Here is a 72,089-nt window from a genome sequence, read left to right as displayed (position 1 = left end):
CTAACTAATGTATTTGACTGGTTTTCCAGTTCCATAAAATGTCACTTTATTAGTTTGCAGGCATGAATGTATGAAGTTTGTCAATGGGGTACGTCTTTTGATGAAGAGAATATACAGGATGATGAGCAGCAAAAGCCCTTGATGTAGGTGGTTTCAGATAGTGGGACCCTTAATTTCCTTACACTCTTGTTTGTTTTATATATATATATATATATATATATATATATATATATATATATATATAGGGGCAGGGCCGGTCCTAATGTTTTTGATGCCCAGTGCGATGAGATAAAAAATATGCCCCTAAAATACTCCGTATTTACTACAGTATGAATTAAGAAATATAATACTGAGTACATTTATATTTATAATTTAATACTCTAGGTGATAATAAGTACGAAGTGATAGTAATGTAGGGCTCAACTACTTGTAAAGTAATAAATAGGACTAAATTGTATTTATAAGTTATTTATAAGGATATTTGTGTTAAATAATAGAGAGATCCAAAGAAATTGCTATAAACGAAACAACTTTTTAGATCTGGAAAGTCACCTTCTCCATCTCTCTTTTCCATCCAACTTACCTCCATTAAAATAACTTAAGCTCTTCTTCCATTATAACTTTAATTGTTCAAATATGATGAAATAAACCACGTTTAAAGGGGTATAAAACTCAATTATGGGTATGAAATTGTCTAAAAAAACATTTTATGTAGTGAACGACTGATGCCCCCTAACGGTTTGATGCCCAGTGCGGTTGCACTGCTCGCTCCTGGTCAGATCCGGCCCTGTATAGGGGCAGAATCAATGGGGAAGTAACCAATCGGGAGAAGCGGGGGGAAGCAAAAAAAAAAAATTTCGTTTTTTGATAAAACTTTGTTCACGAACATTATAGATTGGATGAAAATAAGAACATTTAGAAAAAACACTTCGTGATGAATGTTATTATTTTGGCGGGAAAACGATCGACAAAAATAACATTCAAGATAATATTGTTCGTGAAAAATTTTAACTTTTTTTTTTCATGTTTTGTGAAGTAAAATTTAGCCCGATTTAGAGTTTAGGGTTTAGGGTTTGGTGTTTTGGGCTTATTCCATAAACCCAAAACACTAAACCCTAAACTCTAAACCGTTCGTGTTAAAAACTCAATCTAAATCCTAAATCTAAACCCTAAATCTAAACCCTAATCCCTAAATTTCTAAACCCTAATATCTAAACCCTATAAACCCTAATATCTAAACCCTAATATCTAAACCCTAATGTCTAAAACCTCAACATACGCTCGAAAAACACGATAATTGTTATATATTACTTCTTCGAGCATTTTCCCGCCAAAATAATAACATTCATCACGAAGTGTCTTTTCTAAATGTTCTTATTTTCATCCAATCTATAATGTTCGTGAACAAATTTTTTTCAAAAAACGAAAAAAAAAATATTTGCTTCCCCCCGCTTCCCCCCGATTGGTTACTTCCCTCTTGATCCTACCACTATATATATATATATATATATATATATATATATATATATATATATATATATATATATATATATATATATATATATATATATATATATATATATATATGTATATATATATATATATCGTAAATATCTAGTGGAACACACAAAAGACTTAAAATTGAAAGGTCTCGCTCTAATCGTCCTACAAACAATAGACGATAACATTGGAATAGAGCGAACACATTTGTAAAAGACAGTTCACACGTATAAATTACCTAACATAAATCTAAAAAATATAAAAAACCGATATCGTATCTAACACCGCAATCACCACTACTCAAAAGTCGCACAACTAAAATGAACACCGGACACTCCAGTAGCACCTAACTCGAGGCCTGCAAACCAATGTAACCTCTCGTACCAGATAACCCCGTATCAACTCCGAAATCAGAGAAACACAAGCCCGTCGAATAAGATTAAATCTCCATTCGAGCGGAAAACGAACCCCTAGAGAAACACTCCAGTAAACACCAATTTTTCGAGGTCAAACTAAGTCAACACACGTCGGCAACGACATCCATTCCACCCGAATAGACTCGATTATGGGAAAGGTATGAACACAACAGTGTAAGCGTAGAGTCAAACCAATCAGAAACCAGGCCATCATCACCGAATTTTCGAAGGATTTACAAACCCGTGAACCCCAGAAGCCAGCTCCCGCCAGCTATCACGAGCAGAAACCAACTCGCATATTTCGGCAGTCAAAGGTCACCGATAGCCAAATTGTGACGACCCGAAAATTTCCGAACATATTTAAACTTTAATCTTTATATATTCCAGACACGTTAAGTAAAGTTTGTTAAGTTGAATCTAAAGAATTTTAAACTGTGTTCATACATTCATTTAACCCCGACCAAATTCCAATGATTCACGAACCATTATATGAACGGATATGATTATATATGTATATGTGTATATATTATAACTTGAGAACGTTAACAAAGTATTAGACGTATAATACTTTACATGAACGTATTTGTTTTAAAATATATTTAAAATAATTATCGAAGGAACTAAAAGATAATATCAAATGATTGAATTATCAGATACATTGAATTATGGCTACGAGTCCCTATTAGGAGGTCCACTTTGATTTAGGAAGCCTTTCCTTTTTAACCATATTCGGAAAATGGTAAAGTGATTTTACAAATAAGAACAATGTGACAATTAACGAAAACTAGACAAGTGTTAGTGAAGATTCCTATTTGATTTTCAATTTATACTTTATAACATTTTCCTAGTGATTTTTTTTATAAGATAACTATTTTAATCTTCATCTTAAAGTTGGGATGTGGAATGTAAATAACTTAAATATTGGATATCAACATTTTACATTGAGATGATTTCGTACGTTTATCTAACCTTCAGACTTTATAACACGTTGCACCAACAAACGTTTAAAAATTTGAAATTTATTAAAAGTGTATTTAATCTTATTTTTCTAAAACATTTTACCATATGACAACTGCTAATAAAACGTTTATTTTTATATATTTAGTTTTAGAAAACAAAGTTATCATATTTGATTTAAACGTATAAAAACGTTTCAGTTAAAAAGAACTTTATTAATTAGGACGTTTTATAAGATAATTTGTATATGACTTTTGAAGAAATTAAATAAAGTTTATATTATAAATATATAAAGTGTTTCAAAAACGTAAACGTAATTTGATATAATATTTTTCTACTATCTAAACGATTCCAAAATAAACTTTAAAGATATAATTAGTTTTAAAAAACTAAATATTGTATTATTACATATTTCATATGAACAAATTTATATATATATATATATATATATATATATATATATATATATATATATATATATATATATATATATATATATATATATATATATATATATATATATATATATATATATATATATTTTACAAGTGACAAAATATAATATTTAACGGATGATTTAAAATAATATATTTTAATAAACAAACGAGAAGTTGATTTATAGAAGCAAATGACCACAACACTCAAATGCATAAGTTACACTTCGTGTAATATTGTTTACTAATGATTTAAGACCATATTTTGATAAGGGTACGAGTCACTAAACATAAAGGGTTAGTTTTCTAAGCGTACGAACGAGCATTCGAGAAACCGAAACTAAGGCATTAGTCGAGTGTCAACGTGCGAGACTATGGAACTAAAATTACAAATTTACTATGCGTGTAAATATAATATATTATATAAATAATTAGTAGATTAAATAAAATTATATATAATATTATTTATAGTGTCGGCAGCCCTCTAGAATAATGGGCATGAGCTGGATTTGGACAAGTCGTGATCGCGGCATGTACACACCCAAAAATCCCGCAATCGCGGAGCAAAGGAACCAGAATTCGGATATATAACCATGTGTTGCTGCTCGATCATTTCATCAATCTCCCTATCTCAATTGTATACTCCATAAAAAATTATTTATTTTATTTATATTAATATTATTAGAAATTCTTATTAATAATATATTTGAATTAATATTAAGTATTATTATTATTATTATTATTGTTATTATTATTATTAGTGTTATACATAAAATACTACGACGAGGTCATGAACGAATTATTTCAAAATAAGTTTAGTAAGGGGGATAGAGCTAAGAAAATTATGGGTTATAGCTATGGAGGTGATGGGTAATGTTCATGGGTATGTTCGTGAGGTCAAACTAGTATTTATCATCTCCGTTGCGTCTACGTACCTTTCCTGCAATATTGAATCTCAATATTGATACGTGAGTACTCATAATTTAACTTTTATATGTTAATAATGTATCCTTGACTAGTGCTCGAGTATATAGGATTATGCATGCTTGTACTTTTGATATTGCCATTAGATAGGTTATGTTGAATCCTGAATTAGTTACATATGTGGTTGAGATAAGGTATAAGATATGCATGTCGTTGGAAAGCTAGTGAAATATTAAGAACTTTTCATTTAGATATCGAAAGGTTTCGATGAACGAATTAGAAGTTATAGTCAATTGAATTTTTGTATTATTATTAAAAATGATTATTATTATCGTCGTTATTATCGTCGTTCTAGTTTTTATCTAATTATTATTATTATTATTATTATTATCATTATTATGATTATTATTATTATCATTATCCATAAAAAGTATTATGATTAAAAATTGTTATTTTATTATTATTACTATCGTTAAAGTTATAATTAGTATTATCATCAATATTATCGTAATATTTATTACCATTAGTATTATTATAACTAGAAACTAATATTAGTAACACCTAATTATTATAATTACTATTATTATCATTAACACGAACGCGATATAAAAGACGATTAAAAGCTATTAAATGAATTGATTAAGAAATAATGTATATGAGTATCATGATGAAATTAAAATATTGTAAGATATTGATTTAGATAAAATTATCGTTCTTATTATTTTTATCATTACTATTATTATTAAAAGTATCGTTAGTATTAAAACTATCATTTTAACAAAAATTATCAATTTAATAGAAATGTCATTGTTATTATAAAATATCATTATTATTATCATTTTAAATAACATTATTATTTTAAAGTTAATATTAAAAAGTATCGTAAATATTAAAGTTATCATAATCAGAATTATCATTTTATCATAATATCATTTTTAGTAAATATAAATATTGATATTTATATTAATTGAATAATAATAATTATTACTACAAAATAATACAACTTTTATTCATTATTATTATCAATGTTATTTTATCAAATAAATATGTAATACAAATAATATAATTACCATAATAAAACCTATCACAATATTTTATGATGTTAAATGAACTTTATAAATTTTATTACTTACGATATATAAAAGTATATTTTTATATAAAATTTTATTTATTAATAAATGAATTATATTATTTACTTTAATAAATCTTTTAAAAAAACATTTAAAAACACAAAACGACGATATTTAAACTATATAATAATCATGTATAAATTTTGGAAATCATTTTGAGTCAAATTGACTTTTGTTGACTTTTGCATATTAGTCTCGAGCATTAGGATTGTGGTACACTATGACCTGACCTAAATTGTTATACAGATATTGACCAACATATAAAAATATATAATTAATATAGGTTCGTGAATCCGAAGTAGACCTTGCACTTGTTCAATGACGTTATATGTATTTTTACTACGAAATACAGTATGGTAAGTTTCATTTGCCTTTTTACCCTTTATATTTTTGGGCTGAGAATACATGCGAAATTTTTATAAATGTTTTACGAAATAGACACAAGTAATCGAAACTACATTATATGGTTGAATGATCGAAGCCGAATATGCCCCTTTTGCTTGGTAGTCTAAGAATTAGTAAACCGATCTACTAATTGACGCCAATCCAAAAGATAGATCTATTGAGCCTAACGAACCCCATCCAAAGTACCGGATGCTTTAGTACTTCGAATTCGTTTTTTATCATGTCCGATGGATTTCCCGAAATGATAGGGGATATTCTTATATGCATCTTGTTAATGTCGGTTACCATGTGTTCAATCCATATGAATGATTTTTGTCTCTATGCATGGGACGTATATTTATGAGAAATGGAAATGAAATTCTTGTGGTCTATTAAAATGATGGAAATGAATGATTATGATAAACTAATGAACTCAGCAACCTTTTGGTTGACACTTTAAAGCATGTTTATTCTCAGGTATGAAAGAAATCTTCCGCTGTGCATTTGTTCATTTTAAGGATATTACTTGAAGTCATTCAAGGCATATTTCGAAGAACGTTGCATTCGAGTCTTTGAGTTCATCAAAGATTATTATTAAGTCAATTTATCGTTGGATAGTGGATATTATGAAATGGTATGCATGCCTGTCAATTTTCGATGTAAATAAAGTTTGTCTTTTAAAAATGAATGCAATGTTTGTAAATGTATCATATAGAGGTCAAATGCCTCGTGAAGTAATCAACTATTGTGAATCATTTATAATGTATATGAACGGGTTCTTTCAGTTGGTATCAGAGCGGTGGTCTTAGCGAACCAGGTCTGCATTAGTGTGTCTAACTGATAAGTCGTTAGGATGCATTAGTGAGTCTGGACTTCGACCGTGTCTGCATGTCAAAAGTTTTGCTTATCATTTTGTGTCAAAAAAATTAACTACTTATCATTCTCAGGAAATTACCTGCTTATCGTTTTTAGTCTAAGACACGTCTTGCTGTATTGATTGCATGAATAGTGTATAGACAAAAATTCATATCTTGGTGTATCTGCTAAATCATATCTTATCGTATCTATTACTGTGAACTTTTCCTGACATATCCCGTAAATTCCTCTGTAATCTACGAAATCTTTGCTCTATATACATAGATATTCTATGTAATTAGAATACCACACGATAGCCGGAAAATCATTTCATATCGAAAAATCCTTTATTCAATCATACGAAATGGAATTCGTCATTAGTTCAAGTCACTCGGATTCCGAAATAGAATCCCACTCAAGCTCCGAAAGCAGTGTGACCGGAATGGAACAACCAATCAGCCATCATCTATTCTGGATGAATTGGGGATGGGTTCGTAGCCTCCTCAATCATTGGAGACAAGAAGAAGGTGATCCCTTCCATCCACCACATTGCCCTCTTGACGAAGAACCTGAAGCACTTATAGGCGAACCAATCCGAAACACCATTTTCTCTCTTATTTCCAGAGTATCTCGTCACGATTATATACTACATCAAATTCTAGATTTTATTTATCCGCTCGTCCGAACCAACAATCACCCCGGTGTAATAGAAGAAGTCAACGAGCTTCGCGCTCGGGTAGTGGCTTTGGAAAATATGGTGCAAAGGTTACAAACACCAGCAGCAACACCAGTAGCATAACCAGTACCACCATCATCAACGCCAACAGTACAATTACTACCCCAACCAAAACCGCGTCGTAAACCTCAACATTACAATCTGTCCCACAAGCACCAATGTCATACGCTTTGTAGATACCAAGAAATACCAACAACAACAAACGATGAAGTGTTGATTCATAACTTCATTGGAGAAACATTTTGCGACTATTATGTAATCTCTAAAGTCTTAGAGATTATCTATTCTAGCCCTAACCATAAATCAGATGAACGAACCAAAATGATAGAAGGAAGAATAGAAATACTGACAAGAATGGTGAGTGATTTACAAGCTAGACTTGTTTTACCAACAGTATCAACAGTAACGTTAGCATCACCAGCACTGTCAGTGCCGTCAGCAGCATCAGAATCAGCAGTAACTATAACATCACAAACTCCGTCAGTTCAAGAATCACCGTGAACACAGTTACAAATCAACAACAAAGTATGTCATATCAACGAGTTATGAAGTATTAACTCATTCCATCTGAAGAAATTATATGTATATTTTATATATAAATAAATTTTGAGATCAATATAAATCTTTCCGTACTAAGCTATTATGTATAGATCTTAACTACTAGGTTAATTCATATTACTAATATGCTATGATGTACATCTTTTGTCCGCAATTTAACCATCATTAATTACAATATCTGTTTCAATTCAATGAATTCTATTTGATAATAAATCAAGTGTATTATTCAAATATATGTTTGATTTTACACTTTCATCTTCAATGTACTCGAAACTTTCTAGAAACATCATTCATACCTTGCGAAGTTCACAAGAATTTCACGAAAACCAATATCATGCATCAATAAATAACGAAGTATTGATTCATAATTCCAATATCATTGAAGAAATACTCATGTAATTTTTAAAGTTTTAGGAATTTCTCAATTCTAATTTCAATCGTAAATTAAATGAGTTTAATTTAATATTAACTCGTTAAATTTATAGTGTCGGCAGCCCTCTAGAATAATGGGCATGAGCTGGATTTGGACAAGTCGTGATCGCGGCATGTACACACCCAAAAATCCCGCAATCGCGGAGCAAAGGAACCAGAATTCGGATATATAACCATGTGTTGCTGCTCGATCATTTCATCAATCTCCCTATCTCAATTGTATACTCCGTAAAAAATTATTTATTTTATTTATATTAATATTATTAGAAATTCTTATTAATAATATATTTGAATTAATATTAAGTATTATTATTATTATTATTATTATTGTTATTATTATTATTAGTGTTATACATAAAATACTACGACGAGGTCATGAACGAATTATTTCAAAATAAGTTTAGTAAGGGGGATAGAGCTAAGAAAATTATGGGTTATAGCTATGGAGGTGATGGGTAATGTTCATGGGTATGTTCGTGAGGTCAAACTAGTATTTATCATCTCCGTTGCGTCTACGTACCTTTTCTGCAATATTGAATCTCAATATTGATACGTGAGTACTCATAATTTAACTTTTATATGTTAATAATGTATCCTTGACTAGTGCTCGAGTATATAGGATTATGCATGCTTGTACTTTTGATATTGCCATTAGATAGGTTATGTTGAATCCTGAATTAGTTACATATGTGGTTGAGATAAGGTATAAGATATACATGTCGTTGGAAAGCTAGTGAAAAATTAAGAACTTTTCATTTAGATATCGAAAGGTTTCGATGAACGAATTAGAAGTTATAGTCAATTGAATTTTTGTATTATTATTAAAAATGATTATTATTATCGTCGTTATTATCGTCGTTCTAGTTTTTATCTAATTATTATTATTATTATTATTATCATTATTATGATTATTATTATTATCATTATCCATAAAAAGTATTATCATTAAAAATTGTTATTTTATTATTATTACTATCGTTAAAGTTATAATTAGTATTATCATCAATATTATCGTAATATTTATTACCATTAGTATTATTATAACTAGAAACTAATATTAGTAACACCTAATTATTATAATTACTATTATTATCATTAACACGAACGCGATATAAAAGACGATTAAAAGCTATTAAATGAATTGATTAAGAAATAATGTATATGAGTATCATGATGAAATTAAAATATTGTAAGATATTGATTTAGATAAAATTATCGTTCTTATTATTTTTATCATTACTATTATTATTAAAAGTATCGTTAGTATTAAAACTATCATTTTAACAAAAATTATCAATTTAATAGAAATGTCATTGTTATTATAAAATATCATTATTATTATCATTTTAAATAACATTATTATTTTAAAGTTAATATTAAAAAGTATCGTAAATATTAAAGTTATCATAATCAGAATTATCATTTTATCATAATATCATTTTTAGTAAATATAAATATTGATATTTATATTAATTGAATAATAATAATTATTACTACAAAATAATACAACTTTTATTCATTATTATTATCAATGTTATTTTATCAAATAAATATGTAATACAAATAATATAATTACCATAATAAAACCTATCACAATATTTTATGATGTTAAATGAACTTTATAAATTTTATTACTTACGATATATAAAAGTATATTTTTATATAAAATTTTATTTATTAATAAATGAATTATATTATTTACTTTAATAAATCTTTTAAAAAAACATTTAAAAACACAAAACGACGATATTTAAACTATATAATAATCATGTATAAATTTTGGAAATCATTTTGAGTCAAATTGACTTTTGTTGACTTTTGCATATTAGTCTCGAGCATTAGGATTGTGGTACACTATGACCTGACCTAAATTGTTATACAGATATTGACCAACATATAAAAATATATAATTAATATAGGTTCGTGAATCCGAAGTAGACCTTGCACTTGTTCAATGACGTTATATGTATTTTTACTACGAAATACAGTATGGTAAGTTTCATTTGCCTTTTTACCCTTTATATTTTTGGGCTGAGAATACATGCGAAATTTTTATAAATGTTTTACGAAATAGACACAAGTAATCGAAACTACATTATATGGTTGAATGATCGAAGCCGAATATGCCCCTTTTGCTTGGTAGTCTAAGAATTAGTAAACCGATCTACTAATTGACGCCAATCCAAAAGATAGATCTATTGAGCCTAACGAACCCCATCCAAAGTACCGGATGCTTTAGTACTTCGAATTCGTTTTTTATCATGTCCGATGGATTTCCCGAAATGATAGGGGATATTCTTATATGCATCTTGTTAATGTCGGTTACCATGTGTTCAATCCATATGAATGATTTTTGTCTCTATGCATGGGACGTATATTTATGAGAAATGGAAATGAAATTCTTGTGGTCTATTAAAATGATGGAAATGAATGATTATGATAAACTAATGAACTCAGCAACCTTTTGGTTGACACTTTAAAGCATGTTTATTCTCAGGTATGAAAGAAATCTTCCGCTGTGCATTTGTTCATTTTAAGGATATTACTTGAAGTCATTCAAGGCATATTTAAGAACGTTGCATTCGAGTCTTTGAGTTCATCAAAGATTATTATTAAGTCAATTTATCGTTGGATAGTGGATATTATGAAATGGTATGCATGCCTGTCAATTTTCGATGTAAATAAAGTTTGTCTTTTAAAAATGAATGCAATGTTTGTAAATGTATCATATAGAGGTCAAATGCCTCGTGATGTAATCAACTATTGTGAATCGTTTATAATGTATATGAACGGGTTCTTTCAGTTGGTATCAGAGTGGTGGTCTTAGCGAACCAGGTCTGCATTAGTGTGTCTAACTGATAAGTCGTTAGGATGCATTAGTGAGTCTGGACTTCGACCGTGTCTGCATGTCAAAAGTTTTGCTTATCATTTTGTGTCAAAAAAATTAACTACTTATCATTCTCAGGAAATTACCTGCTTATCGTTTTTAGTCTAAGACACGTCTTGCTGTATTGATTGCATGAATAGTGTATAGACAAAAATTCATATCTTGGTGTATCTGCTAAATCATATCTTATCGTATCTATTACTGTGAACTTTTCCTGACATATCCCGTAAATTCCTCTGTAATCTACGAAATCTTTGCTCTATATACATAGATATTCTATGTAATTAGAATACCACACGATAGCCGGAAAATCATTTCATATCGAAAAATCCTTTATTCAATCATACGAAATGGAATTCGTCATTAGTTCAAGTCACTCGGATTCCGAAATGGAATCCCACTCAAGCTCCGAAAGCAGTGTGATCGGAATGGAACAACCAATCAGCCATCATCTATTCTGGATGAATTGGGGATGGGTTCGTAGCCTCCTCAATCATTGGAGACAAGAAGAAGGTGATCCCTTCCATCCACCACATTGCCCTCTTGACGAAGAACCTGAAGCACTTATAGGCGAACCAATCCGAAACACCATTTTCTCTCTTATTTCCAAGGTATCTCGTCACGATTATATACTACATCAAATTCTAGATTTTATTTATCCGCTCGTCCGAACCAACAATCACCCCGGTGTAATAGAAGAAGTCAACGAGCTTCGCGCTCGGGTAGTGGCTTTGGAAAATATGGTGCAAAGGTTACAAACACCAGCAGCAACACCAGCAGCATAACCAGTACCACCATCATCAACGCCAACAGTACAATTACTACCCCAACCAAAACCGCGTCGTAAACCTCAACATTACAATCTATCCCACAAGCACCAATGTCATACGCTTTGTAGATACCAAGAAATACCAACAACAACAAACGATGAAGTGTTGATTCATAACTTCATTGGAGAAACATTTTGCGACGATTATGTAATCTCTAAAGTCTTAGAGATTATCTATTCTAGCCCTAACCATAAATCAGATGAACGAACCAAAATGATAGAAGGAAGAATAGAAATACTGACAAGAATGGTGAGTGATTTACAAGCTAGACTTGTTTTACCAACAGCATCAACAGTAACGTTAGCATCACCAGCAATGTCAGTGCCGTCAGCAGCATCAGAATCAGCAGTAACTATAACATCACAAACTCCGTCAGTTCAAGAATCACCGTGAACACAGTTACAAATCAACAACAAAGTATGTCATATCAACGAGTTATGAAGTATTAACTCATTCCATCTGAAGAAATTATATGTATATTTTATATATAAATAAATTTTGAGATCAATATAAATCTTTCCGTACTAAGCTATTATGTATAGATCTTAACTACTAGGTTAATTCATATTACTAATATGCTATGATGTACATCTTTCGTCCGCAATTTAACCATCATTAATTACAATCTCTGTTTCAATTCAATGAATTCTATTTGATAATAAATCAAGTGTATTATTCAAATATATGTTTGATTTTACACTTTCATCTTCAATGTACTCGAAACTTTCTAGAAACATCATTCATACCTTGCGAAGTTCACAAGAATTTCACGAAAACCAATATCATGCATCAATAAATAACGAAGTATTGATTCATAATTCCAATATCATTGAAGAAATACTCATGTAATTTTTAAAGTTTTAGGAAATTCTCAATTCTAATTTCAACCGTAAATTAAATGAGTTTAATTTAATATTAACTCGTTAAATTTATAGTGTCGGAAGCCCTCTAGAATAATGGGCATGAGCTGGATTTGGACAAGTCGTGATCGCGGCATGTACACACCCAAAAATCCCGCAATCGCGGAGCAAAGGAACCAGAATTCGGATATATAACCATGTGTTGCTGCTCGATCATTTCATCAATCTCCCTATCTCAATTGTATACTCCGTAAAAAATTATTTATTTTATTTATATTAATATTATTATAAATTCTTATTAATAATATATTTGAATTAATATTAAGTATTATTATTATTATTATTATTATTATTATTATTATTATTATTAGTGTTATACATAAAATACTACGACGAGGTCATGAACGAATTATTTCAAAATAAGTTTAGTAAGGGGGATAGAGCTAAGAAAATTATGGGTTATAGCTATGGAGGTGATGGGTAATGTTCATGGGTATGTTCGTGAGGTCAAACTAGTATTTATCATCTCCGTTGCGTCTACGTACCTTTCCTGCAATATTGAATCTCAATATTGATACGTGAGTACTCATAATTTAACTTTTATATGTTAATAATGTATCCTTGACTAGTGCTCGAGTATATAGGATTATGCATGCTTGTACTTTTGATATTGCCATTAGATAGGTTATGTTGAATCCTGAATTAGTTACATATGCGGTTGAGATAAGGTATAAGATATACATGTCGTTGGAAAGCTAGTGAAAAATTAAGAACTTTTCATTTAGATATCGAAAGGTTTCGATGAACGAATTAGAAGTTATAGTCAATTGAATTTTTGTATTATTATTAAAAATGATTATTATTGTCGTCGTTATTATCGTCGTTCTAGTTTTTATCTAATTATTATTATTATTATTATTATTATCATTATTATGATTATTATTATTATCATTATCCATAAAAAGTATTATCATTAAAAATTGTTATTTTATTATTATTACTATCGTTAAAGTTATAATTAGTATTATCATCAATATTATCGTAATATTTATTACCATTAGTATTATTATAACTAGAAACTAATATTAGTAACACCTAATTATTATAATTACTATTATTATCATTAACACGAACGCGATATAAAAGACGATTAAAAGCTATTAAATGAATTGATTAAGAAATAATGTATATGAGTATCATGATGAAATTAAAATATTGTAAGATATTGATTTAGATAAAATTATCGTTCTTATTATTTTTATCATTACTATTATTATTAAAAGTATCGTTAGTATTAAAACTATCATTTTAACAAAAATTATCAATTTAATAGAAATGTCATTGTTATTATAAAATATCATTATTATTATCATTTTAAATAACATTATTATTTTAAAGTTAATATTAAAAAGTATCGTAAATATTAAAGTTATCATAATCAGAATTATCATTTTATCATAATATCATTTTTAGTAAATATAAATATTGATATTTATATTAATTGAATAATAATAATTATTACTACAAAATAATACAACTTTTATTCATTATTATTATCAATGTTATTTTATCAAATAAATATGTAATACAAATAATATAATTACCATAATAAAACCTATCACAATATTTTATGATGTTAAATGAACTTTATAAATTTTATTACTTACGATATATAAAAGTATATTTTTATATAAAATTTTATTTATTAATAAATGAATTATATTATTTACTTTAATAAATCTTTTAAAAAAACATTTAAAAACACAAAATGACGATATTTAAACTATATAATAATCATGTATAAATTTTGGAAATCATTTTGAGTCAAATTGACTTTTGCGACGATTATGTAATCTCTAAAGTCTTAGAGATTATCTATTCTAGCCCTAACCATAAATCAGATGAACGAACCAAAATGATAGAAGGAAGAATAGAAATACTGACAAGAATGGTGAGTGATTTACAAGCTAGACTTGTTTTACCAACAGCATCAACAGTAACGTTAGCATCACCAGCACTGTCAGTGCCGTCAGCAGCATCAGAATCAGCAGTAACTATAACATCACAAACTCCGTCAGTTCAAGAATCACCGTGAACACAGTTACAAATCAACAACAAAGTATGTCATATCAACGAGTTATGAAGTATTAACTCATTCCATCTGAAGAAATTATATGTATATTTTATATATAAATAAATTTTGAGATCAATATAAATCTTTCCGTACTAAGCTATTATGTATAGATCTTAACTACTAGGTTAATTCATATTACTAATATGCTATGATGTACATCTTTCGTCCGCAATTTAACCATCATTAATTACAATCTATGTTTCAATTCAATGAATTCTATTTGATAATAAATCAAGTGTATTATTCAAATATATGTTTGATTTTACACTTTCATCTTCAATGTACTCAAAACTTTCTAGAAACATCATTCATACCTTGCGAAGTTCACAAGAATTTCACGAAAACCAATATCATGCATCAATAAATAACGAAGTATTGATTCATAATTCCAATATAATTGAAGAAATACTCATGTAATTTTTAAAGTTTTAGGAATTTCTCAATTCTAATTTCAACCGTAAATTAAATGAGTTTAATTTAATATTAACTCGTTAAATCTATGTTACATCTAAAGAAAATATACATACATATATATATATATACATATATATATATATATACATATATATATATATATACATATATATATATATATATATATATATATATATATATATATTCATAAAGACTGTAATAAAATTCTTTTGTACAAAATATTAATTGTGAAATTTTTTTTTAACGGGTAGGTAATACCCGAGAAATATATAAATTCACAATTAATATGTTACATTCTTCGAATCCGATTCAATAATGATCAACTATACTCACTATTTCTCAACAATATACATTCTTTCATAAAAATCAAAACAACCATACTCATTCAAATTCAATTACATATTCTGATTTTGAAATTGTAAAATTCAATTCGAAATATAACCAGTATAATCACTCTTAGATTCTTACATCTTTCAAAGCTATATTTTGACTTCAAAACTGTGTTAGAACATCATATGTATATTAACGATTACAATCTGTGTTTGAACACTCCGAAGTTTCCGAAGACACTTCAAACAATGAACAATCAAAATGATGATCCAACCACATGTTGCCCACAGTTATGTATCTGAAAAACTCTCGAACCCAAAGTCATAGTTTAACATGTATCCGTGTCAGACCCTTTGGCATTTATTAGCTAAATTGACTTTTCAATTCCTTTTCAATATAGCCAGTTTTTTCACAGCTCCAGCAAGTCAACTTTGACTTTTCAGTCGAACTAGTCTTATTATAACCTCAATAGATACGTTGCCCTTTCGCCATCGTTACTGGGGAACCTTTCATATTCTACCACATTAACAGTAAAGTTACCAACAACTTCATTACTCAATGGCTTAGGTCTCTCCGAAAAACCATTATAATTGTTCGTTAAAACCCGACCGTATACTCACGCGCATCTTGTAACAAAAACTGACGTACAAATTACTAGGAATTAGCAATCAGTATTTTGAATTCTGTAGCTTTCTATGCCAACAGTTATATATATACATATAACGTCTGCCTCCAAGACTTACATACTGCGAATGTGAAGTCTCTAAAAAACACCCTGAACTGCGAACTAGTTCTCGAAATGCTGATGAAGCAGCAAAAACTATAAACGACCTTAACAGTAAAAAGTTTGATGATAATGAATAGTGTGCTGGCAAAGCGCAGAAAAAGAGAAGTTTTGGAACTGGGAACCGGATTGAGCAAAGTATGAAGGAGGCTGTGGAAAAATCACAAAGCCTGAACCTGACTTCAAAGGATCCAAATGATTCAGTACCTGCTGAAGTCATTAACGAATACCTTGCTCCTAACTCTAAACCCCTGCGGACAATATTCTTCATCATCCTCTGATATTAGAAATTCTAAGATATCATCGTATCTTTCATTATAAATATCCTCCATATTTCTGAAGATGTTTTCATAATTATTCTTATCTGAAATCATTTACCTCTTCACGCTATATGTATTACATCATAAAAGAAACTATTTTAGTTTCTAAATTCTGAAACATTCGAGTTTAAAATAGGAATATTTTTGAAGTAGTGTTGGGAGCTGAAGCATGAGTTAGTATAATATAATGACACTTGATTAACGTGATTATATTACAGTAATTCATGCTGAGTTTCTAAATGGAACGTGATGATTCACTGATTATAACGTCATCATGTGCCATGTTACACGACTTTTGTATTCTATTTAATCTCTAAAATATCAAGAAAATATTTCTTGATGATTCGGTCCTTTCCAGGGTATTCTGGTAATTTAACAAATCAAGATCGTGCCATTACCATTTCATTCTTAGAACATTAACTATGTTCATTCCGAAATTCATATCTGCGAATTCTGGACCATTACAAACGGTAGTTAATCGCAAGAAGAAGAAACGAAAGGACAAAACTCCGAAATAGAAATTGGGGTATAAATCGCAGCAAATAGGAGAGAGCATTAACTATGGATGACAATGATTATTAAAGACAGAAGCAGGGACATCGAAATATAAGGGAAGATATAAAACCCAACAACAACCCAGAAACTATAAACCGTAGATATCGATGCATATAGCAATATAAAGAACCGGGAGAATTAAAAACACTATAAAACTAAGAGTATAGTAAAAGTAAATAGATTCTTCCAGAGGCAGATGAAAAAGAAGAACGACAGATATGAAAGTGAGGAGTATATCGAGAATTAGCACTGGATGAAGCATATTAACGAATACTTTAAAAATATGAGTTGAGGAAGAAAGACTAGAAGGTGTGAGTCGTAAGGAAACGAAAGAGGTGGATTTATAGTAAAATATCCGACAGAGAAATCGAGAAGGATTATCGCATTAAATCAAAGGTGATCATAATCACCAAAGAATCAAATCCAATATAGATTACAAAGATTTTCTTTAAACCCGGAGATCAATGGTGATGACATCAAAAGATATGATGAATCACTATAATCTTATTTCATTCACTTACGATAACTTCACTCATACGCTTCGAGGAATTGAATTATTTTATTCATATTTCTTAATCATGATAAAATCCTACCTATCAACTTATATTCTTCATAATAACATTCTCATTGTTAGCCATGACGACCTCTATCAAATTTCGGGGATGAAATTTCTTTAACGGGTAGGTACTGTGACGACCCGAAAATTTTCGAACAAATTTAAACTTTAATCTTTATATATTCCCGACACGATAAGCAAAGTTTGTTAAGTTGAATCTCAAGAATTTTAAACTGTGTTCATACATTCATTTAACCCCGACCAAATTCCAATGATTCACTAACCATTATATGAACGGATATGATTATATATGTATATGTGTATATATTATAACTTGAGAACGTTAACAAAGTATTAGATGTATAATACTTTACATGAACGTATTTATTTTAAAATATATTTAAAATAATTATCGACGGAACTAAAAGATAATATCAAATGATTGAATTATCAGATACATTGAATTATGGCTACGAGTCCCTATTAGGAGGTCCACTTTGATTTAGGAAACCTTTCCTTTTTAACCATATTCGGAAAATGGTAAAGTGATTTTACAAATAAGAACAATGTGACAATTAATGAAAACTAGACAAGAGTTAGTGAAGATTCCTATTTGATTTTCAATTTATACTTTATAACATTTTCCTAGTGATTTTTTTTATAAGATAACTATTTTAATCTTCATCTTAAAGTTGGGATGTGGAATGTAAATAACTTAAATATTGGATATCAACATTTTACATTGAGATGATTTCGTATGTTTATCTAATCTTCAGACTTTATAACACGTTGTACCAACAAACGTTTAAAAATTTGAAATTTATTAAAAGTGTATTTAATCTTATTTTTCTAAAACATTTTACCATATGACAACTGCTAATAAAACGTTTATTTTTATATATTTAGTTTTAGAAAACAAAGTTATCATATTTGATTTAAATGTATAAAAACATTTCAGTTAAAAAGAACTTTATTAATTAGGACGTTTTATAAGATAATTTGTATATGACTTTTGAAGAAATTAAATAAAGTTTATATTATAAATATATAAAGTGTTTCAAAAACGTAAACGTAATTTGATATAATATTTTTCTACTATCTAAACGATTCCAAAATAAACTTTAAAGATATAATTAGTTTTGAAAAATTAAATATTGTGTTATTACATATTTCATATGAACAAATATATTCATATATATATATATATATATATATATATATATATATATATATATATATATATATATATATATATATATATATATATATATATATATATATATATATATATATTTTACAAGTGACAAAATATAATATTTAACTGATGATTTAAAATAATATATTTTAATAAACAAACGAGTAGTTTTTTTGTAGAAGCAAATGACCACAACACTCAAATGCATAAGTTAAACTTCTTTAAATATTGTTTACTAATGATTTAAGACTATATTTTGATAAGGGTACGAGTCACTAAACATAAAGGGTTAGTTTTCTAAGCGTACGAACTAGCATTCGAGAAACCGAAACTAAGGCATTAGTCGAGTGCCAATGTACGAGACTATGGAACTAAAATTACAAATTTACTATGCGTATAAATATAATATATTATATAAATAATTAGTAGATAATTAGTAGATAATTATTAGATTAAATAAAATTATATATAATATTAATTATAGTGTCGGCAGCCCTCTAGGATAATGGGCATGAGCTGGATTTGGACAAGCTGTGATCGCGGCATGTACACACCCAAAAATCCCGCAATCGTGGAGTAAAGGAACCAGAATTCGGATATATAACCAAGTGTTGCTGCTCGATCATCTCATTAATCTCCCTATCTCAATTGTATACTCCGTAAAAATTTATTTATTTTATTTATATTAATATTATTAGAAATTCTTATTAATAATATATTTGAATTAATATTAAGTATTATTATTATTATTATTGTTATTATTATTATTAGTGTTATACATAAAATACTACGACGAGGTCATGAACGAATTATTTCAAAATAAGTTTAGTAAGCGGGATAGAGCTAAGAAAATTATGGGTTATAGCTATGGAGGTGATGGGTAATGTTCATGGGTATGTTCGTGAGGTCAAACTAGTGTTTATCATCTCCGTTGCGTCTACGTACCTTTCCTGCAATATTGAATCTCAATATTGATACGTGAGTACTCATAATTTAACATTTATATGTTAATAGTGTATCCTTGACTAGTGCTCGAGTATATAGGATTATGCATGCTTGTACTTTTGATATTGCCATTAGATAGGTTATGGTGAATCCTGAATTAGTTACATATGTGGTTGAGATAAGGTATAAGATATGCATGTCGTTGGAAAGCTAGTGAAAAATTAAGAACTTTTCATTTAGATATCGAATGGTTTCGATGAACTAATTAGAAGTTATAGTCAATTGAATTTTTGTATTATTATTAAAAATGATTATTATTATCGTCGTTCTAGTTTTTATCTAATTATTATTATTATTATTATTATTATTATTATTATTATTATTATTATTATTATTATTATTATTATTATTATTATTATTATTATTATCATTATTATGGTTATTATTATTATTATCATTATTCATAAAAAGTATTATCATTAAAAATTGTTATTTTATTATTATTACTATCGTTAAAGTTATAATTAGTATTATCATTAATATTATCGTAATATTTATTACCATTAGTATTATTATAACTAGAAACTAATATTAGTAACACCTAATTATTATAATTACTATTATTATCATTAACACGAACGCGATATAAAAGACGATTAAAAGCTATTAAATGAATTTATTTAGAAATAATGTATATGAGTATCATGATGAAATTAAAATATTGTAAGATATTGATTTAGATAAAATTATCATTCTTATTATTTTTATCATTACTATTATTATTAAAAGTATCGTTAGTATTAAAACTATCATTTTAATAAAAATTATCAATTTAATAGAAATGTCATTGTTATTATAAAATATCATTATTATTATTGATGTCGTAGCGTGGGGGTACGAAATAGTTTATATTTTTACTAGGAAATACTATTAAATATGCTACAATTTTACACAAATTTTAATTATTTATTTACAAATGGGATATATCTAAACATTGCTACAACACTATAGGCAGTGTACCTAATCGTAGATTAGTATAGTTTTTAGGAAGTCCGGTTCGTTCCACAGGGAGCGGGCTTATTGCACACTATATTTTTAAACAACTATATTTGTACAAAATATATTATATTAATATATAATAATATATAAAAGGGGGTTTACCGTTTAATGACCGGTTTATCGATTTATATTTTAAGCGAAGCGTATAGTAAATGACGATATTTAAATAACAATATAAAATAAATAACAATAATTAAAATGACAATAAATAAAAGTACGAGGAAATATGAAATAAAATATATTATGCTTATTTAAACTTCCGTAACCATGATGGTTGACGTGTTGATTTTAGTTTTATGCCCATGGGTTAATTGTCCTTTGTCCTGGATTATTTAATATGTCCGTCTGGTTTTTGTCCATAACAGTCCATCGGTCATAAATTTAAAGTGCGAGTGTCCTCGTCAAATTATTCTTATACCCGAAGTCAAATATTCCAACTAATTGGGGACTTAAACTGTAACAAGGTTTTAATACTTTGTTTAATAATTACACCAGGATATCGACTGCGTGTAACCCAAGGTTTTAATACTTTGTTATCAATTATGACAAGTGTCCTTGTACATAATTTCACCCATGTTTTAATAATTCCATAGACTATTAATCCATTCCCGTGTCCGGTTAAATGAACGATTATTCGTACATATAAATACCCCGTCCATCGTGTTCGATCGAGTGTATATGGTTATTTATAGGGACGTTCAATTGTAAATCTTTATATTAAAATTAACAAACTATCATTTAGTTAAACAAATATAAATCCCATTAATAGCCCATAGTCTAATTTCCACAAGTGTCGTTCTTTTGTCCAAACTCCAATTATGGTACAAAGCCCAATTACCCAATTTTAGTAATTAGCCCAACATCATGATTACTTCGTTTTAAATAAACATAATAATAACTTAGCCACGAGACATTAAATTAAAAAGGTTGAACATAACTTACAATGATTAAAAATAGCGTAGCGTTACACGGACAGAATTTCGACTTACACCCTTACAACATTCGCTAACATACCCTTATTATTAGGATTTAAAATTAAAATTAAAATTAAAATATAAAATATAAATATAAATATTACGTATACATATATAGAGAGAGATTGATTTATGATGATTTTTACGATCAAACTGCGTTTGTTTTTATAGGGATTTGAGTCCAGGGAAGCTCCGCGACTCGCGGCATTTTTTTCCTTCAAACTCCGCGAGTCGCGGAGTTTGTTTTTACAGCTCACCAGCCTTGGCTCCTAGCTTGTCGACGGATTATATAAATAAATATAATATATAAATAATTTTAGTAATTATTTAAATATTATATTATATTTATGTGCATAGTTGACTTGTAATTTTTAGTCCGTTGCGTCGAGCGTTGAGAGTTGACTCTGGTCCCGGTTCCGGATTTTCGAACGTCCTTGCGTACAATTTAATATCTTGTACTTTGCGTTTTGAATCTTGTACTCTTGTAATTTTGAGACGTTTCTTATCAATAATTGGAACCTCTTTGATTGTATTTTGTACTTTTGAGCTTTTTGGTCGTTTGCGTCTTCAATTCGTTGAATCTGTCTTTTGTCTTCACCTTTTATTATTTAAACGAATATTACTTGTAAATAGAACAATTGCAACTAAAAGCTTGTCTTTCTTGAGGAATAATGCTATGAAATATATGTTCGTTTTTAGCATTATTAAATATTCCCACACTTGAGCGTTGCTTGTCCTCAAGCAATATAGTCTTGAAATACTAGAATCACTTCTTTATTCTTCACACTTTGTACATTAGTGATTTTTATAAGGCGGTATAAACAATGGTAGTAACGATATGGTTTACAGTCCCACATGACTATAAAAATTTAGATCCTTTAAGGAAATTGGATCTTTATGAAAACATTTGATCTTTTGAAAATTTTAATCTAGCTTTTACCCTAGATAAGTTTTCCGGAATAACCCTTCACCAGTGTTTGCAAATTCTTTTTGTGGGTTTGGTGGGTTTTAGATTTGAAAATTTTGGCTCAAAACTTATGGTTTTGTGTCACCCACTTGCTAACCTTGTATTAGGAAAGCAACACGTCCAGTATACTTGCTCCGTATATTACCTTTCGGTAAACTACCGTCCGGTTGTAAAGGAAAGCGTTGAACAAGCAACTGTTAAGGCAATGTCCCCTGACATGCTTTTGATTATGGTCTATAACGTGTCGGACGCAATTACTATCCTTTGTAGGAGCAATAGTAAAGCTCACCCTTATAATTTTTCGGTCTGGCATAAGATCCTGTCTTTGACCATACTATGCAACCACCGTTCTTACGGTTGACACCCGATTTGGTTCAGATGACCTAATGAATTCCAGGTGAATTCGTAGGATTTTACGTTCAACGGTAATGAACACATTGAAAATAGGGCTTTCAGAAAACAAATCGATTTTAATTTTTTGATCAAAATATTTTCTCGTTCAAGCTCGAGTTTAGATATCATTGAATTCCATGAGTTTGAATTCTCAATCTTTAAGGTCAATCTCTAGGATTGAGTAATATCAGTCTTAAAAGCTAATTTTTGATCTTTACGGAGATTATCCTTTCTGGGGATCTGATTCATTAGTCTTATCCAGCTAATTTGCACGGCGCCTTCCCCATTTTACAAGATAGATCCTCTCATGGTTAGGATAAGTCTGACCACTTGGCGACCCTGTTTGATGCTGAGGTCCGTGGATTTCCTGCTGATTTTAGTGATGACTTTTCTAGATTTTTCGTCAACCTACAGCTGGTCTGGACGACAACTTCATGACCTAAATCAAGAAGCGCGTTTCTTTTTCGGAAGACTTTACTTCCTTTTAAAGATGGAATTGATTCATCGTGTAGATCCATCTTTCTTACAGTAAATCGGGTAAAACTGTTTAGTTTAGTCCAAAACAAAAGTATTTTCAATTATTTGTACAAAAATATGTGACATATGTTTAAGATAACTTGGAGAATTTTCCCACACTTGGCTTTTATTTTTCTTTTTTTGTCCTCTATTCCATTTTAAATGAATTCTAACATTTTGGTTTGTTTCTCAATTTATGTCCTTTCCGAGGTAACAATAATTTCAGTGTTAAAACCTAGTTTTATCATTCATAAATATGTATAAACATGATTTTGAGTTCATTTAATTGAAAATTTTGAAAATTTTTACTAGAATTGGGTAGTCAGTATATAAGACTAGGGCTGTTCTTTATTATCAGAGAGCACTAGATTCTAATACAACTACTGCTTTACTAGTATTTTTAATGGTAACCAAGTGTTTAAGATAAAAATTTTAAAAATGCGAAAGAATTTAACCCCTTCCCACACTTAAGATCTTGCAATGCCCTCATTTGCAAGAAATCAGTATCAATTTAAATTATTGAGGGTGATTAGCGTAGAAATGATTAAATTTTATCAAAGTTTCCAAACATATTGGCATTTGTTTGCTGAATAATAAATGGTGCATATCATTTGTTCATTCCGTCTTGTTGTTACATCACATTTATTTTTCATCTTGTCGTCAAAATTAGTTGCTTTTGCTGAACTTAATGCCAATCTTTGAAAATGCGTTGTTTTATCCTGTTGTGTACATAAGATAAACTGCAAACATATATACATATTTTTGAAGTTTGGTATATTACCCCACATTCAAAAATTATTAAAATCTAATAATAAAAGTTAGAAAATTATAAAAACTATTACAATATCAACATAAGTATTAAATGTATCAACATTACAAATAATAAAATAAATAAAACTAAGTAGACTAGGGATGATACTGATACCAGTAGGGGTTCCATGCATAACCGTATGTGTTATAGAATGCTTCGGCTGGGTTATACGTAGGATACGGTGGCTGCATCTCTATAGACCAGGGAGGAAATATGGGCGTTGGAGTATGAATATAGTTTCTACCTATATGTTGGCAATAAGCTATGATTTGGTTTTGATGAACTTGCCAATCTTCAAATGCTCGATGTCTAGCATTTTCATACTCTTGTGAAGCTATAAACCTTTGCATTTCTGTCATTTCATTTCCCCCTCCCACATTACCTGGTTGTTGGTTTCTCTCAACCTGTGGATGTCTACCATTATATCGTACTGCGGCGTTATTTCACCTCTTCAAAACTTTAGCACCACGATATAAATTTAAACCAATTGTATCGTGGGGTTCTGGTTCTTCGATTAATAATCCCTCCCGACTTATATCCACATTGAGATACTCAGCAATTAATGTAATAAATATACCTCCTCCTATTATACTGTGCGGTCTCATCCCCCTAACCATAGCTGATAAATAATAACCCACACAATAAGGTATACTTACAGCGCTTTGTGGGTCTCGAATACACATGTGGCAAAACAAATCCTGTTCATTTACCTTTTCCTTATTCTTACCTCGTTGTGTAATCGAATTGGCTAAAAACCTATGAATTACTCTTAACTCTGCTCTATCTATATCCAAATAAGAGTAATTTCCCCCTTTAAATCGGTGATGGCTAGTCATTTGATTCCATACACCATGCGTATCAAAATTTTCATCAATTTTCCTACCGTTCAATATCAACCCTCTACAATCGGCAGATGCTAACTCCTCAGGCGTATATATATGTAAGGCCTGAGCCATGTCTAGTAAAGACATGTGGCGCATCGAACCTCCTAACAAAAATCTAATAAAAGATCGATCGGTTAAACTAACTACCCGATCATTTATTTCTATACTACACAATAATTCTTCACACCATACTTTATATACAGGTCTACGCATGCTGAATAATCGTACCCAATCGTTAAAAGTAGAATTACCATACCTCTGTGTAAGTAATTCTCTAATTGGCCCGGCTAATTCTACAACTTCTAACGGTGCCCATTCTATTACCCTAGGTACTTTAACAGCTTTAGAATGAAGAGTATGCAAGCCCTTTTGGTATTTTGGATAATCTATCCAACCTCTGTCAAATCTCAAGTTCGGGTGCAAATCTTCTAAGTGCATATCTGAAAATGTCATAACTGGATGAGGTATATCTTGTTTATAATAGCTATCAACATCCTGTTGTTCCGCATTCTCAGGAGGAGCATTTTGAGCTTGGGATGAAGATTCACCCCTTTCGGTCTGCAAAATATATCAAACACAATTTTTGTGCATCCAAATATGCATTAGTGTCAGCAAAATCATCAATCAAAATAATTACAATGACATGTCCAATTTATATCAAACTTATGCTCATTTTCATATTTTTATCAAATCTACACTTTTTCAAATAAGCATATACGAAAATGTTCGCCAAGTTAATAAGCATTCAACTCAAATAACATTTCAAAATAATCATTACTAGCAATTAAACAAGTTTCAAATGGCATTATCTCTCAAAAATCAAATTCATGAATTTTAGACTTGAAAAAGTCCACTTTAATTCTCAAAAATCATGTTTAGGCTCAAAGTTTGGATCATTTAACTACCTAAACATGTTACACTACTTAATTTAGCAATAATTCATGACAAAAATCGGCCATAACCTGTTTATATCAAAAAGCCCCAAATTTGCTCAAGAACACAAACCCTAGATTACTCAAAATTTGAAGTTTAAGGCTTCTAATCATGTTAAATAGCATCAATCTAGGTTATACAAGCATAATACATAAATAATTTAAGCATAATTACACTAAAAAGCATCAAAATCGAATTGGGTATAAAATTGCTCAAGAACACTAATTTTCGGATTAAATGGTGTTTAGGTGTAGAAATTTACCGTTTTTCTTGAGTAATTCCTTGATAGCATCCTTCTCAACATGATTTTAGTTAAAAATGTGATGAAAAACGGTGAAAAATTGTGAATTTCGGAGTGTTTGTGTGTGTATTTTCGGGTGTTTTTTCGCAGTTTTTGTGGTGTGGGGATGGGGACTGATCAGTTCAGCTCGTTATATTTTTTTCTAGATTTTAGTCCCTCCGCGACTTGCGGTGTTTAATGCTTACAAACTCCGCGAGTCGCGGTGTTTTTTTTTTTTTTTTTTTTTAAGCCTTAACTTATAAAACAAATATAAAATAAATTTAAAATTTTGTTTTTCTTTGTTTTAGGACGAGGTCGTTTCGGATCGATGTCATAGTCCGTCCCTCGACAAAATTTTAAAATTTTAAAATTTGTCTTTTTGTAGCGATTGTTTTAAAAGCTAAGATTTTTGGATTTTTTTTAATGTTTTTGGCATACTTTAATTCAATAAGATTAAAAATAATGATAATAAAAGTTCTCGTCCCTCCCTCGGGTAGAGCAATTTCGGTTCAACGACCTAGTCTTCAACTCACGACGAATTTTAAAAAATCATATTTTTAACTTAGCGAAATAAAGTAAATTTTTGTTTTTTAAATTCACACCAAACTTAAATTTAAAATGCATAAAATTAAAAATTCACACCAAACTTAATTAAAAATTCATATTATAAATTCACAGCAAACTTATATTATATTTTTGTTTTTATACATACAAACTTATATTAAAAAGATTAATTTTTCAAATATTTACAATTTAAAATATATTGATTTAAAAAGTTTACAATAATTTTTTTTAATACTAATTTATTAATTTTAAAAACATGGTAAAAATAAAATTAAAAATCTTTTTGGTCTTTTATCCCACTTTAATCAATCAAATATTATCAAAAATATGCGCCCCTCTTTTCCGTAAAGTAATTTCGGTTCCATGACCTAATTTAACTCATGACGAATTTTTAAAATATTTTGGGTTGATTGATTAAAGATATTTATACCTTAAGAATAAACGTTAAATTTCGCAGTGATGTAATAAATTTTTGTATGATATCAATAATTTCGGTCGCCAAACCTAATTTTATTCAATACCAATTTAATACTTTATAGCGAACAAATTAGCGTTTATTATCAAAAGGTTAAAAATAAAAATAAAAATAAAAACTGTACAGACTTACCTGTGAGATAGTATTCTTAGTGATATGATCTATCGCATTCATAAGATAGTCGGTTTAATTGATTTTCCATGGCTACATAGGCGTAACCTCGAGCATTCAGTGTTTTTTCTTCTAAACATATGAACGGTCCGTCTCTGCATAAAGTAACAAATTCGGTGTTTGAATAGGTTTAATTATTTGAACATTTACCTCCATGTGACCATTTTCCGCATTTGTGACATCTTTCTAGGTGTCGTGCTCTTCTTTTCGCTGCAGATTTTGATTTTCCTTTACCAAATTGTAACTTATTATCTTCGCATCTGGATTCTTTTCTTACTCCGTCCAATCTTTCTCTGATTACTGATACTAGTTCACTCGGAAGTGTGTCATTATTACGTTTAGTGATCAAAGCGTGTAGCATTAGACCATGGTTTAGTTCACATGAAGTCTTCATTTCATAAAAACTTAAAAATAAAAATTCAGAATGGGGGGAGAAGACTAGTTCTTTAGGGTCTGCTAGGGAAAGACTATTCGGGTTCCATTTTCGAGAACTACACGAAAACAGAAAATCTAACTCTAACAGAAATACATATTATCCTTTAAAAGACTTGATTCTCCCCACACTTAGTTAGCTGTGGTATCGAAATTGTGATTAACTTCATTGTCAACTTCCATTGGACTATCTATGTAATGTTTAACTCTGTGACCATTAACTTTAAATTCAATTCCATTTGAATTTATTAATTCTATCGTTCCGTATGGGAAAACTCTTTTGACTATGAATGGTCCAGACCATCTTGATTTCAATTTTCCAGAAAATAGCTTGAATCGTGAATTGAAAAGAAGAACTCTGTCTCCTTCTTTAAATTCTTTTGAACTTCTGATTCTTTTATCATGCCATTTCTTCGTTCTTTCTTTATAGATTAATGAATTTTCGTATGCTTCATGTCTTAATTCTTCTAATTCGTTTAGTTGACTTAACCGTAGACGTCCAGCTTCATGTAAATCAAGATTACATGTCTTCAAAGCCCAAAATGCTTTGTGTTCAATTTCTACTGGAAGATGACATGCTTTTCCATAAACGAGTCTAAAAGGTGTGGTTCCAATTGGAGTTTTGTAGGCTGTTCTAAAAGCCCAGAGTGCATCCTCCAATTTTATGGACCATTCCTTCGGATTTGATCCTACGGTTTTTTCTAGAATACGTTTTAAAGCTCGGTTGGTATTTTCAACTTGTCCACTTGTTTGTGGATGATATGCGGTGGAGATTTTATGAGTTACTCCATATCTTTTGAGAACTTTCTCAAGTTGATTATTACAAAAATGAGTTCCCCGATCACTTATTAAAGCTTTCGGTGTTCCAAACCTTGCAAAAAGACGTTTTAAAAAGTTGACTACAACTCGTGCATCGTTAGTTGCGAGAGCTTGTGCTTCCGCCCATTTAGATACATAATCAATGGCTACGAGAATATAGAGATTATTATGAGATTTTGGAAATGGACCCATAAAGTCAATACCCCAAATGTCAAATACTTCACATACTTGAATGACATTTTGTGGCATTTCATCACGTTGACTTATTTTTCTAGCCCTTTGACAAGCATCACAGGATTTGCAAAGAAGGTGTGCGTCTTTGTAAATTGTAGGCCAATAGAATCCAGCATCATAAACTTTTCTTGCTGTTAGTTGAGGCTCATAATGCCCTCCTGTTGGTCCTGTGTGACAATGGTTTAAAATTTTACTAGCTTCATCTTCGAATACACATCGGCGTATTATTCCATCTGGACAACTTTTAAACAGATGTGGATCTTCCCAGAAATAGTGTTTTATATCACTGAAGAATTTCTTTCGTTTTTGGTACGATAATCCTTTTTCAAGGAATCCACATACTAAGTAGTTTGCATAGTCTGCAAACCATGGAATTTCATTATAATCTATCTTCAATAGATATTCATCAGGAAAGTTGTCTTTTATGGCCGATTCATTTAGAACTTCTAATCTGGGATTTTCAAGACGAGAAAGATGATCAGCGGCGAGATTTTCTGCTCCTCTTTTATCTCGGATTTCAATATCGAACTCTTGTAAGAGTAAGATCCAACGAATTAATCTTGGTTTAGCATCTTGTTTCAAAAATAGGTATCTAAGAGCAGAATGGTCAGTATAGACCACCGTTTTTGCTAGAACGAGATATGAACGAAATTTGTCAAAAGCAAAGACAATAGCAAGGAGTTCTTTTTCAGTAGTTGTGTAATTTATTTGTGCTCCTTGTAACATCTTACTAGCATAATATATAGGTTGAAATTGTTTTTCAATCCTTTGTCCTAAAACGGCTCTCATTGCAAAATCACTTGCATCGCACATTAGTTCAAATGGTAGATTCCAATTTGGTGTTATCATGATCGGCGCATTAGTGAGTTTCTCTTTAAGAATATTAAAAGATTTGATGCATTCATCTGAAAAGATGAATGGAGCATCCTTTTCTAGGAGTTTATTCATAGGAGTGGCAATTTTAGAAAAATGTTTTATGAAACGTCGGTAAAAACCGGCATGCCCTAGAAAACTCCTAACTCCTTTAACATTGGTGGGATGTGGAAGTTTAGCAATTACATCTACTTTAGCTCTATCCACTTCAATTCCTTCCTTTGAAATTTTATGTCCAAGAACGATGCCTTCTTTAATCATGAAATGGCATTTCTCCCAATTAAGTACTAGATTTGATTGTTCGCATCTAATAAGCATTCGTTCAAGATTAACTAAACATGATTCAAATGTATCACCGAAGACTGAAAAGTCATCCATAAAAACTTCCATGCATTCTTCTATCATGTCGTGAAAAATCGTCATCATGCACCTTTGAAAGGTTGCAGGGGCATTGCAAAGTCCAAATGGCATGCGTTTGTAAGCAAAAGTACCATAAGGGCACGTGAACGTGGTTTTCTCTTGATCTTCGGGTGCTATTAGAATTTGAAAATATCCGAAAAAACCATCAAGAAAACAATAGTAACTATTTCCGGCTAATCTTTCCAACATTTGATCAATAAAAGGTAAGGGAAAGTGATCTTTTCTGGTGGCGTCATTTAATTTTCTATAATTAATACGTACACGCCATCCTGTTACAGTCCTAGTAGGAATAAGCTCATTTTTCTCATTTGTAATGACAGTCATGCCACCCTTCTTAGGCACGCATTGAACTGGGCTTACCCATGGACTATCAGAAATTGGATAAATTAAACCTACATCTAGCAGTTTAATAATTTCTTTTTTAACAACATCTTGCATATTAGGATTTAGTCTTCGTTGGCGTTGCACATACGTTTTATGACCTTCTTCCATAAGGATTTTATGTGTGCAATACGAAGGACTTATTCCTTTAATATCATGAATCTTCCATGCAATAGCTGGTTTATGAGCTTTCAACACAGAAATGAGTTGTGATTTTTCATTTTCAGTAAGAAAAGACGATATTATTACAGGTAATTCAGAATCATCATGTAAATAAGCGTATTCCAAATGGTTTGGAAGTGGCTTTAACTCTAGTGTCAGAGGTTCTTCTATCGATGATTTATATCGATATCTGTCTTCTTCTTTTAGCATATGAATTTCTTCTGTTGCTGGTTCATATCCATTCGCTATTAGTGTAGCTAACATTTCAACTTCATCAATTGGTTCAGTTCCTTCTCCTAAAGAACATTCTCCTGTTCCTTGTAATTCTGGAAATTCTTCTAATAATTCTGCATGTGAATCTATAGTTTGAATATAATAGCATGTATCATCTGTAGATTGCGGTTGTTGCATTGCTCTATCAACTGAAAAGGTAACACTCTCGTCCTCTATACTTAGGGTCAGTTTCTTACCAAACACATCTATCATTGCTTTAGCCGTGTTTAAGAATGGTCTTCCTAATATGAGAGGAACTTGAGAATCTTCTTCCATGTCCAGAACAACAAAATCTACTGGAAATACTAAAGTACCAACTTTAACTAGCATGTTCTCCATTATCCCTCTAGGATATTTTATTGATCGATCGGCTAGTTGTATGCTTATTCTTGTTGGTTTCAATTCTCCAAGGTCTAGTTTAGCGTATAGTGAATACGGCATTAAATTTATACTAGCACCTAAGTCTGCTAATGCTTCTATTGAACTAAGACTACCCAGAAAACATGGAATTGTGAAACTTCCTGGATCAGATAATTTTTCTGGTATCTTATTCAACAGTACTGTAGAACAATTAGCATTCATAGTAACAGCCAAGAGTTCTTCCATTTTCTTTCTATTCGTGATTAGATCTTTCAAGAATTTAGCATATCTAGGCATTCCTGAAATCACATCAATGAAAGGAAGATTTACATTTATCTGTTTAAACATATCCAAGAATTTAGATTGCTCGGCTTCAAGTTTCTCTTTTTTCATTTTACTCGGGTAAGGAAGTGATGGTTGGTATGGTTTAACATAAGGTTTAGCCTTAACTGTGTTATCTTCATTAACCTTTTCAACTACCGGTTCTTTTTCCTTATCTTGATCAGGTTGTGGTTCTTGTGGAGTAGGAATAGCTTCATCAGAAGTTACAGGTATTTCAGGTGGTTTAAGTGTTGTACCATTTCTTGTGGTAATGGCTTTAGCTGTTTCATTCCGGGGGTTAGCATTTGTATCACTAGGTAAACTTCTCGGTTTTCTTTCACCTATTAACCTTGCTAGGTTACTTACTTCTTGTTCCAAATTTTGAATAGAAGCTTGTTGATTTCTAAATGCTTGAGCATTTTGTTCATTAGTTTGTTTCTGAGATGTGAAAAACTGCGTTTGAGTTTCAACTAGCTTTGTCATCATATCTTCTAAATTCGGCTTTTTATCATCGGTTTGTGGTGGTTTGTTTTGAAAATTAGGTCTTTGCTGATTGTAAGTATTATTGGATACTTGTTGATTGCTAGGACCTTGTTGGTTGTTGTATGGAATATTTCGGTTATAATTCTGATTTTGATTGTAAATCGGTCTTGGCGGTTGATAATTATTCTAATAATTATTTCCAGGCCTTTGGTTTAGATATGAAACATTCTCTCTTTGTTCCATTGTTAGTTCAATACTGAGACAATCTTTTGTCAAATGTGGTCCTTCACACTGCTCACAACTAATTCGTATTGAGTGGATATCTTTAGTCATCTTTTCCATTCGTCTCTCGACATCATCTATCTTTGCAGAAATAGAATCTAAGTCATGGCTAGAATCGGCTCTAGCTGCTTTAGATGATCTAACGATATCTTTTTCTTGGTGCCACTCATGTAAGTGGGAAGCAGTGTTATCAATAATTTTGTAAGCATCAGTTTCGGTTTTCTTCATAATAGAACCACCAGCTGCTATATCGATGTCTTTCCTTGTAGTGATGTCGCATCCTTGGTAGAATATTTGTACTATTTGACAGGTGTCTAAACCATGTTGCGGACATCCTCTTAATAACTTTCCAAATCTAGTCCACGCCTCATATAGAGTTTCATTCGGTTTCTGTGTGAACGTAACAATTTCTCCTTGAAGTCTTACGGCTTTAGATGCAGGAAAGAATTGTTTAAGAAATTTTTCAACTAAAACGTCCCATGTATCAATCGCCCCTTCAGGTAACGATTCCAACCAATCTTTGGCTTCTCCCTTTAAAGTCCAGGGAAATAACATGAGATATATCTGTTCATCCTCAACTTCTCTTATTTTAAATAGTGTGCAGATCCTATTAAAGGTACGAAGATATTCGTTTGGATCTTCCTTCGGCGCACCACTAAATTGGAATTGATTAGTCACCATATGTAGAATTTGTCCTTTGATTTCATAATCTGGCGCATTAATGTCTGGATGAGTAATTGCGTGACCTTGGCCAGTGCGTTTAGCTCTCATTCGGTCTTCCATACTTAAAGGTTCTGTTACTTCCATAGTTGAATTTGTTGAATCTGAATCACTAGAGGATTCTGATTTAATGGTTCGTTCCTCAACAATCTCTGTTTGAATGATTGGTGATTCCAGAGGAAAATTTAATGGTTCAGGATCTATGAATTGTCCCTGAATATTCTCCGGATTCTCAATTGTGAGGTCGGGTTCAAAAAATGGATTTAACGGAAATTTAAATTGGAGTACTTGGTCGACTGGATGACGATTCTAAAGAAAAATCAACGGCGGTAATATTTGCTAGATGTCTTGATCTAGTTACAGGTGGTGAACGTACAAAAGGTGGTGAACGTCTTGCTCGGTGCATTCACTGAATATCCTATTAATTTTTAAAAAGAAAGAAAAATTATATAAGTTATCCAATTAATAGACTTTTATGATTTTGCCCACGTTTCGAATAGCCAAAAGATGCAGCAGAGGGGCAGGATTCGTTTGGTCTCAATATAATTGAGTACTGTTTGGCTCCAATAACCCGGTCCACGTACAAATCCAACTATTACTACGAACCAGAAAATTTTGATGTCTATCAATTTAACCACTTAAAATAAATTTTCGTAATTTTAAGAAATTTAGATAAGAAGTAGAATAAAAATCTATGTCCTAAAAACTAGAATAGCGAGAAATAAGAAAGAAAAAGAGCGCGTCGAAAAAGAAAAGAATTGAAAAATAAAAAGGCGTCGAAAAATAAGAAAGAAAAAGAGTGACTTATAGAACTTAAAAACACTCGACTAACCCAACCTTATTACTATCACTAACTTAAAATTAAAATTGCAAATTGAGATTACTAATTGGAGTGATAATTGATACATAGGTAAAAGGCGTCTAAAAATATTAAAGCTTACAAGTAAAACTATATCCCAAATGGCAATATCTTAAAAAGGTACTAAAACTATAAAAGACGTCGCAAAATTCTAAAGCACCTAAATCTTAGTCTAAAGAAAAAGCACTTAAGGGATTTTACGGCAAAGCCTAAAAATCTAGAAGTAAAAATACTATGGCAAAAACTATGTTTAAAACTAAATACGAGCGAAAAATACAAATATTACGCTAAAACAATTAAAAAAAGGACAAAATATAAAAATATACTAAAAGTTATAAAAAGTACAATTTTTATAAAAATATTATTTTTATATTATTTATTTTATAAAACTATTAATTTTACAATTTAATTAAACTAATTAAACTAAATATATAAATTAAATAAATAACTAAACAATTAAATAAACTAAACTTAATTAATTAAAAAGTAAAACCTAATTAGGGTTTTTAATTATTAATAATAATAATTACACCGTAATTAATGCCTGATTAGGGTTCTGTGTACCCGTGTCAGAGTGTCTCCGCGAGTCGCGGTTCCACCTGGCAAAAATCTCCGCGAGTCGAAGGGGTTTCAAATTTCAGATTAGGTGAACTAGTTTGACAGGTTTCGACGTAATTATTTTTTTTTTATTTTTCTGTTTTTAATTTAATTAATATATTTATATAATTTAAATAAAACTTATCTTTAAAAACTAAAATAGAAATAAAATACTTTATAATTTTATAAATAAAAATCTTAAAACTAGATTTATAAATATATTTTTTTCGGTTTTTTTATTATGTTTTTAATAAAAATAAAATACTTAAATAAGACTTATATTTTTATAAAATAAAAATAAAGAAACTTTATAAAACTTAAATATTTAACAAACTCTTAAAAATATTTATATTTTTGTTTTTCTTTTTATATTTTTGAATATATTAAAACGTATTTTTACAAAAGCGTATTTTAATAAAAGTAAACTAAAAATAAAAATCTTTTTGTTTTTTATATATATTAGCGTTGCGCTTCCGACTTTTAAGCTAGATGTTCCCCGGCAACGGCGCCAAAAACTTGATGTCGTAGCGTGGGGGTACGAAATAGTTTCTATTTTTACTAGGAAATACTATTAAATATGCTACAATTTTACACAAGTTTTAATTATTTATTTACAAATGGGATATACCTAAACCTTGCTACAACACTATAGGCAGTGTACCTAATCGTAGAGTAGTATAGTTTTTAGGAAGTCCGGTTCGTTCCACAGGGAGCGGGCTTATTGCACACTATATTTTTAAACAACTATATTTGTACAAAATATATTATATTAATATATAATAATATATAAAAGGGGGTTTACCGTTTAATGACCGGTTTGTCGATTTATATTTTAAGCGAAGCGTATAGTAAATGACGATATTTAAATAACAATATAAAATAAATAACAATAATTAAAATGACAATAAATAAAAGTACGAGGAAATATGAAATAAAATATATTATGCTTATTTAAACTTCCGTAACCATGATGGTTGACGTGTTGATTTTAGTTTTATGCCCATGGGTTAATTGTCCTTTGTCCTGGATTATTTAATATGTCCGTCTGGTTTTTGTCCATAACAGTCCATCGGTCATAAATTTAAAGTGCGAGTGTCCTCGTCAAATTATTCTTATACCCGAAGTCAAATATTCCAACTAATTGGGGACTTAAACTGTAACAAGGTTTTAATACTTTGTTTAATAATTACACCAGGATATCGACTGCGTGTAACCCAAGGTTTTAATACTTTGTTATCAATTATGACAAGTGTCCTTGTACATAATTTCACCCATGTTTTAATAATTCCATAGACTATTAATCCATTCCCGTGTCCGGTTAAATGAACGATTATTCGTACATATAAATACCCCGTCCATCGTGTTCGATCGAGTGTATATGGTTATTTATAGGGACGTTCAATTGTAAATCTTTATATTAAAATTAACAAACTATCATTTAGTTAAACAAATATAAATCCCATTAATAGCCCATAGTCTAATTTCCACAAGTGTCGTTCTTTTGTCCAAACTCCAATTATGGTACAAAGCCCAATTACCCAATTTTAGTAATTAGCCCAACATCATGATTACTTCGTTTTAAATAAACATAATAATAACTTAGCCACGAGACATTAAATTAAAAAGGTTGAACATAACTTACAATGATTAAAAATAGCGTAGCGTTACACGGACAGAATTTCGACTTACACCCTTACAACATTCGCTAACATACCCTTATTATTAGGATTTAAAATTAAAATTAAAATTAAAATATAAAATATAAATATAAATATTACGTATACATATATAGAGAGAGATTGATTTATGATGATTTTTACGATCAAACTGCGTTTGCTTTTATAGGGATTTGAGTCCAGGGAAGCTCCGCGACTCGCGGCATTTTTTTGCCTTCAAACTCCGCGAGTCGCGGAGTTTGTTTTTACAGCTCACCAGCCTTGGCTCCTAGCTTGTCGACGGATTATATAAATAAATATAATATATAAATAATTTTAGTAATTATTTAAATATTATATTATATTTATGTGCATAGTTGACTTGTAATTTTTAATCCGTTGCGTCGAGCGTCGAGAGTTGACTCTGGTCCCGGTTCCGGATTTTCGAACGTCCTTGCGTACAATTTAATATCTTGTACTTTGCGTTTTGAATCTTGTACTCTTGTAATTTTGAGACGTTTCTTATCAATAATTGGAACCTCTTTGATTGTATTTTGTACTTTTGAGCTTTTTGGTCGTTTGCGTCTTCAATTCGTCGAATCTGTCTTTTGTCTTCACCTTTTATTATTTAAACGAATATTACTTGTAAATAGAACAATTGCAACTAAAAGCTTGTCTTTCTTGAGGAATAATGCTATGAAATATATGTTCGTTTTTAGCATTATCAATTATCATTTTAAATAACATTATTATTTTAAAGTTAATATTAAAAAGTATCGTAAATATTAAAGTTATCATAATCAGAATTATCATTTTATCATAATATCATTTTTAGTAAATATAAATATTGATATTTATATAAATAGAATAATAATAATTAGTATTACAAAATAATACAACTTTTATTCATTATTATTATCAATGTTATGTTATCAAATAAATATGTAATAAAAATAATATAATTACCTTAATAAAACCTATCACAATATTTTATGATGTTAAATGAACTTTATAAATTTTATTACTTAAGATATATAAAAGTATATTTTTATATAAAATTTTATTTATTAATAAATGAATTATATTATTTACTTTAATAAATCTTTTAAAAAAATATTTAAAAATACAAAACGGTGATATTTAAACTATATAATAATCATGTATAAAATTTGGAAATTATTTTGAGTCAAATTGACTTTTGTTGACTTTTGCATATTAGTCTCGAGCATTAGGATTGTGGTACACTATGACCTGACCTAAATTGCTATACAGATATTGACCAACATATAAAAATATATAATTAATATAGGTTCATGAATCCGAGGCCAACCTTGCACTTGTTCAATGACGTTATATGTATTTTTACTACGAAATACAGTATGGTGAGTTTCATTTGCCTTTTTACCCTTTATATTTTTGGGCTGAGAATACATGCGAAATTTTTATAAATGTATTACGAAATAGACACAAGTAATCGAAACTACATTATATGGTTGAAAGATCGAAGCCGAATATGCCCCTTTTGCTTGGTAGCCTAAGAATTAGTAAACCGATCTACTAATTGACGCGAATCCAAAAGATAGATCTATTGGGCCTAACGAACCCCATCCAAAGTACCGGATACTTTAGTACTTCGAATTCGTTTTTTATCATGTCCGATGGATTTCTTGGAATGATAGGGGATGTTTTTATATGCATCTTGTTAATGTCGGTTACCAGGTGTTCAATCAATATGAATGATTTTTGTCTCTATGCATGGGACGTATATTTATGAGAAATGTAAATAAAATTCTTGTGGTCTATTAAAATAATGGAAATGAATGATTATGATAAACTAATGAACTCAGCAACCTTTTAATTGACACTTTAAAGCATGTTTATTCTCAGGTATGAAAGAAATCTTCCGCTGTGCATTTGTTCATTTTAAGGATATTACTTGAAGTCATCCATGGCATATTTCGAAGAACGTTGCATTCGAGTCTTTGAGTTCATCATAGATTATTATTAAGTCAATTTATCGTTGGATAGTGGATATTATGAAATGGTATGCATGCCTGTCAATTTTTGATGTAAATAATGTTTGTCTTTTAAAAACGAATGCAATGTTTGTAAAATGTATCATATAGAGGTCAAATACCTCGCGATGTAATCAACTATTGTGAATCGTTTATAATATATATGAATGAGTTCTTTCATAAATAATGCTATTTTTGATAGATCTACCTATATTTGATTGATGCTATTTTTTCAAAATACTCTCAAATAATGCTAACATAAATTTGTGTAAAATATCATTTAAGACAAGTTTAGTATACTTATGTGGATCTATCCAAAATAAATTTGGAAATATCACCACCTTTTAATTTATCGACCTTAATATCACCACCCTTTAATTTGTAGACCTTATTTGGTCTTATGTCTATGTTCCACATTTTTACTGCAGACTAATGTGTTGTTTGTTTTTCAGTTAGCATGGATTTTATTATGTCTTATGTTTGTGAGTCCGGAGACTTTTTTCTCCAGACCATTTTTTTGAAAACATATAAAATTAAATAATGTCTTATCTTGTCTACTAATTCAAAAACCTGGAATTATGCTTTTATGTATTGCATACAAGTTTAAGTTATTTTACAGACATAAAACCAAATAGTTTCACTATTCACCATATAGTACTATAAGTTCCATCTTATCTACAGACATGATTCACATATATTCAAATAAAAATATCTTAAAAACAAAAAACACTTAATTATTTTTCTGAAGCTATAAGATGAAATAACAATTTTTTGTGTGTGCAATTATGAAAAAATTAAAAAAACTACTTATAAATTGTTGCTGACAAGTGATAAGGACTAACTAATTTAAAATTTAAAATTATATATATATATATATATATATATATATATATATATATATATATATATATAATTTTAAATTTTAAATATAGTACATATATATATATATATATATATATATATATATATATATGCTTTGTTATTACTATTATATTATTAATTATTAATAATTAATATTAATAATAGAATAATATTTACTATTATTTTATATCTGTATTGTCATTATCATTTATTTTTGGGTACTAAATTTCTTATTGTCATATGAATATTAAAACGTAAAAATAAATTTATAAATCTTAAATAAAAGTTTTTGAAATCATATAAATATTGGTTAAAAGTTACGAAACTTTCATTGTAATTGTGTTAAAGATCTAAAATATTTGTATAAAATTTTTATAAGTACTTTTTAATATTACATTGATTAAAATTATTATAATATTATAACTTTTGTAAATTTATTAACCTTATGAGTTAATTATACTAACGCGATTACTTTTCAAATAGTTTCTTTTTCTTTTTTTGGTAAAAAGTTATTTTATTAACATAAACCAACATATATAAAATGGACCATCATCCAATTCAAAATACAGAAAAACATACAAAGGCTAAAAAGACTAAAATCCTATCGTCAGAAATTTTCTTATTACTTATAAAATCAATATTTTAGATAAAAAGTTAAAAATTGAAATAATTTAAGATTTTAAATTATATTTAGCGGACATAAAAACAAACAATCTTCAATACTCAGCATGTAGACCTTCATGACACATCTTTTTTACAAACAAAGTTCGAAGATCATCGAAAAGAAAAATCTTAAAAAACAAACAACCACTTTATACACAATTTCTTTTCTTTTGAGCTTTTTATTATCGAACAAAGTTTATAAAAATATGAACTGCACAATTCAAATCATTTTTTAACTTCTTATATTAACCCATGAACTTTATGATATGACACTCTCATGGATTCATCTACCTGTTTTTGTTTTTTTTAAGTAACATGGAATTTTATTACAAAGCCTTTTCATTCAAAGATAACAATGACAGACAAAAATACAACGAAGCATTCGGAAGGTTTAGGACCAATAATGGAACCCTAACTAAACCCAGCTAAAGCTAACTAAAACTTCGCCTTACAATACCATGAAACATGGAACTATACCGCAAAACTAAACCCACAGCAAAAATACATTAAGAAAACGATTAAACTAAAGCAAAACAATTAGAACACGTAAAATGAAGTGACAAAACGAAAAGGAGCCAAATCTACCTAAGTAAAGAAGAGCACATACCATCCTACCTAACAACCAATTTTCCTTTATGAGTTTTGATGATTGGTTTAACCACCATGTCATGCATCTTCATCCGCCTTAAAGGCTTGTTCGTACGATTTTCGAACGAATAAGTCTGAACATTAGCCGAAGGGCTACTAGCGAGAGTTTCGTCGAGGGAGGGAGCAATCCTTTCTTCACCAAACCATCAATAAAACCACCATTAGATTTTGACACATCAACATCATTTTCATCGCGTAATTAAAATTAAACATTACCTAACACACTCGACGAAGTATTTTCCACCATCTTTGATGTGACAACCCGGAAATTTCTGACCAAATTTAAACTTTACCTTTATATAATTCCGACACGATAAGCAAAGTTGTTAAGATGAATTTCAAAAATTTTAAACTTTTTTCATACATTCATTTAACATTGACCAAACCCCGATGATTCACGAACCATTATATAATTAGATATGAATATATATATGTATAGATATTTTATATACTTGAAAATGTTAACAAAGTATTAGGTATAATACTTTACATGATCGTATCTACCGATGGAATTAAATGATGATATCAAATGATTGAGTTATCGAGATTCATGATTACGAGTCTCTGTTGAGAGTTCCACTTTGATTTAGGAAACCTTTCCTCTTCAACGGTATTCGGAATAATTGGTAAAGTGATTTGCAAGTAAGAACAAATGTGTCAATTAACAGGAACTAGACAAGGGTTAGTGGAGATTCCTAATTCATACATTACAATAATTTCCTCGTGACTCTGGATAAGTTAAATCATTTAACTTTCATAAAATTTAAATCATATAGAGTAAATTATTGAGTTAATGATTGCCGACAAGATAAACTCATTTGACAAGTTACATTAAGATGATTTCATATGTTTATTTATTCATTGGACTTTTGTAACACCCCGTTTTTCCCCGTACATGATTTATAGGTGTATTGTGTATGTACGACAGGCGTATGAAGGGTTTGATACATGTTTGGGTGTTAAAGTCTTGTATGCGAGAAAATGTGTCAGGCCACGTTGGGTGTCGCGGCGCGACAAAGGGAGCCGCGGCGCGGCGTTTCAAATAAATCCAGATCAGAAAGCTTGTTAACAAAGTCACCAGTTCGAGGCAATCATCGCGGCGCGACGAATTAGGCCGCGGCGCGGCGAATGGTGTGAACTGGCACCAGATTCTTGTAAATTTAAATGAAGTTCAAGGGCAATTTGGTCTTTTCGCGTTTGAGCCAGATTTGAGGATTTAACCTCATCCATTCATTTCATTTCTCATTTTAATTTCCCTTTTCTTTTCATTTTTCCTCTCAAACTCAAACACCCATTTGATTTCAAAAGGATTTTTGGAAAGGAAGGATCGGGAGTTAATCCTTGGCGTAGTTGACAAGTGTGTTCTCCTCGTTCTTAGCTACACAGTGATACTAGTGGTAAGCTCTAACTCCGAAATTCATTTTCGTGTTCATCATTCAAGTTTAGGGCTTTTGATTGTACGATTCATAGGTGAAACCCATTTAGTTGTTAATTGAAGGTTAACACCAAGATTCGGGTTTTTTGTTGTTAATGTCGAGTTTTGGGTTTGGTGTGCAAGTTCATGCTTGTAAGACTTGTAAATGGTGTATAATCACTAGTATTAGTGATTATTGAGGTTTTGGGGACATTTAGGGTTCTTGGAGTTGACTAATTTTGACTAGAGCCAAAATTAGGGTTTGGTGATGATTTTGACCCGATTGTTGATTTATTAAGGTTTATAAACTTAAAATGGATTAAGTTGAAGTATTAAACCGAGTTAAATGTGTTTTGGTGTCAAGACTTGTAAACGGTGAGATTTTGACTTAATGGGTCAAAATTAGGGTTTTGGTGTCAAAATGGGTGAGACATGTGTTTAACACTTGTGTTTGGGTTTACTTGGCATATTAGGACCATTTTCACCCGTGTTAGTAATTATTGGTTAGTTTGGGCGCGGTTTGTACTTGGAATTACATTTGGGTCGAATTTGCACTAAGTGTCAAATTGGGTTGGTTTGTAAATCCAATCTAAGTGTGTTGTTGAATTTGTGATAATGGAATAGGTACTTTCCATCGACGAGTTGCGGATTACTTGGTTGCATTCATCAAGGCTTAAGGTGAGTGTTAATATCCTATATGCATATGTATGTGTAGGATGGGTGCGGGTCGGGTGAAGTGGTTCTAGGTTATAGAGCTCACTTCACATATAGGTGGATTGATGGACTTGTGTGTAGGTCCAATTGGCACGGTTGTGCGTTTTGGTTGACCATCTTTGACGAGGTGCACACCTTGCGTGTACTCTATCACATGGGCGTGTGATGTGGATTATATAACCCCAATGGCGAAGGGTTAATATTGTGAGTGGAATAATTATGCGTGTACGTATATAATGTATTTATTTGTGTAGTATGAATGTGGTATTGTCGCGGTGTTCAAGACACCACATTCTAAGTAACGAGTAGTAGTGTCGCGGTGTTTAAGACACTACTCATTGTTTGATTGGCATGTGGTATTGTCGCGGTGGTTAAGACACCACATTGTCATGGGAGTGGAATTGTCGCGGTGTTCAAGACACCACTCATTATTTTGATTGGCGTGTGGATTCGTCGCGGTGTTTAAGACCCCACATTGTCATGGGGGTGAATTAGTCGCGGTGTTTAAGACATCACCCGGGGGATTAGTGATTACGCGGTGTTTAAGTAACGCTAATGGATGTTACGAACTCCGACGGTCTCTTACGAGTATCGTTCCCTTGTACGATTGGTTAACCATGGTTATTGTGTTGTAAGCGTAAGCAAATTATGTTATTCGAGAGATATATACATATATATACATATATATTGTATACATATAATGTTGTATTGTCGTGTTGTAGCTAACCCTCCGGGTGTAGCTTATTGGCATTGTTCACATCGTTGTTGGCAAACTTATATTTTGTTGATGTATCTTTAGCTCATTGCTTAGTGATCTTACGGTATGCTTAGACTAGCTTGCCTTTATGTTTGGATGCTCCGGTATGCGGTATTTGCTATTTTGTGGCGTGTCTATTTTATGCATATATATGTATGTAGTATATTCTCACTCACTAAGCGTTAGCTTACCCTCTAGTTGTTGATATTTTTATAGGTTCGCATGCTTGGCGGCTCGGGTAAGCTTGGGAATTAGAGATCTCGGCTAGGTTGCTTTAGAAGATCTTGCTTTTGGACTCGATTAGGATTTGGGTAGCGTAGTCCCAAATCACCATGCTCGGTTTTGTGTAAACGTAACTAGTCGGGTCATAATGATTATAACCGGTTTACGATTTAATTAATGAACCATTGTATTAAGGAGTTTAAATCATTAATGTATGTTTTAAGTTCGATGAACTTACTTTGATAACAAATACGTTTTGGAATATGTGTAACGGGACCTAAAGTATTATTTAACGCGTATTAAAAGGAAAAATTTTTATGGGCCGGTTTTAATACGGGTTGGGTTGTTTCAAGTGGTATCAGAGCATGGTCTAAGGGATTTAGGTGACTTGAGATAGGTGCCTAGACTTAGACTTTTGTGTGTGCTTAATTTGTTGCGGGACTTGTAGGAGTACGGGTCGGAATGGGTTCTAGCTAGTGCCTTGTTTATAGGTTGACTAACGTTTATATTAGTAATGCGAATATTATTAATATGCTATTATGATGTGATAATAATTCTCGCGTGTGTTTATACCGCGTAGAATTTTGGTTGTGTTTGTTTATATCATCGAGCGAGACGGTCGTTGTACTAACGAGTCGATGCGGCGTGTGTGCGTAATAAGAACTTGCAAACCTTATTACGGGTGCAAATCGTGTCTAACAAGTGATGTACGACGAGTGTTTAGCAAGATGGGCCGGTGTTGTGTGTGTGGTTTTACACGTTCGTGGTCTAACCGCTTTGCATTCCTTAGAATGGCGACGGGAAATGGGATCGAGACGAACGACGCTGAGTTTAACGCTAGAGTTGCGGCCGCCGTTGCGGAGCAAATGAGTGCATTTCGAGAAGAAATGGATAGGAAGTATTCCGAATTTCGAAATGGTGGAGAAATGGAGCATTGTCTTAAGAGCTTCATGAGGACTAAACCTCCGATGTATGACGGGAAACCGGATCCTTTAGTAAGCACAACTTGGATCTCGGATGTTGAAGGGTGTTTTCGTACTATTGAATGCCCTCCCGAGAAAAAGACAAGACTCGCTACTAGTTTATTGCGGGGTAGGGCGAAGGATTGGTTGGATGGTAAGATTGATCTTGTCGGTGGTGAGCCGTTTATGGCATTATCGTGGGACGATTTTAAGAAGGAATTCTTCGAGGAGTTCCGGACTTCGGCCGACTTATCGGAATTGCGTGATGAGTTGCGAAACTTGCAACAGGGATCTATGAATTTGAATACTCTCAAGACGACCTTTATGGCGAAGACTCGTTTTTGCCCGGAGTATTTAGGGAATGATCGGTTGTTGATGGAGGATTTCTATCGAACCTTGAATGATGACTTGAAGAATAAGATTAGCCGGGGTCACGCGAAATCGTTTGCGGAATTATTCGCCGTGGCTAGAGGTTTCGAGTCGTATTCACGATCAAAGAAGGGTGAACCTTCGAGCAAGAGAAGGGATGTTTCGCATGGTGCTCCGAGTAAGAGGACTAAGGGTCCGAGTGTGAGCACGGGTGGTACACGGACGGGTATATTGGATTCTAGTGCGTCTAGATGTTACAATTGTGGCATAAGGGGTCACAAGTCGTGGGAATGTTCGGTACCAAAAGGCGATGGCATGGTGTGCTTCAATTGCCAAGAAGAAGGACATCGTAAGTCGGAATGTCCCAAGTTAGCGGGGACGGGGCCGGCAAGGAGACGTTAAGGTACGTTTCGTTTTAATAAATATGTCTTTTGATTATTTATTAAGTGCCGTTTGAAGTTGAGTTTATTAAATGCATTGTGTTGTGCATGTTATTGATATGGGTGACGTTCCTAATGGAAGTACCCTATGACGACGTTTTGATTGACGGGCGAAGGGCGTAAGACTTGGTGTAACCAAGCATTCCTTGATATTTGTAAAATGTTTCTACCAAGCCATGGAAATGGGTTGGTGTTCGGTTGTTAAGCGCGTGTTCACTTTTGTGTTGAGGTCGATGAACCGTGAGGTTCGACGGGTGGGCTGAAACCCTTGAGATCGAGTGTTTTGAATCTCGATGTATGTTGGTAATGGAGTCTTTATGACGCGACATTAGGTGCCTCTTTTATACCTACTAGCGTGGTGTTCAACTCCGATTATGTTGCGGTTACATTGTACTTAGGGTACCGAAGTGAAATCCTTAGGTACATGAGTGACTAGGTGTAATTTGACAAACTAAAGCAATTGGATGATTGCGAAGGTATGGTTTGTGTAATCGTGGTACACTTTTTGCTCGAAGTGTTTAAGGATTGATTGAAATCCTTTGTGTGCTCAAGGCTGGAGCAAGATATGGTGACGGGTCGTGTGAGCCCAATCTTTGTAAAGTCTACCTTAGGTAGCATTGTACGGCTGTACGGGTTGTGGATATGGGACGTAGTTCCAAATGGGGGAGTTACACTCCCGCACGAGGAAGTTTTAGTGTGAGATTTCGGATGATGCTTTTGGTAGATCCGGAAAATGTTGTCGAGACCTGATTTTGGTCGATTTGTGGTAGATTACAATTTCGGATAAATTGTACTTATGGTTTGGATTTGAATTATCACCGAGGTGGTAATGTGGTAAATCTCGATTGAGAGATAATGGACGTGTTTGGCGAGCAAGGTGAAATCCTTCGGTTAAGGGAGGTGTGTGTCGGATTCTCTTCTAGAGAATAATTGTTTTGTGCCTATGTTTGATATAGGTGGTTCTTGCTCGTGTATGTGAATGGTTAGTGGTATCCGTTAGGATTCACTATGGCGTAGCAGAGCGCGATGTTACGCTACTCGTCGTTCGAGGCCAAAAGGGCGTTGATTGATGAAGCATGACTTTCGGGTCCGCTGACTTCATCATGGTATTGGTGATTGATGAAGCATGACCTTTAGGGTCCGCTGACTTCATCATGTGAGTATGCGATTGGTGGAGCATGACCTTCGGGGTCCGCTGATTTCATCATGAGCGAGGTGTTATATCGGTGAAGCATGACTTTCGGAGTCCGCTGACTTCATCCGGTGTTGAGATTGGTGAAGAATGACCTTCGGGGTCCGCTGACTTCATCATGGGATTATTGATTGGTGAAGCATGATATTCGGGTTCGCTGACTTCATCATGGTAGTGAATCGCGTGTAGTTCGGATTCACTAAGGCGCGTGTGTTTTCGGCCAGCCTTCGTGTTGTGTGATCTGTCGGTTGTTTTATACACCGATGGTGGGGTCGTAAGGACCGTGATGTTGATATGTTGGTTGTTTTATACACCAATGGTGGGGTCGTAAGGACCGTGTTGTGTGATCGATCGGGTGTTTTTATACGCCGATGGTGGGGTCGCGAGGACTATGTGGTATGATTAGTGATGCGATAGCCGTGTTTCGCTCACGTGTTGTTACGGGTGTGACGATAGTCGATTTTGTACACCTTTGGATTTGGCGTTTTCATAGTCGTTTTGGGCGCTATCGGTTTTAGCCTTTTGATTATGATGTTACGGTAGTTGCGTATTGATCGTATTGCGCACTACAAGGGATGTTTAGTGATTGGTGTTATCCATCAGGATTCGTTGGTTCGGTCTTCATCATTTCGGATTGTTGACCTTAGGTTGAGACTTGGTTGCTTTTAGCGTTGTACTCGGTAAGGGTACGCTAAGGGGTTGGTATCTCTGTACGAGATTGGTTGAGTTTTCCCGATGTTAGGGAATGAGCATGGTTTTAGTGCTCGGATTGTGGATTTGATAAATCGCGGGTGACGATTTAGTTGTTAAAGGCAATTCAGTGGGAAGAATTGCTTAGGAAAGTCGGTTTGGACTTATGTTTGAGGACCGTGAAGTGTGGTCCGTTTGGTTAAATGACAAGGATCACGAGGACGTGATCGAGTCTAAGTGGGGGAGAGTTGTAACACCCCGTTTTTCCCCGTACATGATTTATAGGTGTATTGTGTATGTGCGACAGGCGTATGAAGGGTTCGATACATGTTTGGGTGTTAAAGTCTTGTATGCGAGAAAATGTGTCAGGCCACGTTGGGTGTCGCGGCGCGACAAAGGGAGCCGCGGCGCGGCGTTTCAAATAAATCCAGATCAGAAAGCTTGTTAACAAAGTCACCAGTTCGAGGCAATCGTCGCGGCGCGACGAATTAGGCCGCGGCGCGGCGAATGGTGTGAACTGGCACCAGATTCTTGTAAATTTAAATGAAGTTCAAGGGCAATTTGGTCTTTTCGCGTTTGAGCCAGATTTGAGGATTTAACCTCATCCATTCATTTCATTTCTCATTTTAATTTCCCTTTTCTTTTCATTTTTCCTCTCAAACTCAAACACCCATTTGATTTCAAAAGGATTTTTGGAAAGGAAGGATCGGGAGTTGATCCTTGGCGTAGTTGACAAGTGTGTTCTCCTCGTTCTTAGCTACACGGTGATACTAGTGGTAAGCTCTAACTCCGAAATTCATTTTCGTGTTCATCATTCAAGTTTAGGGCTTTTGATTGTATGATTCATAGGTGAAACCCATTTAGTTGTTAATTGAAGGTTAACACCAAGATTCGGGTTTTTTGTTGTTAATGTCGGGTTTTGGGTTTGGTGTGCAAGTTCATGCTTGTAAGACTTGTAAATGGTGTATAATCACTAGTATTAGTGATTATTGAGGTTTTGGGGACATTTAGGGTTCTTGGAGTTGACTAATTTTGACTAGAGCCAAAATTAGGGTTTGGTGATGATTTTGACCCGATTGTTGATTTATTAAGGTTTATAAACTTAAAATGGATTAAGTTGAAGTATTAAACCGAGTTAAATGTGTTTTGGTGTCAAGACTTGTAAACGGTGAGATTTTGACTTAATGGGTCAAAATTAGGGTTTTGGTGTCAAAATGGGTGAGACATGTGTTTAACACTTGTGTTTGGGTTTACTTGGCATATTAGAACCATTTTCACCCGTGTTAGTAATTATTGGTTAGTTTGAGCGCAGTTTGTACTTGGAATTACATTTGGGTCGAATTTGCACTAAGTGTCAAATTGGGTTGGTTTGTAAATCCAATCTAAGTGTGTTGTTGAATTTGTGATAATGGAATAGGTACTTTCCATCGACGAGTTGCGGATTACTTGGTTGCATTCATCAAGGCTTAAGGTGAGTGTTAATATCCTATATGCATATGTATGTGTAGGATGGGTGCGGGTCGGGTGAAGTGGTTCTCGGTTATAGAGCTCACTTCACATATAGGTGGATTGATGGACTTGTGTGTAGGTCCAATTGGCACGGTTGTGCGTTTTGGTTGACCATCTTTGACGAGGTGCACACCTTGCGTGTACTCTATCACATGGGCGTGTGATGTGGATTATATAACCCCAATGGCGAAGGGTTAATATTGTGAGTGGAATAATTATGCGTGTACGTATATAATGTATTTATTTGTGTAGTATGAATGTGGTATTGTCGCGGTGTTCAAGACACCACATTCTAAGTAACGAGTAGTAATGTCGCGGTGTTTAAGACACTACTCATTGTTTGATTGGCATGTGGTATTGTCGCGGTGGTTAAGACACCACATTGTCATGGGAGTGGAATTGTCGCGGTGTTCAAGACACCACTCATTATTTTGATTGGCGTGTGGATTCGTCGCGGTGTTTAAGACGCCACATTGTCACGGGGGTGAATTAGTCGCGGTGTTTAAGACATCACCCGGGGGATTAGTGATTACGCGGTGTTTAAGTAACGCTAATGGATGTTACGAACTCCGACGGTCTCTTACGAGTATCGTTCCCTTGTACGATTGGTTAACCATGGTTATTGTGTTGTAAGCGTAAGCAAATTATGTTATTTGAGAGATATATACATATATATACATATATATTGTATACATATAATGTTGTATTGTCGTGTTGTAGCTAACCCTCCGGGTGTAGATTATTGGCATTGTTCACATCGTTGTTGGCAAACTTATATTTTGTTGATGTATCTTTAGCTCATTGCTTAGTGATCTTACGGTATGCTTAGACTAGCTTGCCTTTATGTTTGGATGCTCCGGTATGCGGTATTTGCTATTTTGTGGCGTGTCCATTTTATGCATATATATGTATGTAGTATATTCTCACTCACTAAGCGTTAGCTTACCCTCTCGTTGTTGATATTTTTATAGGTTCGCATGCTTGGCGGCTCGGGTAAGCTTGGGAATTAGAGATCTCGGCTAGGTTGCTTTAGAAGATCTTGCTTTTGGACTCGATTAGGATTTGGGTAGCGTAGTCCCAAATCACCATGCTCGGTTTTGTGTAAACGTAACTAGTCGGGTTATAATGATTATAACCGGTTTACGATTTAATTAATGAACCATTGTATTAAGGAGTTTAAATCATTAATGTATGTTTTAAGTTCGATGAACTTACTTTGATAACAAATACGTTTTGGAATATGTGTAATGGGACCTAAAGTATTATTTAACGCGTATTAAAAGGAAAAAAATTTATGGGCCGGTTTTAATACGGGTTGGGTTGTTTCAACTTTATATGTAATTTTACTTTCCTATAACGTTTTATGAATTAACGATGTCTATTTATTACAACCTTTAAAATAAGTTCTAATATAATTAGTTTTGAAAAACTAAAATTTATAATATTTATTTAATTTAGTTTCAAACTTATGAAAACGATTTCAATAACTGAGTAATTAAAACCTGTTGTTTATAAAGGTAAATTGTTTTATAGAGTTAAAAGAATTTAATTAAAGCTTTATATTTATATATATATATATATATATATATATATATATATATATATATATATATATATATATATATATATATATATATATATATATATATATATATATATATATATATTATTTCAAAAACGTAAACGTGATACGACATAATATTTTCTATTATTTAAATGATTATAAATGAACTTTGAAATATAAATACTTTTGAAAAACTAAAATATAATATTATTAAAATATTTCAATTCTATATAATATGTACAATATATATATATATATATATATATATATATATATATATATATATATATATATATATATATATATATATATATATATATATATATAATGTGATTAAATATAATATTAACTAAATACAAAACATTTTGGATTTAAATTAATATTATCATATGTATATATAACGAGACATCGATTCATAGAAGCAAATGACCATAATATTCAAAGGTATAGGTTACATTTCTTATAATATAAATTATTGGGATATAAGTCTAATTATTGATAAGGGTACGTGCCGCGAAACGTAAAGTACTAGTTTTCTCAGCGTACGAGTTAACGTTCGAGAAACCGGAATCGGGACGTAAGTCAAGTGACAACGTACGTGTCATCGGAACAAAAATTACAAATTAACCATGCATGTAAATATTATATAATATATAAATAATTATATAAATTAAATATATTATATAAATAAAAACGTGTGTCGGCAGTAAGAGTTAAACATTGTGACCAGTCCAGACTGGCCATGCGATCGCATGGCCAAACCATATTAATCTCATGAGATCGCATGACTTATGATTTCAGCAGATGTCTATAAATTGAATTCGGGGTCTGTCGATTACACACACACATATAACCATTCATATATTACTTCCTCTGTATTATTATTTATGTTATTATTATTATTATTATTAATTATTATTAAGATTAATATTATTATTAATCTTAATATTATTATTAGTAGTATGAGTATTATTATTAGTATAAAATACTACAACGAGGGTATGTTCGGGTTATTATCATCTCCGTTGCATCTACGTAATTTCCTGCAATATTGAATCTCAATATTGATACGTGAGCACTCATATCTTATCTTTTATATATAAATAGTGTATCCCTGGCTAGTGCTCGAGTATATATGTCTATGCATGCTTGTATATTTAATTTCATCGTTAGATAGTATATAATGAATCACGAATTTAATACATATATTACTGATATAAAGTATATGATATGCATGTCGTTGGAAAGCTGTCGAAAAATTATTAATTTTTTATTTAGAAGTCGTGTGCTTTCGATGAACGGATTTAAAGATATGGTCAACTGAATTATCGTTAACTCTAATATTATTATTATTATTATTATTATTATTATTATGATTATTATTATTATTATTATTATTATTATTATTATTATTACGATCGTCGTTATCGTTATCGTTATCGTCGTTATTATCGTCATTATTATAATTATCTAATAATTAATATTATTATTATTATTATCATTATCGTTATTAAAATAAGTATTATCATTAAAAAAAATTATTGTTATTATTATTACAATCGTTATTATCATTAAGGTTATTATTAATATTATAAATATTAGTATTATTATTATTATTACTAAAATAATTAATATTTTTATCAAAACTTTTATTTTATTATTTTTATCATTATTGTTATTATTAAAAGTATCATTAATATTAAAATTAGCACTTTTATTAAAATTATCATTTCTAACAGAAATATATTTTTTATTATAAAATATTATCATTATTATCATATTAGGAATATTATTAAAAATTATCATTTTGATAGAATTATTTTTATAAAATATTATTATTACTATTTTTATTATGATAATTATTATATATAGTAAATATTATTATTAAGATAAATTATATTAGTTTTTTTATATTAAAGTATCGATACTATCAATTGTCATTTAAAATTTATTAAAACTATCATTCTATTAAAAATTATTATTATTATTAAGAATTATCGTTTTTATTAAGAATATAGTATATTTAAAAGTATAAAATTTAAAACTACCATTTTATTTAAAATTATCGTTATTATCAATTTTATTATTATTATTAATATCATTATTATTACTTTTGTTATTTATATTAAACACTTTTAATAACATTATCTTTATTAATATTATCATTATTATTACAAAATAATACAACTTTTACTCATTATTATTATTACTCTATACATCTAAAATGTAGTGACCCAGAAAATTTTGACTAATTTTAAACCAAACTCTCGATACGATTTAATACTTTTGACACGATAAGCAAAGTCTGTAATGTTGAGTCTCAAAAATTTTGAACTGTTTCATTTATTCAATTGACCTTTGACTATTTTTGACGATTCACGAACCATTACTTGTAAATAAATAGATACATATATATTTATGTATGTATGTATATATATATATACATATATATATATATACATATATATATATATATATATATATATATATATATATATATATATATATATATATATATATATATATATATATATATATATATATATATATATATATATATATATATATATATATATATATAATAATTTGAAATATAGTTTGATATATTATATGATTTAAATTATAAAATGATATAAGAGATAATAAAATTTATTATTAAAATAAATCTATATATACATAAAAAGTATATTAAATATATATTTTGTGATTTCGAAGTTATTTAGTAAACAACGGTAACGCTCAATTGTCATATTGATTGACCATAAACGAGTTAAAAAAGAAACTTATGAAATTTTAAAATAAACGGTGATTCGAAAATGAGTTTTATAAATTTTAGACTTAATAATAATATATGTAGAACTTGTTTGTCAAATTTTAAAATTTTTATATTTTACTTGGGGGTTGGGAGTGAATAATTAATGTAATTTTTATTTAATAATTAATGATCGAATCTTATACCATAAAGATCGAAATAAATAAATATATTTACTGTAAAAATTTGGGATTTTTCCGAACACTTTTATCCACCACTGAGTAACAACGGAGTACGAATTTTAGTCTGTATTGTATAGAGTCCAAACTGTCGGTAGGATCATATTACTAATAATTTTGGTTAATATTTTAGTGGCACATGTTTTTAATTATCATTACTATATTATTACTTTATAATATACATGGAAGATACATTGCATCTCTTTAATATTCTCAAACATCACTCGTTCTATATTTCTATGCATGTTTTTATTTTAGATTATTAAATTCTATCTTTCTTTTTCAATTAAAGCACACCACTTTTATATATATATATATATATATATATATATATATATATATATATATATATATATATATATATATATATATATATATATATATAGGATATAATACAAGATTATATGTATGCATATCTCAATCACTTGTTACTTGATCAACAACCATCACTTTCTCTCTGTTTCTAGCTTGACTTCATTATCAATATATATACACTTGCATATTATTTTAATATATGAGAAAAAGTGACCGAAGAGATGGATGGATATATCACTTTACAGCTATATAAAGTGATTCCATTTTGGTTTGTTATGTAACCTATAACGCACACATGCTATATCTATATTATCATTACATTCATTATCATTATTATTATATTATAGTTAATTATATATATATATATATATATATATATATATATATATATATATATATATATATATATATATATATATATATATATATATATATATATATATATATATATATATATATATATATATATATATATATATGCACATATTATGCATACCCTTCAACGAGAATCATCTATATGCCTTCTTTTTGTTGAGCTGATATTCGATATTGTAACGACCCTACTTTTTCCTTTATCTTTTACCGTTAATTATTTAACGACCGTTAACTGTTATTCGTGCCACGTTATTTCTATGACCTATATTATTATTTTTGTAATAATATATTAATTATTATGTGTTATATGAATATTTGTATTCATATCTTTAATTGTACGTTTCTACGTGTCGCGGATTTCTATCCGGCGAATCTTTTCGGTTTTCAAACCAACGGTCGAGCTTTTGGGATTTTTAAGTTCTAATTATTTTAAATATGATATTTTAATGTCATATGATCATATTTAGTTTTTATATATTTTATTCGTCGCGTATTTGTTATCTCTCCGAAAAATCAATCGCGTAGTAGCATTTTCGCGTTGCAGGCTTCGTTCGAGCTTTCGGGCCACAAGCAATTGCAAGTAACATAAAAATGGGCCAAGAGGGACCCACCCATGTATGGGGGATGGCCTAAATCTCCCAAGGGAGGGGGAGGACTTGTTTTGCCAATTTCTTGAACTTGATTTAATCTTAAACCTAAATCACTACTTCATTTTTCCAAAACACATTTTATTTTTTTCTCTCTTCCTCTTTTTTTCTCTCCTAGGGCTGCCATTTTTCTCATCATCATCATCTTCAATTGATCATTATCTAGAGCTTGGATCAAAGGGCTTTTAACATCAACGCGTTCCTCTCGTTCTCCTCTACATGTTCATATCCTTCAATTCTTGATTAGGGTATAAACCCTAACCCTAACTTTTTGATTTTTCTTTAATTTTACTTTTTTATATGTTATATTGATAGTATAATGATTATATGTTATTGTGTTGTTGATAATATGCGTAGAAATGCTCGTTAATTCATGTTTTCGGTTTGATTGATTTGGGACAGCGATTTGTTTTATTGTTTCTGTAAACACAACTGATATAAAAGTGAAATTAAAGTGTCTAGATGAGTTCCTCTCATCAAGACATTAATTTTAGACTCCGGATTCATGTTATTTCGATTCCCGGAATATAAGTTATGATCAAAATGTTGTTTAATTGAAATTAAAATATGAAAACGAATTGGTACAGGTATGGTCTGACTTTGTGACCATTTTTAGATTCTTTAGGGTGTACTAGTGTATTAGGATTAATGATTGGATGAACATTCATGTTCGGGTCATCGAAATCCGAGCTACGGATCACCCGTTATGACTAAAACATGTTTTTGAACGGATTAAAGATCCAAATTGAGTAATGGCTGTAATTCACGACTTGATGGCTGTTTTTGAGATGTTCTTGAGCACACTAAGGTTTAGGGTGGGTTGGGTAGGCGAAGATATATATAAGACTCGCCGAAAACTGATTCCCGGGGCTCAAGTTATGACCCGATGAACTTTTAATTAAAACTTATGGTTATGAAATAAGACTTATGATATGAATAATGATTTTCATTATTAATAAATTACTTATGATATAAAAGTAATTATTTTAATTTAAGACTTATGATATACATATTTATTATATCATTTATTAATTAATTATGATTAATGAAACTTTAATTAAACTTATGATTAATAATACTTTTATTATTAATGAAAAGTACTTATGGTAAGTATTAAACTTATATTATGAGGTGATTATAATAAGACTTATAATAAGAATTAATTGATTATTTAATTATTATAAGATTTAATTATTATTTAATTATAATTTAATTATTAAATACTTATGATTTAATGATTATAATTAGAAACTTATGATATGATTAATAATTCATTATTAATTAATAATACTTATGATATGATTTAAAACCTATTATTAATTAATAATACTTATATTATGATTAATATTTAATTAATTAATTAAATACTTATGTTATATTAATTATAACATTTAAACTTATGTTAACTTTAAAAATTCATTTTAATTTAATTAAAATTATGTTATGATATAATTATACATATTTAACTTTAATTAACATTATAACTTATGGTATTATTACAACTTACACTTTTAAAATTAATGTTGACTATGTTTGACCAAGGTTGACTTTTGCATTGACTTTCGGTTGACTTTGACTTTCAGTTGATTTTTGTTGACTTTCTAATTAAGGAAACTTCCCTAACTTAAAAACTTTCTAAAAATAGAAACTTTCTAAATATGGAAACTTTCTAAATTTGGAAACTTTCCAAAAATAGAAACTTTCCTAAAATAGAAACTTTCCAAAAATAGAAACTTTCCTAAAATAGAAACTTTCCAAAAATAGAAACTTTCCAAAAATGGAAACCTGCTAAAAATAGAAACTTTCTAAAAATAGAAAGTGTGTGACCGTACGCTGTTCCGATCAAACCGATGCATGTTGAGTGTTGTTCTATGTCTACTTGCAACATATACAATAGCTATCATACTAAGACTTGACCTAAGTTAGTTATTTATATCGACCTGCTTTATTTATAGGTCGGCGTTGTGATCATTCCTGATCACTTTACTTCATTTGCTGTTCACTTATTTGTGTGGTTACTTCGTTTGCTATTAAGGTGAGTTATAGTCCCATTTTTCTACTTTAACTCTTTTGGGATGAGAATACATGCAATTTATTTTATATTTTGGACACAAGTGAAAGTTGATTTAAATTATTCATTGTTAGTTGAACAAAAATATTCCCTAGTGTGGTAACTGTAATCACTGGTTTCTACTAGTGAACGCGAATCCTACGGATAGATCTATCGGGTTTGATAACCCCATTTCGAGCTAGTCGCGCTAGCAATTTATAATCGAAATGTTTAGTACTTCGTAATTTGTTGTAGATAAACTTGTTTGGTGTATATTATTTATTGTGTTTGGCAAGGGTAAATAAATGGTTAAGTGGTTACCAGGTGGCTCACGGTAAATGGAATAATGTTTTTATATGTTTTCTAGCATATAATTTTGTGGTCCAAAAAGGAGTTTTTATGTTTTCAAACATAAATTTTTATGATTTTTATTAAATATTGTTTGCAATATTAAACCTATAATTCACTCAACATTTTTGTTGACAGTTACTCGCATGTTTTATTCTCAAGTTCATGATTGATTGCTTCCGCTGTGCTTAGAGAGTCTGCATATTTATGATGACAGCTTTTGTTAAACAATAACTTGCATTCTATTTTGATACATTTAATAGTGGATGCTGTTGACTTTGTTTTGGTTAACATTTAGTTAAGTACTATTGTATGGTTTTTCTAAACTTACATATTTTGATAGGTTTCCTTTACAGGAAATCATTTTTAAATAAAGAATGCAAGGTTATTTATTAAATTCATATAGAGTTATGATCAAGCTGTGGGACCAAGATAACGATGGTCGTCAAGTGTACTTTGACGGGTCATTAAAGTTGGTATCAGAGCTCTGGTTGTAGGGAATTAGGCTGCATTGATGTCGTTACCCGAGTCAATAGGGTGCATTAGTGAGTCTAGTCTACAGCCCGGCCTATAAAATATTATTATATGTGACTATTTGTATCGTATTGGTATGTATATTGTTATCATACATACATCTCTATTATGTTCTGAATCCGGGAGGAACTCCCATTCCAATTTAAACGTATTCTCTGACTCATGCGAACTTATCCTTATAAGAACACATCGGGTAGTGAAACCGGGGGGTGTCATTCTTGACTTCTGAAATTCGCGACATTTCTATGTCATCTATTATGGTTATGTATATATAATGTTTGAGTTATCTTACGCGAGATGTCATTCTTGACTTCTAAATGCTCGGCATTTCAATGTCAGCTATTATGTTTAGGTATATAACATTCTTGTTATATTACGTGCCTTTGTGCCGTTGTGCCTATGTGCTTTGGTTTTTGAACCGAAAGACGTCATTCTTGACTTTTATAGATTTTTGGCACTTCGAAGACATTTCTATGTCATCATTTACTCCTATTTGTTACTTATGATGTTTTGTCTCTTGTGCTATCCTTAGCACGTTGTTTAAGAAAATGTTTTAGAGAAATTGTGTGGAAATCCGAGGTTGATCGCCTGTCCTGACCTCATGTAGTGCTATTGGAATGGAACTATGAATTAGTAAAATATAATGGCGTCAGGCCAACGTGATTATATTACGTTAATTCATAAAGAAGTCCCAATATTGTGACATGAGGAATAGAAAGCGAGTCAAAGAAAATTTTTACACTACTCATTCTGAAATTCCGATGTATTACGTGGGTAGGGAAGATATTCATTATCTTATTTGTTGATATGCGAGAAGCTCGTTTTAACCAGATTATCTATCTCATGCCCAATCCTCCATAACTCGCTTGTTAGCAACTGCTTCGCTCGGGAACAGTTTTGGCCCAAGGACTTCTGTCCTGATAATAGTCAAAATAACATTTAACTCATTGGTTTTCATGACCTCGTAACATTTGTTGGTCAAATGTTGCATGACGATACAAGTCATTTACTCAATATTTCACGATCTTACTTCAACTTGTAACCTCTGAAATACAGATACTCTGCTTATCATCGGGAGTTTTACACATTTGTTTAATTGGGCGGTTCTTACGGGATTTATGGGTGAATAGAAGTAATGAAATATTTTGTCATGTATATAATTTATAAAAATCATATATGTATATATGGATTCAAATGAATAAATTAACCCTTACCTATTTTGGTTAGTATATACTAAATTATACCTACAAAATTATTTTAAGACCACTCATTTATTGAGCTGTTTTAACTAAGTCAATTTGTTTTATATAAAATGGTACACGTTGTACATACTTCTAAATTTACTAAGAACTTCGTTTCGTTTATGTTGTCACATCAAACGTTTAAAGCTTTTTCAAAACTCCTTTGATTGATTTTATCAAATTTTCGCATTACCCTACAGAGTGTTTGGATCACAGTTCTTCTCATCCTCCGTTTAAGGATGAAACTTACCCTTAAGTTCATTGATAGAAACTCTTACACCACTTTGGATTCCGGTTTTACAAAATTTGTAGGAAAGTCTTTGCGCTCATAAAATTTTCCCCTATTATGATTGGACATGGCCGAAACGCGGACCGATAAATCAATTTTCGGGGGTGCATTCGGTGGTCACCCTATTGTAGAAAAGGCGCTAGGTGGGTTTCTACCCCAACTGTTGTTATAGTGGGTATCATGGATATATATTTCACTAGACCGTTTGAGGAGTTTCTACTCTCAATATTCGCTGTCAACCACAACAACCTCATAAACATCAATCCTAGGATTCAATATATTGAGGGGAACGAAATTATTTTTGGAGATTCATCTCACCTGGAGGCGGCCATTATTTATAACCCATGATTCGCGTTCTTTTCATCCGCACATAAATTTAAGAATACGGATGAATCCTAGATTTCCTCGCTCATTGTACAAGGAAGTACACTCTCAGTGAAATATCACACCTTTCGTACGTCTTCCTTTCGGAAATGTAATGAAAATTTACTTTGAAGTCCATGTTCCTCGTTATCTCCTTTGAGAGAATTGCCTTAAATATCTATGCCACCGATGTGACTACTCCATATATTTCTTCCTTCATTGTTGCAACTATATTTCATTCGTCCCAGTTCGTCCCCTTGGGGAGCTCCTGTTTTGTTTGTTAAGAGGAAAGATGGTTCGTTCCGATTGTGTATTGATTATCGCGAGTTAAACAAGCGTACTATTAAGAATCGTTACCCTTTTCCGAGAATTGATGATCTGTTTGATCAACTTTAAGGTTCGTCCATTTATTCTAAGATTGATCTTCATCTTGGTTATCACCAATTAAGCGCTAAAGAAACTGATATTTCGAAAACCGCTTTCCGTACCCGTTATGGTCACTGCGAATTTCTTGTTATGTCGTCTGGATTGACTAACGCACCTGCTGTGTTCACGGACCTCATGAACCGTGTGTGCAGACCCTATCTAGACAAATTCGTTATCATTTTCATCGACGACATCCTTATTTATTCCAAGAGTGATGAAGAGCACGAAGAACATTTGAAGCTGGTGCTTGATTTGTTGAGAAAAGAAGAATAGTACGCTAAGTTCTCTAAGTGTGCTTTCTGGTTAAGAGAAGTTCAATTTCTTGGACATATTATTAGTAAACATGGAATACAAGTTGACCCTGCTAAGATTGAGGCGATTGAAAAGTGGGAAATTTCCGAAAACCCCCACTCAGATTCGTCAGTTTCTAGAGTTGGCAGGTTACTAAAGAATGTTCATTCAAGATTTCTCTCATATAGCAGAACCTCTGACTGCTTTAACACACAAGGGGAAGAAGTATGAGTGGAAGGATGAACAAGTGACTGCTTTTCAAATTTTGAAGAAGAAGTTGACTACCGCTCCGATATTATCACTACCTGAGGGTAATGATGATTTGTTTATCTATTGTGATGCTTCGTGTCAAGACTTTGGTTGTGTTTTGATGCAACAAAAGAAAGTCATTGCTTACTCGTCACGTCAGTTGAAGATTCGTGAACAGAATTATACAACCCATGATGTAGAATTAGGAGCTGTTGTGTTCGCACTCAAGAATTGGAGACATTACTTTTATGGGGTCAAATGTACAGTGTACACTGATCACAAAAGTCTTCAACATAACTTTGATAAAAGACAGTAGAATATGAGGTAGCGAAGATGGGTGGAATTGTTGAACGGTTTTGATTGTGAACTCCTTTAACCATTCCGGGGAAAGGCCAATGTTGTGGCCATTGCATTAAGTCAAAAAGAGAGAATTGAACCTCGTAGATTTAGGGCCTTAGATATGACCATTTGAACAAATCTCGCAAGGCAGATTTTTGCAGCTCAACAAGAAGCCTTGAAGGAGTAGAATTTTATAACGGGAAGGTCCGAGGCTTGAGTAAACAGTTAGATGTACGAACCGATGGTACTCGGTATTTTGCGGGACATCTTTGGGTTCCGGAGTTTGGTGATCTACGACAACTTGTTTTAGATGAGGCTCATAAGTCTAGGTACTCTATTCATCCTGGTTCAGGAAAGATGTATCATGATCTTAAGGAGCTGTATTGGTGGCCTAATTTGAAAGCTGATGTGGCTACGTATGTGGCTAAGTGTTTGACCTGCGCTAAGGTTAAAGCTGAACATCAAGAACTGTCTGGACTTTTGGTGCAACTTGAGATTTCCGAGTGGAAATGGGAAGGGATTACAATGGATTTTTTTACAAAGTTACCGAGAGTTGCGGGTGGCTATGATACCATTTGGGTGATTTAGATCGACTCACAAAGTCGGCTCACTTTTTGCCGATTAAAGAAACGGATTCAATGGAGGAGCTTACTCGTTTGTATTTGAAGGAGATTGTTTCTAGACATGGTGTTCCCGTGTTATTTCGGACCGAGATAGTCGATTTACATCGAGGTTTTGGCAGTCCTTACAAGATGCTTTGGGAACTAAATTGGATATGAACACTGCTTATCATCCACAGTCAGATGGTCAGAGTGAAAGGACCATTCAAACGTCAGAAGACATGTTACGAGCATGCATCATTGATTTTAGTAATGTTTGGAATAAGTACTTGCCACTGGCTGAATTTTCTTATAATAACAGCTATCATGCAAGTATTAAGCCGCACCTTTTGAAACACTGTATGGTAGATAGTGCTGGTCTCCTGTCTGCTGGAATGAGGTTGTGGATGCTCAACTCACAGGCCCGGGAACTTTTCATGAAACTACCGAGAAGATCGTAAGGATTAAGGAAAGTTTGAGAACCGCCAGAAGTCGGCAAAAGAGCTATGCCAATAAGAGAAGGAACGATATTGAATTTCAGGTTGGTGATCGTGTTATGTTGAAGGTACCACCTTGGAAGAGCGTGATACATTTTGGTAAAAGGGGAAAGTTGAATCCTCGTTTTGTTGGACCATTTGAGATTATTGAGAGAGTTGGACCCGTGGCGTATCGTTTGAAATTGCCACAAGAACTCAGTGCTGTTCACGACGTTTTTCACGTGTCGAATTTAAAGAAGTGTTTGGCCGAGGCCGATAAGACAATTCCTCTAGAGGAACTTCATGTTGATAAGCAACTTCATTTTAGTGAGAAACCTGTCGAAATTATGGATCGAGAGGTTAAGACTCTTAAACAGAGTAAGATTCCTATTGTCCGGGTTAGATGGAATGCCAGACGCGGTCCCGAGTTCACTTGGGAGCGTGAAAATCAGATGAAGCAGAAGTACCCGCATATTTCCCAGATGCTGAGTCAACCCCTGCACCTGCTTGAATTTCGGGACGAAATTTCCGTAACGGGAAGGTACTGTAACGACCCTACTTTTTCCATTATCTTTTACCGTTAATTATTTAACGACCGTTAACTGTTATTCGTGCCACGTCATTTCTATGACCTATATTATTATTTTTGTAATAATATATTAATTATTATGTGTTATATGAATATTTGTATTCATATCTTTAATTGTACGTTTCTACGTGTCGCGGATTTCTATCCGGCGAATCTTTTCGGTTTTCAAACCAACGGTCGAGCTTTTGGGATTTTTAAGTTCTAATTATTTTAAATATCATATTTTAATGTCATATGATCATATTTAGTGTTTATATATTTTATTCGTCGCGTATTTGTTATCTCTCCGAAAAATCAATCGCGTAGTAGTATTTTCGCGTTTCAGGCTTCGTTCGAGCTTTCGGGCCACAAGCAATTTCAAGTAACATAAAAATGGGCCAAGAGGGACCCACCCATGTATGGGGGACGGCCTAAATCTCCCAAGGGAGGGGGAGGACTTGTTTTGCCAATTTCTTGAACTTGATTTAATCTTAAACCTAAATCACTACTTCATTTTTCCAAAACACATTTTATTTTTTTTCTCTCTTCCTCTCTTTTTCTCTCCTAGGGCCACCATTTTTCTCATCATCATCATCTTCAATTGATCATCATCTAGAGCTTGGATCAAAGGGCTTTTAACATCAACGCGTTCCTCTCGTTCTCCTCTACATGTTCATATCCTTCAATTCTTGATTAGGGTATAAACCCTAACCCTAAATTTTTGATTTTTCTTTAATTTTACTGTTTTATATGTTATATTGATAGTATGATGATTATATGTTATTGTATTGTTGATAATATGCGTAGAAATGCTCGTTAATTCATGTTTTCGGTTTGATTGATTTGGGACAGCGGTTTGTTTTATTGTTTCTGTAAACACAACTGATATAAAAGTGAAATTAAAGTGTCTAGATGAGTTCCTCTCATCAAGACATTAATTTTAGACTCCGGATTCATGTTATTTCGATTCCCGGAACATAAGTTATGATCAAAATGTTGTTTAATTGAAATTAAAATATGAAAACGAATTGGTACAGGTATGGTCTGACTTTGTGACCATTTTTAGAGTCTTTAGGGTGTACTAGTGTGTTAGGATTGATAATTGGATTAACATTCATGTTCGGGTCATCGAAATCCGAGCCACGGATCACCCGTTATGACTAAAACATGTTTTTGAACGGATTAAAGATCCAAATTGAGTAATGGCTGTAAGTCACGACTTGATGGCTGTTTTTGAGATGTTCTTGAGCACACTAAGGTGTCGGGTGGGTTGGTTAGGCGAAGATATATATAAGACTCGCCGAAAACTGATTCCCGGGGCTTAAGTTATGACCCGATGAACTTTTAATTAAAACTTAAGGTTATGAAATAAGACTTATGATATGAATAATGATTTTCATTATTAATAAATTACTTATGATATAAAAGTAATTATTTTAATTTAAGACTTATGATATACATATTTATTATATCATTTATTAATTAATTATGATTAATGAAACTTTAATTAAACTTATGATTAATAATACTTTTATTATTAATGAAAAGTACTTATGGTAAGTATTAAACTTATATTATGAGGTGATTATAATAAGACTTATAATAAGAATTAATTGATTATTTAATTATTATAAGATTTAATTATTATTTAATTATTAAATACTTATGATTTAATGATTATAATTAGAAACTTATGATATGATTAATAATTCATTATTAATTAATAATACTTATGATATGATTTAAAACCTATTATTAATTAATAATACTTATATTATGATTAATATTTAATTAATTAATTAAATATTTATGTTATATTAATTATAATATTTAAACTTATGTTAACTTTAAAAATTCATTTAAATTTAATTAAACTTATGTTATGATATAATTATACATATTTAACTTTAATTAACATTATAACTTATGGTATTATTACAACTTACACTTTTAAAATTAATGTTGACTATGTTTGACCAAGGTTGACTTTTGCATTGACTTTCGGTTGACTTTGACTTTCGGTTGACTTTTGTTGACTTTCTAATTAAGGAAACTTCCCTAACTTAAAAACTTTCTAAAAATAGAAACTTTTTAAATTTGGAAACTTTCCAAAAATAGAAACTTTCCTAAAATAGAAACTTTTCAAAAATAGAAACTTTCCTAAAATAGAAACTTTCCAAAAATAGAAACTTTCCAAAAATGGAAACCTGCTAAAAATAGAAACTTTCTAAAAATAGAAAGTGTGTGACCGTACGCTGTTCCGATCAAACCGATGCATGTTGAGTGTTGTTCTATGTCTACTTGCAACATATACAATAGCTATCATACTAAGACTTGACCTAAGTTAGTTATTTATATCGACCTGCTTTATTTATAGGTCGGCGTTGTGATCATTCCTGATCACTTTACTTCATTCGCTTATTTGTGTGGTTACTTCGTTTGCTATTAAGGTGAGTTATAGTCCCATTTTTCTACTTTAACTCTTTTGGGATGAGAATACATGCAATTTATTTTATATTTTGGACACAAGTGAAAGTTGATTTAAATTATTCATTGTTAGTTGAACAAAAATATTCCCTAGTCTGGTAACTGTAATCACTGGTTTCTACTAGTGAACGTGAATCCTACGGATAGATCTATCGGGTTTGACAACCCCATTTCGAGCTAGTCGCGCTAGCAATTTATAATCGGAATGTTTAGTACTTCGTAATTTGTTGTAGATACACTTGTTCGGTGTATATTATTTATTGTGTTTGGAAAGGGTAAATAAATGGTTAAGTGGTTACCAGATGGCTCACGGTAAATGGAATAATGTTTTTATATGTTTTCTAGCATATAATTTTGTGGTCCAAAAAGGAGTTTTTATGTTTTCAAACATAAATTTTTATGGTTTTTATTAAATATTGTTTGCAATATTAAACCTATAATTCACTCAACATTTTTGTTGACAGTTACTCGCATGTTTTATTCTCAGGTTTATAATTGATTGCTTCCGCTGTGCTTAGAGAGTCTGCATATTTATGATGGCAGCCTTTGTTAAACAATAACTTGCATTCTATTTTGATACATTTAATAGTGGATGCTGTTGACTTTGTTTTGGTCAACATTTGGTTAAGTAATATTGTATGGTTTTTCTAAACTTACATATTTTGATAGGTTTCCTTTACAGGAAATCATTTTTAAATAAAGAATGCAAGGTTATTTATTAAATTCATATAGAGTTATGATCAAGCTGTGGGACCAAGATAATGATGGTCGTCAAGTGTACTTGGACGGGTCGTTAAAGATATATAGCTACACAAAAACACATATATTATTCCTTACTTCTACTAACCGGTCCTCTACTACAACCATTCGAGAATCACCCATGATCACCTCATTCAATTTCTTGCTACCACTACTAACGACACCTCTCAACCACCATCATCTACAACCACCACCATTTACCACCATGACCACTTCACTCTCTTCTCATCCTCTCCTTTGTTTCTATTTCAAAAACCTAATAAGAACCCACGAATGCATCTGTTTTTCTGCTTACTGTATCTGTTTACCGTAGTGAAACCACAAACCAAACAACGCTCCTGTAGCCTGCTACCCGCTGGATTCTGTTTTCTTTATAAACCGTCACTCTACCACAACCCTCACAGTTGCTATTATTGTTGAATTCTGTGTCGAGCTCGAGACCAAATCAACATCACAACGCACCTACAACTATCGAAACCAGTCACCTGCAACAGTAACAATGATGCAATGATAATGACGATGAATAGTGCTGGGATATGATCAAAACGATTGTATGATGTATATGAGAATATAGAGGTTTGTAAAATGTGGACAAACAATCAGACGACGTGGACTTCACAACTGTAAAATGTATCATATAGAGGTCAAATATCTCGCAATGTAATCATAGGTTATTGTATTCATCCTTATGGATTAGGACGGGTCGCTTCATTTGAAGAGGAATCTCTCAAATCAAGTGGACAAACAATCAGACGACGTGGACTTCACAACTGTGTCCGACGCACCATTTAAAGAAAAAAAGACCAGATTGTTCGAGCAACTTGAAACCTCGTTCGAAACCACATCATCGGAGATCGATCTAAATTTCAAACCAACACCAATTTCAACAGATGTCGAATTTTTCTTATTAAAGCCCATTGTATCATCTTCAAAAACAAGAACAAAATTCAACCTTACATCTTTGTACACCTCAAAAGTAGTATTATAAATTGAAGATAAAGGCACGTTTAAACCACAATCCGGATTATCCATTACTTGACGATCGATGGAAGCATCTTCAACCGTATAATTCGATGCCATGAAGCAATTCGTGGACTCTAGAAGCTGTTGTTCAGAAGCTTCGAAGAGAACATGATTCAAGATTTTCAAGTACGAAACATCAAATATCCAAACCTTACATGCCAATACATGACATCTTGTGTTTCCAAACCCACTTCTGCCGTATCATGTATATGTTTTGTGACGACCCAAAAAAATTTCGACTAATTTTAAATCAAACTCTCGATACGATTTAATATTTTTGACACGATAAGAAAAGTCTGTTAGGTTGTGTATAAAAAAAAATATTTGAACTATATCATATATGCAATTGACCTTCGACTATTCCCGACGATTCACGAACAATTATGTGCAAATAAATATGTATATATATATATATATATATATATATATATATATATATATATAAATATAAGGATATATATTAATTTAAATTAATAAAATACAAAATAATCGTTTGAATTGAAAATATAAAGTAATATACAATATAATTAAGCTATTATTAAAATGAATCTATATAGATATATAGTATAGAGAATATAAATGAGTTCGAGATTAAATAGTAAACAATTGTGATACTCGGTTGACATTCCGCTAGTGTTCATACAGATCTAATACGTATATATGAAGGTTCAAAATAAAAGTGGGACTGTAAATTGATTATGAAGATTTTAGTTTTGATAAAAATATTTTTACCTTTTTAAATTAAATTGTAGTACTCTGTACATATTAATTAGAACAGGAAAAAAATAATTAACGAACATTTTTAATCAGATTTCGCACAGTTAATAACTGAATAAATAAATGTATGTAATTTAAAAATATGGGATTTTTCTGAATATTCTTATATATAAACTGTTTAGCAAAGGACTACGAACTTTCAACCCTATTAAAATTGTCGACAGATAAGTTAAAGGCGGCTAAATGAATTGTACAAATTAATTGAGATTAATGTTGCTACTTTATGCTTTTACTCAAAATCAGACAATCACAAGCTATATTCACTCTCTTAATTTGAAAAAGTAATGTAATGAGTGGAACACGTCTTTTTACTTCATTGTTATTATATTATGGCTACCTAATAAGAACCCACGAATGCATCTGTTTTTCTGCTTACTGTATCTGTTTACCGTAGTGAAACCACAAACCAAACAACGCTCCTGTAGCCTGCTACCCGCTGGATTCTGTTTTCTTTATAAACCGTCACTCTACCACAACCCTCACAGTTGCTATTATTGTTGAATTCTGTGTCGAGCTCGAGACCAAATCAACATCACAACGCACCTACAACTATCGAAACCAGTCACCTGCAACAGTAACAATGATGCAATGATAATGACGATGAATAGTGCTGGGATATGATCAAAACGATTGTATGATGTATATGAGAATATAGAGGTTTGTAAAATGTGGACAAACAATCAGACGACGTGGACTTCACAACTGTAAAATGTATCATATAGAGGTCAAATATCTCGCAATGTAATCATAGGTTATTGTATTCATCCTTATGGATTAGGACGGGTCGCTTCATTTGAAGAGGAATCTCTCAAATCAAGTGGACAAACAATCAGACGACGTGGACTTCACAACTGTGTCCGATGCACCATTTAAAGAAAAAAAGACCAGATTGTTCGAGCAACTTGAAACCTCGTTCGAAACCACATCATCGGAGATCGATCTAAATTTCAAACCAACGCCAATTTCAACAGATGTCGAATTTTTCTTATTAAAGCCCATTGTATCATCTTCAAAAACAAGAACAAAATTCAACCTTACATCTTTGTACACCTCAAAAGTAGTATTATAAATTAAAGATAAAGGCACGTTTAAACCACAATCCGGATTATCCATTACTTGACGATCGATGGAAGCATCTTCAACCGTATAATTCGATGCCATGAAGCAATTCGTGGACTCTAGAAGCTGTTGTTCAGAAGCTTCGAAGAGAACATGATTCAAGCTTTTCAAGTACGAAACATCAAATATCCAAACCTTACATGCCAATTGATGTTGTACGAGGTGTATATAAAATAGTTATTAATTTTACTAGGAAAAACTATTAAATACGATACAATTTTACACAAGATATTTATTTATTTATAGAATGGATATACTTAAACCTTGCTACAACACTTATAGGCAGTGTACCTAATCGTACAGTAGTGTAGTTTTTAGTAAGTCCGGTTCGTTCCACAGGGAAATCTTTAAACAAAGCTCAACGCTATATTAGTTTACTTTTATAAAAATACAAACATATATATAAGTAATATTATTATTATAAAGGGGGGTTTTTACCGTTTAAGGACCGGTTTGTCGATTTTAAGACTTTAGTCGAAGTTAAAACCTAATGTAAAATATAAAATAAATACAAGACTTAAATTAAAGCGTAAAGTAAATAACGATAATGAAATTGCGAATAATAAAAGTGCGATAAAATAAACTTACGATAATTAAAAAGTACGATAATTAAAAGTGCGATTAAATAACAATAAATAAAAGTGCGATAATTAGAAGTGCAATTAAATATAAAATAAAGGAAATTAAATATGAAATAAAAGAATTATGCTTATTTAAACTTCCGTAATCATGATGTTTGACGTGTTGATTTTAGTTTTATGCCCATGGGTTAATTGTCCTTTGTCCTGGATTATTTAATATGTCCGTCTGGTTTTTGTCCATAACAGTCCATCAGTCATAAATATAAAGTGCGAGTGTCCTCATCAAATTATTCTTATACCCGAAGTTAAATATTCCAACTAATTGGGGATTCGAATTGTAACAAGGTTTTAATACTTTGTTTAATGAATACACCAGGTTATCGACTGCGTGTAAACCAAGGTTTTACTACTTTGTTAACAATTACACCAATTACCCTTGAATGTAATTTCACCCCTGTTTTAATTATTCTAGTGGCTATTAATCCATTCCCGTGTCCGGTTAAATGAACGATTATTCGTACATATAAATACCCCGTCCATCGTGTCCGATCGAGTGTATATGGTAATTTATAGGGACGCCCAATTGTAAATCTTTATATTAACATTAACAAACTATCATTTAGTTAAACAAATATAAAGCCCATTAATAGCCCATAGTCTAATTTCCACAAGTGTCGTTCTTTTGTCCAAACCCTAATTATGGTACAAAGCCCAATTACCCAATTTTAGTAATTAGCCCAACATCATGATTACTTCGTTTTAAATAAGCATAATAATAACTTAGCTACGAGACATTAATATAAAAAGGTTGAACATAACTTACAATGATTAAAAATAGCGTAGCGTTACACGGACAGAATTTCGACTTACACCCTTACAACATTCGCTAACATACCCTTATTATTAGAATTAAAATTAAAATTAAAATATAAATTATAAATATAAATATAAATTTTACGTATGAATGAGGAAGAAAAAGATGATATTTTGCGTTCAGAATTCGGTTGGCTTTATAGGCATAATTTCATTTTGGGTCTCCGCGACTCGCGGCCATTTTGGCCTTCAAACTCCGCGAGTCGCGGAGTTTGAAATTCCAGCTCACATCTTGGAGTCTTTCTCTGCCGACGGTTTTTTATATATAAATATAATATATATATAATTAATATAATTAATTATATATTATATTATATTTATATACATAGTTAACTTGTAATTTTTAGTCCGTTGCGTCGAGCGTTAAGAGTTGACTCTGGTCCCGGTTCCGGATTTTCGAACGTCCTTGCGTACAATTTAATATCTTGTACTTTGCGTTTTGAATCTTGTACTCTTGTAATTTCGAGACGTTTCTTATCAATAATTGGAACCTTTTTTATTGTCTTTTGTTCTTTTGAGCTTTTTGGTCGTTTGCGTCTTCAATTCGGCGAATCTGTCTTTTGTCTTCACCTTTTATTATTTAAACGAATATCACTTGTAAATAGAACAATTGCAACTAAAAGCTTGTCTTTCTTGAGGAATAATGCTATGAAATATATGTTCGTTTTTAGCATTATCAAATATTCCCACACTTGAGCGTTGCTTGTCCTCAAGCAATATTGTCTTGAAATACTAGAATCACTTCTTTATTCTTCACACTTTGTACATCAGTGATTTTCTATACGGCGGTATAAACAATGGTAGTAACGATATGGTTTACAGTCCCACATGACTATAAAGATATAGATCCATTAAGGAAATTGGATCTTTATGAAAACATTTGATCTTTTGAAAATTAAATCTAGTTTTTACCCTAGATAAGTTTTCCGGGATAACCCTTTACCGGTGTTTGCAAAATATTTTTGTGGGTTTGGTGGGTTTCAGATTTGAAAATTTTAGCTCAAAACTTGCGGTTTTGTGTCACCCACTTGCTAACCTTGTATTAGGAAAGCAACACGTCCAGTTTACTTGTCCCGTATATTGCCTTTCGGCAAACTACCGTCCGGTTGTAAAGGAAAGCGTTGAACAAGCAACTGTTAAAGCAATGTCCCGTGACATGCTTTTGATTATGGTCTATAACGTGTCGGACGCAATTACTATCCTTGGTAGGAGCAATAGTAAAGCTCACCCTTATAATTTTTCGGTCTCGCACAAGGTCCTGTCTTTGACCATGCTATGCAACCACCGTTCTTAC

General features: G+C 31.3%; 1 protein-coding gene across 1 annotated transcript in view; it reads right to left on the bottom strand.

The window, feature by feature from the left end:
* The window catches only part of LOC139890296 (uncharacterized), a 5,181-nt gene extending 4,592 nt beyond the window's left edge, over positions 1–589 (bottom strand). Inside the window, exon 1 of the mRNA XM_071873189.1 lies at positions 584–589. Coding sequence (XP_071729290.1) covers positions 584–589 — 6 coding nt within the window. The remainder of the gene's footprint in view (positions 1–583) is intronic.
* Positions 590–72,089: the final 71,500 nt, after the last annotated feature.

The sequence above is a fragment of the Rutidosis leptorrhynchoides genome, chromosome 2 (genome assembly GCF_046630445.1).
Source record: "Rutidosis leptorrhynchoides isolate AG116_Rl617_1_P2 chromosome 2, CSIRO_AGI_Rlap_v1, whole genome shotgun sequence".
NCBI lineage: Eukaryota > Viridiplantae > Streptophyta > Magnoliopsida > Asterales > Asteraceae > Rutidosis > Rutidosis leptorrhynchoides.
The sequence above is the reverse complement of the archived record's forward strand: the minus strand, read 5'-3'. Positions and strand labels throughout refer to the sequence as shown.